This window comes from Prunus mume, linkage group LG5, assembly GCF_029339155.1.
Source record: "Prunus mume cultivar Tortuosa linkage group LG5, ASM2933915v1, whole genome shotgun sequence".
Taxonomy (NCBI): Eukaryota; Viridiplantae; Streptophyta; class Magnoliopsida; order Rosales; family Rosaceae; genus Prunus; species Prunus mume.
Window position 1 is genome coordinate 11,004,463 of NC_142702.1, and position 60,948 is coordinate 11,065,410.

General features: G+C 40.9%; 7 protein-coding genes across 10 annotated transcripts; 3 read left to right on the forward strand and 4 right to left on the reverse strand.

Annotated features, from left to right (window-relative positions):
• Window positions 1-20,119: 20,119 nt before the first annotated feature.
• On the reverse strand, window positions 20,120-24,311 carry LOC103331125 (U-box domain-containing protein 52-like). The gene is made up of 10 exons (XM_089052318.1): window positions 24,131-24,311; window positions 23,664-23,773; window positions 23,457-23,578; window positions 22,995-23,203; window positions 22,833-22,890; window positions 22,463-22,739; window positions 22,035-22,131; window positions 21,461-21,888; window positions 20,419-21,183; window positions 20,120-20,194 (listed from the first exon to the last, which is right to left on the reverse strand). Exons 1-10 carry the CDS (start codon window positions 24,294-24,296, stop codon window positions 20,120-20,122), a joined length of 2,307 nt encoding a protein of 768 aa, XP_088908444.1. The 5' UTR covers window positions 24,297-24,311.
• Window positions 24,312-25,049: 738 nt separating this feature from the next.
• Window positions 25,050-26,822, reverse strand: LOC103331104 (uncharacterized). The gene has a single exon (XM_008233714.2). It carries the CDS (start codon window positions 26,560-26,562, stop codon window positions 25,432-25,434), a length of 1,131 nt encoding a protein of 376 aa, XP_008231936.2. The 5' UTR covers window positions 26,563-26,822; the 3' UTR covers window positions 25,050-25,431.
• Window positions 26,823-31,318: 4,496 nt separating this feature from the next.
• LOC103331105 (5'-nucleotidase / magnesium ion binding protein) lies at window positions 31,319-37,432 on the forward strand. Of its 3 annotated transcripts, none has more exons than XM_089053319.1 (10): window positions 31,319-31,503; window positions 31,590-31,728; window positions 32,024-32,084; window positions 32,186-32,318; window positions 32,592-32,715; window positions 32,989-33,045; window positions 33,146-33,242; window positions 33,859-34,069; window positions 36,231-36,291; window positions 37,106-37,432. In XM_089053319.1, exons 1-10 carry the CDS (start codon window positions 31,424-31,426, stop codon window positions 37,208-37,210), a joined length of 1,068 nt encoding a protein of 355 aa, XP_088909445.1. In that variant the 5' UTR covers window positions 31,319-31,423; the 3' UTR covers window positions 37,211-37,432. The 3 variants fall into 3 exon arrangements, with proteins under 3 accessions (XP_088909445.1, XP_088909446.1, XP_008231937.1); XM_089053320.1 differs by having other exon boundaries at window positions 31,321-31,503; window positions 37,192-37,432; XM_008233715.2 differs by having other exon boundaries at window positions 31,322-31,503; window positions 36,635-37,432.
• Window positions 37,433-39,200: 1,768 nt separating this feature from the next.
• Window positions 39,201-43,769, forward strand: LOC103331126 (melianol synthase CYP71BQ17-like). Its single transcript, XM_089052874.1, has 2 exons — window positions 39,201-40,685; window positions 43,087-43,769. The coding sequence occupies exons 1-2, from the start codon at window positions 39,717-39,719 to the stop codon at window positions 43,702-43,704; spliced, it is 1,587 nt and encodes a 528-aa protein (XP_088909000.1). The 5' UTR covers window positions 39,201-39,716; the 3' UTR covers window positions 43,705-43,769.
• A 1,862-nt stretch (window positions 43,770-45,631) lies between these two features.
• Window positions 45,632-49,940, forward strand: LOC103331127 (melianol synthase CYP71BQ17-like). The gene is made up of 2 exons (XM_089051579.1): window positions 45,632-46,838; window positions 49,261-49,940. The coding sequence occupies exons 1-2, from the start codon at window positions 45,870-45,872 to the stop codon at window positions 49,876-49,878; spliced, it is 1,587 nt and encodes a 528-aa protein (XP_088907705.1). The 5' UTR covers window positions 45,632-45,869; the 3' UTR covers window positions 49,879-49,940.
• Window positions 49,941-51,238: 1,298 nt separating this feature from the next.
• On the reverse strand, window positions 51,239-55,755 carry LOC103331128 (uncharacterized). 2 transcript variants are annotated; one of them, XM_089053317.1, is made up of 4 exons: window positions 54,511-55,755; window positions 54,120-54,275; window positions 53,333-53,998; window positions 51,239-53,093 (listed from the first exon to the last, which is right to left on the reverse strand). In XM_089053317.1, exons 1-4 carry the CDS (start codon window positions 54,838-54,840, stop codon window positions 52,197-52,199), a joined length of 2,049 nt encoding a protein of 682 aa, XP_088909443.1. In that variant the 5' UTR covers window positions 54,841-55,755; the 3' UTR covers window positions 51,239-52,196. The 2 variants fall into 2 exon arrangements, with proteins under 2 accessions (XP_088909443.1, XP_008231958.2); XM_008233736.2 differs by having other exon boundaries at window positions 51,239-53,231.
• A 363-nt stretch (window positions 55,756-56,118) lies between these two features.
• On the reverse strand, window positions 56,119-58,604 carry LOC103331106 (Mitochondrial glycoprotein family protein). The gene is made up of 2 exons (XM_008233716.2): window positions 57,987-58,604; window positions 56,119-56,572 (listed from the first exon to the last, which is right to left on the reverse strand). Exons 1-2 carry the CDS (start codon window positions 58,508-58,510, stop codon window positions 56,389-56,391), a joined length of 708 nt encoding a protein of 235 aa, XP_008231938.1. The 5' UTR covers window positions 58,511-58,604; the 3' UTR covers window positions 56,119-56,388.
• Between the last annotated feature and the right edge of the window lie 2,344 nt (window positions 58,605-60,948).

Below are 60,948 nucleotides of genomic sequence, written 5' to 3' on the forward strand. Positions count from 1 at the left end.
TGAACATACCTTCATTGCAGGCTTTTGGGGATATGTAACTCACCCTAGCCAGGGCGGAGAGAGAGGTGAACTTGGCTAGATGCCATTCTGAGACAGCCAAGGTTGCTACCGCCGAGGCTCAGCCGCCATCCGGGAGAGGAATGTGCTGCAGGTGAAGGTGGGGAGGCTGGAGCGGGAGCTAAAGGAGACAACCCGGCGGCTAGAGGCGGTGGAGGAGGCTAGGCTCGAGTCCGAGAGGAGGAGGACCGAGGAGCTGAGCATGGCTCGTGCCGAGGTGAAGGAGTATCGAGGGCTCGGACGGGTTCAAGAGTCTTGTCTTTGGATCGATGGTCAAGGAGCGGTATGGGTGGGAGAAAGCGGTTGCGAGGTTTAATCGAGTTGGATATAAACTTGACACGGTGGTGTTCCTCCTCCCATTCCTTACAGTCGAGTCCTTTGCTTTGCAGCCACTCCGTCTGCCGAGGTGCGAGTCCTTCTGGAGGCCGAGGCGCAAGGAGGTGCGATGCTAGCGGAGGGAGTCGGCCGTGGATCCCGACACCGAGGAGGAGGCGGATGATCACGCTGATGCCTGAGGGCTTGTGTATATTTTTGTTATGATGTAACTAGTTGGTATAGACGTAGTCTTTTGACAAGTATGGATATTGCCCTGCCCTAAGGCAGGGTTACTTTGATTTTTATGATAGCCTGGTACCCTTTTGCCTTATGCATTCTGCTAAGTGCTGGAGTGTGAATAAGTAGAAATGGGGCCTAGTTGGGTGCTTCTATTAGATAGGTGCCGAAGGGCAAAAAGTACAATGGTGGGCTTGAGTCAAGGCTCCAGACCGAGGTATAAGAAAACATAATGTCCTAGGGTCTAGGTATGTTTACTTGTAGTAGTATTTGAGATGGTCAGCGTTCCAAGGGTGAGACAACGTTTTGCCCTTGGGATCCCGAAGCTGATAAGTCCAGGGGCGGCAAACCTTGGTGATCTCATATGGACCTTCCCACGTAGGGCCCAGGGTACCCTCATTAGGATTCTTAGTGGCCAAGGAAACCTTGTGCATGACCCAATCCCCAGTTGTGAAAGCTCGGGGTTTAACTCTGGAGTTGTAGTACTTGGCAATACGCTGTTTGTATGCGCGACGTTGCACATGTTGGACTGGTCACGAAGCTCGTCGATGAAGTCGAGGTTGAGGGCCAACTGCTCGCTATTGGCCTCGGCCTCGTAAGTGGAGGTTCGGTATGTGGGCTGGCCAATCTCCACTGGTGCCACTGCTTCGGTACCAAAGGAAAGGGAAAATGGTGTTTCTCCCGTTGAGGTACGAAAGGTGGTGCGGTAAGCCCAAAGAACCTCTGGGAGTAGCTCTGGCTAACAACCCTTGGCTTTGTCAAGCTTGGTCTTCAGGGTCTTCTTGATAATTTTGTTCACGGCTTCGACCTGGCCGTTGGACTGAGGATGGGCTGGAGAAGCGAAGCAAAGTTTTATCTTGAGGTTGGAACAAAACTACCTAAATTTTGCGTTGTCAAATTACCGACCGTTGTCTGTGACGATGGCGTTAGGGATGCAGCGGCACACGATATTTTGCCAAGCGAACGCCTCAATGCGGCGCGGTGATGGTGGCTAGGGCCTCGACCTCGGCCACTTAGTGAAGTAGTCGGCAGGCCACGATTGCGTGCTTGACTGGCCTTTACCCTCGGGCATAGGTCCAATGAGGTCAAGTCCCCATCTGGCGAATGGCCAAGGACTAACCATGGCTGCTAAAGGTTCATGGGAGTTGTGGGATATTGGCAAACGGCGACACTTGTCGCGCCGGGTGAAGGCTTGGGCATCGGTGTGAAGTGAGGGCGAAGTATCCTTGCCGAATGGCCTTATGCATAAGCAAGGGAGCGGGGCACTGAATGACTACCACGGATGCCTTCGTGAATTTCTGGAGGACATAGTGGCCTTCCTGCGGGTCGCATCGAAGGTAGGGTAAGTGAATCCGCGCTTATACAGGCGCCATTAATGATCGGTATCGGGCGGGCGATAGCGAACACGCCGCGCCTCAGCGGTCGTGGTAGCATCTGGTTCTGCAAAAATTGGAGGATGGGGTCCATCCATGTTGGGCTGTGATCGATGGCGCAGATGAGTGGTGTTCGGGTGCTTGGCTGATCCAAGATTTCCATGTGGATATTGCGGCCAATACCTTGCTCTATGGCTGAGGCTAGTTTAGCCAGGGCATCGGCATGGCTATTCTCCGAGCGTGGTACCTGGCTTATGAAATAAGCGTTGAAGGTTGTAAGCAAATGGCGGGTATGTTGGAGGTAGGCTGCCATGGACATGTCCTTGGCAGTGAAGTCCTGGTTGACTTGGTGGACAACGAGCTGTGAGTCGCTGAAAATCTGAATTTGCCTAGCGCCCATCTCTTTGGCTAACCGGAGGCCAGCTAAGAGTGCTTCATATTCGGCCTCATTGTTGGAGGCGTGGAATTGGAAGCGAAGGCGTACTCAGGGCAGTCTTGTCGGAGAGATGAGAACAAGGCCACTCCGCATCCAGGCGTTGGAAGAGCCATCCACATACAAAGTCCATAAGGGCATGTGTCAAGTCTAAGTGCCGTTGCTCGCGACGTGGGCCTGGCTCGGGGTAGGAGTGGGCTCCATCGTAATCCGTGGGTAGCCACGGCATGGGGTTGGTGGTCGGATATAAAGTCGATACGGCTGGCCCTTCGTGGTGGCGGGGTTTGTAGTGGATATCGAGGTCGCCAAGCAATGGCCCTTGACTAGTCTCCCGAAGTCTCGCCGCAACACTTGCCGTGGTTGATTGGTTAAGACATGAATGGTATGAGCTGAAAGTACGGCTGAGGCGGCTGAAACCACGAGGCGAATGCCAATTTCTTGTCCGGTCACCAACCTCGGCGTCTGTAACGCTTTCGGCGTAATGCTGGGTGCTCGATCGTTTTGTCCGGATGAGCACGAACCGGCCGTGGCGAGGCGGAGAGATAGATCATGAAGGTGTCTCGGGCTCGGTGTTGACAATAAAGGGCTCGGCCCATATCGCCTTCACTCGTTGAAAGCTTTGTCGCACTCGGCGATCCGGGTAATACTCCGCTTGCTACCCTTAAGTGCCTTGAAGAAGGGGCGCGCGATCGGTGGCCTTTGAGATGAATCTGCAGTCGGCTGCGACTCGCGGTAAGGCTCGGATGTCCTTGATCATCCTGGGTATTGCCATGTCTAGTATGGCCTTGATATTCTCTAGATTGGCCTCAATACCCCTCTGGCTGATCATGAAGCCAAGAAATTTGCCTGAAGCCACCCCAAATGCGCACTTGGTGGGGTTGAGCCTCATCTTATACTACTTCAGAATGGTGAACTTGGATGAGAGGTTGGGGATGTGCTGGTCAGTAGTGCGACTCTTGACGAGCATGTCATCAACATAAACCTCCATGGTGTGGCCAATTAGGGGAGCGAAGATGGCGTTTACCAGATGCTGATATGTGGCCCCGGCATTCTTGAGGCCGAAGGGCATGACTTTGTAGCAGTTAAGGCCACGATCCGTGATGAAGGAGGTGTGTGCCTGGTCCTCAGGATGCATGAAAATCTGGTTGTACCCCGAGTAAGCATCCATGAAGCTGAGAAGGGCGTGGCCAGCTATGGCATCAACCAATTGGTTGATGCGGGGTAGGAAGCTATCCTTGGGCAGGCCCGATTGAGGTTGGTGTAGTCTACACACATGCGCCAGCCCTTTGTGCCCTTTCGAACCATCACCACATTGGCCAGCCAGGTGGGATAGTCCACCTCCTTGATAAATCCAATGCTGGTTAGCTTGTCCACCTCTGCCCGCATGGCTTCATATCGCTCTGGGTCATAAGCACGGCCTTACGCGAACGGGTCGAGCGGCGGGATTAATGCTTAGCCGGTGGGATATGATCTCGGTGATATGCAGCATGTCATTGTATGACCAGGCAAAGACCTCGCATTAAGGCGAAGGAAGCGACAAGATCGAACGAAGCTCACCGGGAGAGAGAGGTGCGATCCGGACCTACGGTCCGGGATGTTTTCATCAAGAGTAACCAGCTCAAGGTCTTCCATAGGTTCGGCTGTGGGGTGACAATTCCTCCTAGGGTCCTCTGGGCCTTCGGTGCCGGCAGCTTTGAGTGCAGGTTACGCGAGGGCCTCGCCCGATGTTGGCGGTTGATGGACTTTACGGCAAGCGTAGCATTGCAGCGCCAAGCTGTCTCTGCGCCGTGCACTGTGCCATGGCGTAGAAACTTGAGCAGCAGACATATGGGTGGAGATGAAGACCTTCATTTGGGCCATGGCGGGGCGTAGAGATGACATTGTAGGTGTAGGCAGTCAATAATAAGGAAGGGAGTGGTGATTGTCCTTCGTTGGGGTGCCGATCCAATAGAGATTGGGAGATGAATGCTTCCAATGGGCTGGACCACCTCACGAGAAGCTCACTAGGTGTGATGCTTGGTCGGCAGGTGAGATGAGACACGGAGCTCGTTGAAGGCCTCGGCAAACATCAACTGCGGTGTCCACGGATCGCCCACATCAAAGTTAGAAATGTCGTAGCGAATAATGATTGGGTCATCGTGGGGAGGATAACACCGCGCTCTTCCTCCTCACAGAAGGTAATGGGAGCCCACCTGATTTATGGGTCTTGGCAAGCGTCCTGCTCGGCGCTAAAGACCTGTGCGCATAGGTGGAGCGGACATAATGTTTGATGGAGTTGTTGGAGGTTCCAGCCAGGGTGGGACCACCACTGATACTTGAGATCATGTTGATCTGCCGTTGGTGAGGGTTAGGTGGGGGTGGGAGATTGTGCATATATTTATCCAGTTTCCCATCGCGAATAAGTCCTTCGATGATGTTGCGCAAAGCAACACAAGATTCGGTGTCGTGTCCACCGAACTGATGGAAGCGACAGAAGACACCCGTGTTGGGCATAGGCTTTCTGTCCGGTCTCCGGGGGAGAGGCTTGGGTATGATAGGTGCCTCGTGCACCAGGACATTTTCGTAGGTGGTGTTCAGGGTGGTGAAGACCTCGAATCTAGGCTTGGGTGAGAATAGGAGTGGAGCCCGATCGCCTGTCTTGGGTCGACCCATTGGGTAGTGGTTGTTGTTATGTCTGCCCGTTTGGTATTGTTGAAGCTATCTTGGTAGTTATCCTTCCGCTTGGGGTCTTTGGGTACCACAGGGTACTTAGGCGAGTAGAATGTTGAGGTGGGGCTGAGGTGGGTCTTGAAGCGGTGGGGATCGTGAAAGGATGATGTCAGGGTGGCGGGCCACGCTTGAGGTTGAAATACTCAGCCTTGGCATGCCGCTGCTGCTTCATTAATTCAGCATACGTGTTCCAAGGGTTGCTGTGGACAAGGTACCAAAGTTAGACTCTCGGAGGCCACTCTTGAAAGCACCAAAGGCGGCACGATCATCGGTCTCTGGGCAGCGGGAGTACTCGTGGCTGAACCGGCTGCATACTCCGAAGAACTCATCCTCACCTGCCTAAGCATGTACAGGTCATCCGCAGAGTAGAAGGCGATCGACGGATCATGAAATGGTCTAGGAAAGCTGCTTGGTATCAAGCGTATTGATGGTGTGGGGGCTCGGCTGTAGAACCAATTCGAGGCCGCACCGAGGGTAGATGGGAAGAGGAGGCACATGCCCTCGTCTGTTAAGCCCTTGCATCCCATGGCAGAGGAAAGAATGTATGTGGGTGAGGGATCCTTCGTGCAGTGTAAGCGATCACGGAGGGCTGGATTTCCTTTTCTGAGTGGAAATTGAGGATCGCTTCAGTAAAGGGCCCAGTCGTGGCCGCCCAAAGGTTAGTGGTTGCTTGCTCATTCTCAGACGCGGACCTTCTCAAGAGAAGTCTCATTGCTGGTCGGCATGAGGGAGAGTCTCGGTTGCAGGAGGTTTGATGCGTGTGGGGCCAGGAGCTAGATAAGGGTCAGGTCCATCGAACTCCTCGGTGTGATAAGGCTCGTGCTCCTCTGAGTAATCATGCTCCCAATCATCCGAGTCCCCCATACCCTCTCCTGTAGGCACATGGGTTGGTTTTGGTGGGGGGCCTAGGTGTGTCACCTTTGGGTCTTGGAGATTAACGGGGATAAGAAGGGTCCGTCGAAGGTCGAGGATCGGTCCTCGCAATCCTGTGACCTTCGTTGGTTCATGAGGCGGTTCCTCGGCGGGGAGATACGGAGAAGGCGCGACTTGGTCGTCTCCGGATGGAGGGGGTCCTTACCCTTGCTGGGCCTAGGTTGGATTGAAGGGCTATGGTAGGAATGCTCCGGCTGGTTTGGTGTGTGCGCTCGAGGTTCTGGTAAGGCTGCGTTGGGAACCACAGGCTTGGTTCCGTTCAGTTTAGCCGCCAGGATGCAGATAGTCGTGCTCGGCTCAACATTCCTGGAGTGAAGATGGTCACACCTCTCGGACATCTTGACGACATGGCGCGGAGGAGCTCCACCTCGGCACTGGAGGTTGACCTCTGCCGACGGTCCCTCTGGGAGGTACCCTCTGAGGGTATTCGCTGGCATCGCGGCTATCCTCGATGAGGCATGGCTGAGTGTGGAGTGAAGAAGAGGCGACGGGGCGGATAGATGAAGGAGCAGGTGGTAGGGAAAAATGGGTTTCAAGTATTGGATTCCCACAGACGGCGCCAAGCTGTTGATGCTCTTTTTGGAGAGGGTCAACTTAGAGATAGGGGATTGTCCTTAGCAAGAGAAGGGCCTGGGCCTTTAGTAGAGGTTAGCTGCATAAGACAAAGAGAGGAGAAGCGATCGTTAAGCCGGACACCGGTGTGGTGCCGAAAGCTCTCCGATGCCCGAGTCACTAGGGTAGTGACTATTGCAAAGTAACAGTAATAGTGAGAGAGAGAAGTTACCCTTTTTCTTGGTTACTGTTCCTATTTATAGGGAAGTAGGAGGTTTGCACAAAGTTCCGATGTGGGACTTTGTGCAAGTTGCTGTGATGATGACACGTGTCTCCTGTGTTTAAGGTTTGGCAGTTCGGAGCTTCGGCAGGTGGTTGTCCCTTTGGAAGAGCATCTCCCTTTGGCAGGGAGGAAGGTATGTCTACCTTGGTATTTTAGTCACGCTTGGTTAATTATGGTGTAAACAAGAGGCAATCAAGAAAGGATGGTGGAGGCGGAGATAGTTGAGAGAGTGAGCGTGAAAAAAAAAACATGAAATTGAAATCTGGAATTGATTTTTGGGAGTTTTCAAAATTCAATAAATTAATAAGCTTTTTTAACACATGGGGTCCTACACAACAGCCAAATCCCACGTTTCCTTTCCTCCATGCCCAGACATGTATCAAACTTTTTTACTGCTTGTGAGTTTTTCTCTGAAAAGTTTGTTACTCTTACTCTTGTTTTCTTATTGTGTGACGACCGATTTTAATGCTCCGTAGCTTCATGTTTAGGATAATAACCTTGAACTCATATCTTATGCATTGTTGGTTGCTCATTTGCTTGTTTAGGCTACACATTTGTGATGTTGTACCTGACTTCACTCTCGCGCTTGTTACTCTATTTGTTTTGAGTCGCTTCGTGGGCCTTCTTTGTTATCAACTTCCCATTCTAAGTTGTCTGCCTCGGGATGGTTATTAGGTTCATTCTATTGGCCGAAAGGAGTTTTGGTATCAATAATGGTATTCTTATATTCAGAAATGAAAGCCTTGCATATTAGGTTAAAATATTTTATCTGAATTACATTATGTACACACTTGCACTCAGGTGTAGGGGTCATCATTAGGCCAGCGAGCCTATGGGCCAGCCCATCGAGAAAAAGCTCGGCCGGCCCGTTGTTGAGTGGGCTGGGCTTGGGATTGGGTGTTCAAAGCTCGGCACGGCCCATAGACCTGGTCCGTTTGAGCCCAAGAAAGCCCGGTCCAAACCGCCCATAAAAGCCCGGCCCACGGGCTCACATACATATAAATAAATATATAAAAAAAACCCAAGTAAGATGAAGTATGGAGAAAATCATTATCTATTATCATTGTAAGAACTAAAAAAATGAAGTATGAGATAAAATATAATTTTATTAATATGGGGTTGTATAACTATATCTTTATTTTTATGGGGAAAAAAAAAGAAAAAAAAAAAAGAGAACTATGAAGTTATGAACAAAGCAAAAAATGGAGACATAAACATATAGACAAATGTAAATTGAGAACTATGAAAAAAAGAGGAAACATAGAAACACACCAAAACATAGGGAAAAAAAATAAAGAATTGACCAAAAAAAAGACAAAATAAAGTAGGTCCATTTAGGCCCGCTCGTTGGGCTTAACTCGGCCTGGCCCGATGGGCTTTTTAAAGCCAGGCCCATAGGCTAGGCTTGGGCTTTGAATTTTCAAAAAAACCCGACCCGACCCAGCCCTTTATTTTCTCTCTCCTCTTTAAAGCTTGGCCCGACCTGACCAAGCCCATTAAATTTGGGTCGGGCTAGCTCGGTCCGGCCCATTTACAAGCCTACTCAAGTGACCAAGAGTGACTTTGAGATTTTAAGGGCTTTGTGCCAAAACAACAATAGGGCCTCCTAAAATAAAGTCATCTATGAAAAATTATAAAAAGAATCCTACCATATAATCAAAACCTTGTGATCATCAAATTACTAATTATCACTAACCAAGAAGAAAGAGAAAAAAATGTATTTCAAGGCAAGGGAAGGGAAAAGCAAATCGTAGAAGGGCCCAAACTTTGTTTTCAAGGTTTGACCGAAAAAAAAAAACTATGTTTTCAAGGCCACTTAAAAGATGTCTAAGAGCATCTCTTAGGGTGAGGTGTTAAATATCAAACATTAAATTTGAATTTGATTGCTTATATGGCAATTTGACATATAATAGAGTTTTACATTCCACTCGTCATGTCAAATTAACACATTATTTCATTTTTATTGGTTTACTACTTTCTAGGCACGTTAATTGAAAGAAATAATTAAATAATTAAATAACATCACAAAGTCAAACAACCAAAAATAACAGTATGAGAGAGAAATTTTATTCCACGTATTATTTAACATTTCAGTTGGAGTGAGTCTCAACTTTTTTTTCTACATGCTAAAAGTGCCACGTTGAAGTTAACATCTCCAAAGGAGATGCTCTAAGTTACCTACAACAAGTGCAATTTAGTGACAAGAATGTTGACGCGGAAAAATTGTTTGGCCTTTTTCCTGCTCAACTTAGTGATGTTGGCCTTCAGTATGCTTCTAGGCCTTGGTGGAGTACGTGATCTGCAAGATAACGCACGCTCGATAAGACCTTATGGCACCGGTGTGGTACCGGCCGAAGGCTCTCCAATGCTTAAGTGAGTTTGGATATAGTAAACTTAAACTGACAGATCAATAGGTTGTATGCCGTAAGTTCTTATTACCTCCATTTTGGGATAGTGGTTCTCTTTTATAGGCCTTGGGAGGTGTGCATTTTGTTTGAAATTTTGATGTGGGACTGTAGACGTCAATTGTAGGCCTGCCATGTGTCCTAGAGAGGGGTTTGCCCTAATTGTTGAATCGGTAGGCAAGGTGCTGAAGGCTACCATAGTCAAGCTCAATCTTGTCCACGTGTCTGGTCCTCATAGGCTGTTCATTTTGGTACAAACAGGAGTCCCCCAAGTTCTCATCTGAGAGTTCTCGGGTGGGGACTTGATATCCTCTTTCGATGACCAAATGTTGTCCTATCGTTCGGTAATTTGGCGGAGGGAGGCGCTTGTTCTTTGTCCTTCCGTGCGTCTTTGCTGGGAAACAGAAATCGAGGACTCAAGGGTCGCTTCTTGAGGAACGATGGGATAGAAAGACGCCGTCTTCATTCCCCACATGCTGTCTGGATACCCATACGATGAACGACACGTAGTGTGTTCGCTCATGCGGAGAGGCTCATTAATGCACCGTTTGGTTTTTCGAGGTGTACCGTTGTAAACCCTCGCCCTATAAATAGGAGAGACTCTGGAAGAGAAACTCACTTTGTATTTGTGAGTGAAGCGAGAGCTCTGTTCAGGCAATTTCTGGCGAGAGCTAACGGCAACCAAGGAGATTTTTGAGCAACCAATCGGCAATTAAGGTGATTTCCGACGAGGACGATTGGCAATTTAGTCTGCTTTCCCTTATCCAAAGCTCGATATAAGGTACCGTTCGACACTCTTTGAGTACTCTTACTCTGTGCACGTCCTTCCTTGGCATGAGCTAGACTGAACTTTGAATAAGTAGGTTCCGTTCAGTAGTCTAGTTGCCATACACAGTGATGTAGGAATCGGTAGGCTAGTCTTTTGAATGGCCCTTAGTTTCCTTTTTCTATTTTTTGTAGATGTCTGATAGCAAGTCTCTGTTTGAGAGAGAGCCCAATGCGTTCGATGGGGAGTCATTGGACGATCAATGGGATACAAGTAGTGAGGCCGTGAGCCTCGGTGCCGAGGGCGGAGAAGATACCTATGTCGAAATACTCGGTGAAGGGCCAAGCTCTGTTCCTACTCACTGCATCGGAAGGGACTCATGACCAGGCAGCCAGTCTTTGTTGGTGTGGTGTATCACCACGGCAATCATGTCGGCGTGAACCAGCACTACGAGTTCTAGATGGGGGATACTCGGGTGCCGGGTGAGCACACCTACGACTAATCGGGAACCTCCACTTCTGGCTGTGGAGAGGAAGCTACCGAACCCACACCTCAGCCGAGGGTAACCATAGTTCACCGAGGAAACCCTAGGGTGCCCATAGGAGTACCGAAGGAAAACCTTTTCGACGCAAAATATCTGGAGCCCAATATGATGACCGAGCGGGAGTTGGCCAAAATTTGTGATGAGTACCTTATCTCATATTCTGTAAGGATGAGGATCCCAGGCCCTACCGAATCGCTCGCACATCGGAGGACGATGAATCGTCTTCTTGTGACGTTCTTCTGCAGGGGTTCAATTGCCGCTACAACCTGCCGTGCAGAAGATACTGGCCCAAATTGGGTATGCTCCAGGCCAATACAATCCCAACTTTTGGGTGGCCTTGATAGGAGTGATCGTGGCTTTCGGTATCGTCAGGGAAGGAGAGCCTTCCTATGAGCAATTCTCCTATCTGTATAGCGTCACGAAGTCCAAGAGTGCCGATCATGGAAGTCGGGTTCAGGCCAACCGCTTGAAGGCTTCCGAACGGGGGTACTTTGTCAGCGCCGTGCCGACTTCTCGAAGTCGTGGAGGAGTCGGCGGTGCTTCTATCCGTGATTGGGAATCGCCATCGGGAACGCCCATCCGTTTTCACGTTCCCACTACTTTCCGAATGCGGAAGGTTACCGATGTCGATCGACATGCAATTAGTGCATCTTTTCTTAGGGATTTTTAATCGCTTTTTGTTTTTGCAAGCAAACTGAAGCAATCGATTCCAACTCAATTAGAGATTCGGCAGATTGACAGAGTGAGGTTGAAGATTCTTGTCGTTGATAGGGTGTACCCCATATTCCTTTTTACCACGAACCTGATCAAAGCCCAACTCGTCAGCCCTGCAGAGAGTATGTACAGTTCGTTTGCTTTGTATGTTTGTTTATATCGTCTCGGCTCCTTGCCGAATGCCCATTTTGTATAGTGACAGACACCAGGAGGACTACCGAAGCCAAGAGGATGAATGAATCCTCCAAGAGGTGTCTCATGATGGGCCTATAGGGGAAGAAGAAAAATTGACAAAGCGACACTGATGCCATCGGCGGGGTTGATTTGGAGGATCAAACTCTTGCTTATCATCTCTGGCAGCTCAATGTCGAGTTAATGCCTAGGGAGCGGCCGAGGCTGGCTCAACGCCGGGGAGTAGGCGGACTCGAGGCCGCGCCTCTAAGGCCACTGTAAAAGGCCGATAACGGTAGATTTCGACATGGAGTGGTGCCAAAGTGCGGGCGGCGAGCGAAGGTGCCGAGGGCTATCCTTGTTGATGAGGGCGATGACACCTCTGCCGATCCGGTCACCATCGTCATCCATCGAAGACGATCCAATTCCCGCGAACCACATGATCCTCGGTTCGCAAATTGAGCTGTTTGAGATTGACGAGCTCCCGAAGAGGCTCCTTCAGAGGAAGCGGACGTGCCTTCCGTCTGCGAGCCTCCGTGCCTCGTAAGTTCCTTGATTTTGTAAACGGCTACCGTTAGATTTCATACTTCTTTTGAATTTTCTGCTTTGTCTTTCAGGTGTCGATGGACATGTGGCTGTGCATGAAGCGGGCCATCACTACCGCCGAGCGCGCTAAGAAGGTTTATGAGGATGGCCGGGCGAAGGTGGCCGAGGCAAGCAAGGCCCTTCAGGACCACGCTCATCTCCTCAAGGACAAACAAGCTGCTGAACGGCAAGTCAAAGCTTCGAAGCCAAACTTGCAAAGATGAGGGCGCTTTGGAGGCTGCTGGTGGTGGCAAAGGAATCCGAGGCGGCTAAGGGACCAGGTCGGTGGCTTTGGAAGAGTCCGAGCGGGCTAAAGCACAGAGATCGATGCTGCCATTTGGGAGGCGATCAAAGGCTACCGTTAAATGCGCTCAAGAGTTCACTATCCTGTTGGATAGTGAGGTGTCGAGATGGCGATCTCCTTTATCGCTTCAAACGATACAACCCCGGGCAGAAGTTGATCCCGAATTTCATTGCCGATTCTCCTCCTCTACCGGAAGGCATTCGAGGAGATGATCGAAGAATATGATGGGGAAGACGCTCCGGAAAAAGCCTCTGCCGAGGGTCCTGTTCTGCTGAAGGAGCCTCGTCGATGCCACCGCCAACGAGGAGGCTGCCGTGTGATCTTTTGTAATTTCATCTTTATTTTCTTTTTGTATCTGCCATAAGGCAGCTCTTCCAAACACATTGATGTCGAGGGCATCCTTTAATTTATTTTGATGTTTTGGTTATTTATACTTCTTTTTGCTTGCAAATGCACCCATTTTTTCTGTTGTTGCCGAAGGCTAACAAGTTTTGGTTAGTAAAGTTTTGTTTTAGGTTTAGTAAAGTGTAGATAGGATCGGTAGGATTTTAATCATTTTACCGATGAGGGCTATTAAAAAGACCATTCAGTAGAGAAAGTGCAAGTGAACCCATTGGTAGGATTGTAACCCAAAACCCTTTTGCTGCCAAAGGCTAATAAACATTCGTTTTGACAAGTGAACCTCTGCTCAGTAAGAGACTTGGATTCAAGCCGTTTTGTTGCCCAAGGCTAATAAAGGCTGATTTACAAACATAGAACCGTTTAAGCATTGGTCCATTTGAATAATGTGTGACCGATGGTCTCTATCGCATCTTTTTAACTACCGAAAAATAAATAAACACGCCGAAGGTTGTAAATATATTTAAGTCGAAGGTTTTTTCATTAACTACTGCCGAAGGCATGGGTACATGTTCATTGTATTACACTTTCATCCTGCCGAAGGCTAGGTAACTACTTGAAATAATATTTTAGATGTTCTACATTCCAAGGATGACCGAGGGTCTTTCCGTTGGAGTCTCTTAACCGATAAGTTCTCGATCGGAGGATACCGATGATCTCTTAAGGTCCCTCCTAGGAAGGTCTGAGGGTTCCTTTCGTAGGATCCTTGGTTGCTAAAGAGACCTTACAGATGACCCAGTCCCCAATTCGGAAGGAGCGGGATCTGACCCTTGAGTCGTAATACCAGAGACGTGCTACTTATAGGCTTCGTTTTGAATGTTGGCTTGCGCCCTTCGTTCTTCGATCAGGTCAAGATTTAATGCAAAGGCCTCCTCATTCGCCTTTAGTTTGAAACTTTCCATTCGGTAGGAAGGCTCACCGATCTCAACAGGGATGACGACTTCCCCTGTGGACGTTCGGAAGGATGTCCGGATGGCCCATAGCGCTCAGAAGCTTCTCGGCCAAGCGCCTTTGGCGTTGTTGAGTATCGTTTCAACAGTTTCTTAATGATTTTGTTTATCGCTTTGACTTGACCATTTGACTGAGGTGAGCTGGTGAAGCAAAGAACAGCTTGATTTTGAGGCGGACGCAGAATTGTTTGAAGAGTTCCAAATCAAATTGCTTACCTTTATTAGTTATGATTGCGTAGGGGATACCGAATGGGCAGCAAATGTGGGTCCAGACAAAGTCTTCTATTCTGGCGACAGTTATGGTTGCCAAAGCTTCGGCCTCTACCCATTTGGTGAAGTAATCCACGGCAACCATGGCGTACTTGACCTACCCCTTTCCTGTGGCATTGGGCCGATTAGGTCAAGTCCCTATTGGGCAAAAGGCCACGGACTTACGATCGGTGTCAAAGGCTCGGCAGGGATGTAAGGTACATTGCCGAATCATTGGCATTTGTCACACTTTCTCACTAGTGTATCCGCATCCAGATGCATAGTCAGCCAGTAATATCCCTGCCAAAAGGCCTTATGTGCTAGCGACCGGGACCCCGAATGGTCACCACATACATCGCCGTGGATCTCTTGAAGGACATAGTCCTCTTGTTCGGTGGTGATGCATTTCAGATATGAAGTTGTGTAGCCGCGCTTATAGAGGATATCATTGATGACTGTACATCTTGTCGATCGATATCGCAGCTTCTGTGCTTGAGACTTTTCGTAGGGCAAGGTACCGTTCGTTAAGTAAGTGTAGATGGGAGACATCCACGTGTTCTCATACCGTATGGTACATACTTCGGAAGTTTCTGTGCTTGGTTGAGCTAAGATTTCCACCGGCAACCTTCTCCCGACCTTGTCAACCATTGTCGAAGCTAATCGCGCCAGCATCAAGTATTTTTCTATTCGGGATCCGAATCTCATAAGCTGTAATTTCTGAAAGAGTTGGTGTGTGGTTGATAGGTAGGCTGTCATGGAGGCGTCTTTGGCTGCAAAGTCTGCCGTTATTTGATTCATTATGAGCTGAGTGTCACTGTGGATGCTGACCTGCTTCGCGTTCATGCTTTTAGCTAGTCTAAGGCCAGCCAAAAGAGCCTCATACTTTGCCTCGTTGTTGGAGGTTCTGAAGTTGAATCGGAGGGCATATTCGACCTTGGCTCCGTCCAGAGTAGTTAACACTGCACCAGCTCCACAACCCCGTTGATTTGCTGAACCGTCGAAATGCAGAATCTATACGGGTATGGAAGGGTCAAAGTGCTCGGTGTTTTGCTTGCCTTATTCCTCAGCATTAGTGCCTGAACTTGCTGGCTTTGGTGCGGCTGAAGGTGTAAGCTCAGAGATGAAATCTGCGACGGCTTGACCTTTCTCCGCAGGTCTTGGCTTGAATTGTACATCAAACTCTCCTAGCTCAATTGCCCATTTGACCAATCATCCTGATGTTTCGATTTCGGAGTACCAAGCGGTTGATTGGTCAGGACCGTGATTTCGTGCGCTTGGAAGTATGGGTGGAGCCTTCGTGTTGAGACAACGAGAGCTAAAGCTAGCTGTTCCAAGGGGGTACCAGATCTCTGCGTTACGCAACGCCTTACTAACGGCAGTGCTAGATACCGAAAGATAAAGAAATAGAACCTTTCCTAGGAGTGGCTTCGACAACAATGGTGCTCTACTCATGTAGTTATTTAAGTCTTGAAATGCCTTGTCGCATTCGGCAGTCCATGTGATATGCTGTTTGCCTCCTTTCAAGGCTTTAAAGAACGATACACACTTATCGGTAGCCTTGGAAATGAAGCGTGTTAAGGTGGAGACACGTCCGGTAAGGCTCTGAATGTCCTTTTGTGTCTTCGGCATCTCCATGTCGATTATGGCCTTGATTTTTTCGGCATTCGCCTCGATCCTCTCTCGGTGATCATGAACCCAAGAAACTTTCCTGAAGATACACCGAAGGCGCATTTCGTTGGGTTTAGTCTTATTCGGTGATCCTTCAGTATACCGAACATAAGGGCCAAATTGTGTAGGTGTTCCTCTGCCGTCCGGCTTTTTACCAACATATCATCGACGTACACTTCCATGATGCTGCCGATATGTTTGGCAAAGATTCGGTTGTGAGTCTCGATATGTTGCCCCTGCATTTTTCAGGCCGAATGGCATGACATTGTAGCAGTACAAATCCCCGTCCGTGATGAATGTCGTATGCTCGCTATCGGCAGGCTGCATGAATATCTGATTATACCCCCGAATAAGTATCCATGAAGTGAGCAACTCGTGACTGCGATGGCATCCACAAGCTGGTCAATCCGGACAACGGGAAGCTATCCTTGGACAGCTTTGTTGGACGGTATAGTCCTCGCTTTTAGCTTGTCAACTTCGCACGCATGGCTTCGTGCACGCTCGGCATCATACGAATAGCGGTTACTGTCTTACAGTGTTTATAGGCGGGAGTTGCTGGCATGTCATCATAAGACCAGGCGAACACTTTCGAATGATGCCGTAAGAACTCGATGCGAATTGCGCTCGGAGAGGTGGGGTGAGTGTGGTGCCGATTTTGACGCACCGATCAGGTTTCTCTTCGCTTAGCACCACCGTTTCCAGCTCTTTGATAGGCTGTGTTTGTGGCGTCAGGTTTTCTTCCCTTAGGTCGTCCAACTTGTCCGTTACCGTTCGATGCCCCTTGGACAGACATGGTCTCCCTGAGAGGTTTAGAAGCTACCAATTTCAGCGTTGTTACATAGCATGTCCGTGCACTGAGTTAGTCTCCTCGGATAGTGCCTGTGCCATTGCAAGTCGGGAACTTCATCAGCAACATATGGGGGGACAGGTGCGCTTTGATTCCGGTGAGTGTCGTTCGTCCAACTATGACATTATATGTCATTGGGCAATCGACGATGAGAAATTGGTCATAGGTCATTGTTTTTCAAAGGGCTACGACGAAGGCGATGGGCGATTGACACCGCTGATCGGGGACCAGTCCCCTGAGAAACTAAGCAGGTGTTATCTGCCGATTGACTGGCTATCGACTATTCCCATTCCTCTGAAAGCGTCGGTAAAAATTACATTTACCAAGCTTCCAGTATCGATCAACACCCGCACTACATCGTAGTCGGTGATTTCAGCTCGAATGATCATCGGGTCATCATGGGGGTAGAGGATCCCTTCTTCCTCCTCTTTACAAAACTTGATGGGCTCTCATCCAACCTTCGGCACTTTGTGATGCCAGTTGACCTCTACACAAGACTTGGGGTAGTGTGCAGCCCGTACATACCGCTTCACCGAACGGTTAGACATACCCGCCATGTAGGGACCCCGTGATGGTGCTAATCTTATGCGATCCTCAGATATGATTGTCTTTGGTGATATCGCAGAATTTGCGGTATCCCGATTATCCCGCCGATTGGGCTTTCGGTGGTTCGGTTTCGGTATTATTTCATGCTTGTTCATCAAAACGTCATTGTAAGTGGTATTCAGAGAGTGAAGACTTCCTAAGCGCGGTTAGGATTCGCAGGCGCCCGGTGATCATTGAGACAGTATTTTCCGCTTCCTTTCTTTGAGTTTCCCTGCCGATTGTCATGGTCATCTTTCCGTTTGTGCCCGGCCGAGGATTCGTCAATTCTTCTAGGGGTGTACGGAGATTCTTGCCTGTGATAACTCTTCAATACGGTTCCTCCTGTCGAGCCAAAGGCCCAGACTTTGAGTTGAAATATTCGGCCTTGGTGTGAATTGCCGCTTGCTTCATCACCTCGTCATAAGTGCGCCAGCTTGCTACCGTACGAGGTACAGAAAGTGCGAGGACCGAAGGCCACTCTTGAAGGCGTCCGTAGGCTACCCATGCATTTCGGACACTTTGAGTACTCGTGACTGAAGCGTGCAACATATTCTCTCAAGGGCTCATCCTCTCTTTGCCGAATTGTGTATAGATCATCGGAAGAATACAAACGGTCCGTCTGGATCATAAAGTGATTGAGAAAAATTTGTTTTAGTTCGTCGAAGGAATCCACCGTTTCGGCTCTAATCGGTAGAACCAGTTTAAGGCTACTTCTGTAAGGGAGGATGGGAACAAAAGGCACCGCCTCATCGCTGAGACCTTGCATCCCACGGCTGATGAAAAGAGTGGAGGTGCATCAAGGTGTCTTCCACCTCGGTGTAGAATGGTATACGTAAAGGTTGTATGTCTCTATCCTGTCCGTGAGTGCTTTATGCGTTCAATGAATGGTCCCGGCCAAGCTTTCCCCAATCCGGTTCCTGAGGGCGAACTCGATCTTTTTCCATCTTCTGGACTTTCTGAAAAAGAAGTCAGATGACGGGATCTCGGCTAGGGATTTTCTAGGAGCCGTAATCCTCTAAACATTTCTGCGGGCTTACCGGTATAGCCTCTGAGTATCTCGTTGGTTGCCAAACAGTAGGTAGATTCTTTGGTCTTGGAATGGACATAATCATAGTCTGATTCGGTGGTAGATTCTAAGCCCTGAACTTTCCGAATGGGTGATTTGTTCCCGAGAACCCTTATCCGTGAGTCCCTTAGATGAGCATTGATCATGATCGGAGATCTCTGTCTTTCTGCTTCCCGATCGTTAATCTGATGGCGACAATCGGAGTAAACCTTTTTTGGTAGGTGTGGTTGATCCTTGGGTGCCGGAACTACCAACTGCTTGGAGGGCGCATGCATTGCCTTTGCTACCTTCTTACCCTTCTTCTGCCGACTTGGGGTCTGTAGGCTCTGGGAAGATTGGGTGGTTTGAATGTTTTGCATGTGTTGTTGATTAAGCAGGTGCTGGGTTTCGTCCACTTTGGACGACAGGAGGTTGTTATGTTCTTGAAGTTTAGCCATATCCTGCCGAAGAGAAGTGATTTGGGCGAGCTCGGCCGGCGGTGGTTTGTATCACGGGTGAATTGCCGAAAGAAGTGCAAGGGGGTAGCGCAGGGCTAGCTCCTCTTTGCCTTCCAAACGGTAATCCATCTTCTGACAGGAACGTTGGTATTGAAGTGGTCCCCATGTGTTCTAGGGATAGTGGGTTGATTTAGATCGTTTCCCACAGACGGCGCCAAACTGTTAACGCAGAAAAATGGTTTGGCCCTTTTCCCGCTCAACTTAGTGATGTTGGGCCTTCGATATGCTTCGGGCTTTGGTGGAGTACGTGATCTGCAAGATAACGCACGCTCGTAAGACCTTATAGCACTGGTGTGGTACTGGCTGAAGGCTCTCCGATGCTTAAGTGAGTTTGGATATAGTAAACTTAAACTAACATATCAATAGGTTGTATGCCGTAAGTTCTGATTACCTCCATTTTGGGACAATGGTCCTCTTTTATAGGCCTTGGGAGGTGTGCATTTTGTTTGGAATTTCGATGTGGGACTGTAGACGTCGATTGTAGGCCTGCCACGTGTCCTAGAGAGGGGGTTGCCCTAATTGCTGAATCGGTAGGCAGGGTGCCAAAGGCTACCATGGTCAGGCTCAATCTTGTCCACGTGTCTGGTCCTCATAGGCTATTCATTTTGGTATAAACAAAGAAAATAAAATGCAAAAACTTGTTTTCAAGGTAAGGGAAAAGCAAACCATAGAGGGGCCCAAACGCATGTAATTGGATTCATGCTTCGATGACTGACTTCCAAGAGGCAATCTGTGAACCAGGCGGGAAGGTTAACATGGGCGGGCGGCACTACTAGTGATTTTTAACAGAGTGCTTCTTGGTCAATAATTTTGACAGTAATTTCAAGAGAAGTCTTCCTTTCTTCTTTCCCACTTTCTTAAAGAAAAATCTTATTCTTCTAGATTGGAGGCCTGACCCTTGTAAGGCTTTAGGAGTGGATCATGCATAGTGGATGAAGAATGGTGTGGATGAACCTAGAATCACTTCCAAACAGGTCCACTTGGGGAGTGCTTCTCTTCATAAGTGATTCTGAGAGGCCCGGCCAAAATCAGTTTTGTTGTCATTATTACATAACAAATTTATGACCTTGGGGCTTCAAAGACATTTTCATTCCAATTTTGAGCAAAATTTTTCTATCAAGTTTAGGATAGATGAATGAAAGAATCTCCAAATGGAGCCTCTGTAAAATGCCCTTATTATTCAAGGAAGTCCATTTGTACAATCAATAAATTTATCTTTCATACAAGTTTATCTCCTTTCCCACCTCTTGTGACCATTTATACTAACAACTTTATGAACACATAACCGTTGTTACTAACTCCACTAATAGTTCTGAATCATGAACTCTGCTTATTCAGCTGACTTTTCATGTTGGTTAGGATCAAGGTTCTCTCTCACTAGTCCTCTTCTTGTAAGATGTGCATCAAGAAAATTGGAAAGCTTATTTTGACTTTTACTGACGAGAAGTTTCTGAATCCGAGGATAGTCTCCTTCCTGCTAAGATAATGTGCTTGAATGGCTCCTTGAACAATCATATCCAGATCTTGGTAGATGCATGTCACTCAGCACATCCTAAAGAGAAGACAAAAGATAAAATTAAAGTTCGACGAAGACATCCAAAGAAACCAACTATATTGTGAAGCCTTCAGAGGTTATATGAGCTGCAGGGTTGCATGAAATAATTTAATGGAAGTCTAGCATGAAGGGTTTGCCTGCTTTGATCTTTGATCTTCCTAGAAAGAACTATTTGTGCAGTTCCTTTAAGTACAATGCTAGATTTATGTTACAAAACTCACTTGTTTTCTGGAAATTGAGCCTTGTCTTGGTAAGTATACTCCACCACCACAACCACCAAGCATGTTGCAATGCATGCTATCTTCAGCGAGTGCTCTCAATCTGTTAAGCTCAGGTAGCACAACCTTGGCAAGATCTGGTCTGTCTTTTCGCCTCATTTCAGTACACTGTAAAGATAACTTGGCAAAGCTCAAGGCTTCCTCAATTGGCCAGTCAGGAACAGCAGGGTCAAGCATCTCAGCAAAGGTCCCTAGCTCAATAGCCAGCTCAACATGATGAGCCAAACCCATCGGCGGTTTGGCAGTTATTATTTGTAGAAGCATGACCCCAAGCGAGTAGATATCAGATTTTGTTCCAAGCATGCCGGTTTGCTGATACTCTGGGTCGATATAACAGAATGTACCAGCTGTTGACGTCATTCGATACTGAGTGACAGAGTTGGCTACTGATGGAGGAACAAGCCTGGCCAGACCTACATCACCAATCTTGCTAACATAGTTATGGTCTAGCAAAATGTTGCCGGGTTTTAGGTCACGGTGTACAAGTGGCTCTGGCTTGGACTGGTGAAGGAACAAAAGCCCAGTGGCAATTTCTGCAGAAATTCGGAACCTTAGCTGCCAAGGAATAACTGGGGTGTTACATCGCTGGAAGAGACGGTCTTCTAAGCTCCCATTAGCCATGTACTCATAGACCAGACAGCCATACTCTGGGCAGGCTCCAAGAAGGAGAACCATGTTTGGATGTCGTATGCAGCTCAATACTTCAACCTGCATAATTAGGAAATATCAAGAAAAATACACGAAAAAAAAAAAAAGGGGGTTAGAAGATAGAAGTGCCTAGCTTGTGAAATTAAGAAATATCAGTAATCCTAGCATTTTCTATTTGAACTATTAGGCTTCCTATTGGGTCGTTGAATACAAGGTGGGAATTGCTTAATATCAGTACTTCCCCTTGTTTATGTTGCTTATGTGCTAAGAATCTGAAGAATGTGCTGTATATTTGAAGATACCAGTTAAAAGTTGGATCATGTAAACGATCACAAACCTCTTGCTGGAACTGCGAATGTCCTTGCGCTGCACCTGGACGTAAAATTTTGACTGCCACTTGTGTGTGATCCAGTTCACCCCTGTATACTTGCCCATAGCCTCCTTCTCCAATCTTGTCAGTTTGTGAAAATTTATTTGTTCCTGCTTCAATCTCCTCAATTGTGTATTTCCTGTACCTTAGATTATATGCCCTTGCTTCTGTTGCCTGGTTCCTCTCTTCTGCTTCTTTAAGGGCTTTCATTTCCGCGTTCCTCCTTTTATGTGCTTCCAATTCAGCAATCCTTTGAGCTGCTTCTGCCGCCTCCATGGCTGCCTTACATTTCTCTCTCTCCTTCTTTATTAGTGCCAATGCAGCTTCCTCTGTTATGTGTGCCTCATTTAATCTATGTTCCTCCTCCGATTTCCATCGGTCAAGTTCCTGTGCTTGTCATGGTTGTCATTAGAGTTCATATTGGAATGTGTCATTTTTCGGGCTAGCTATCTGATGTTTCGCAAAATTCATATTCTGGAGATGATGATAATAAAACATGAACAAATTTTATTCTCACATAAGGTTTCACATCATACCTCATGATTTAATGTGACCGCCTCCTTGCAGGCCATTTTATACATGTCCATTGTTTGCTTGAGCTCTAGCTTGAGCCTCCACATCTCAGCTTCCACTTCATCCTATTATTTTCAAGGCAAACTACAGATTAATACTCTGAACTAATTTTGCATGCATATGTATGTTACTGTAATAAATGCACGTCTTTTTTTTGTCATGGCCTGAAATCAATTAGAACTAGTTAATAAAGTTGAGCGTTGCTATTTGTACTATCTCAACTAGTACAACTGAGATATATTTATCGGTTGATTCGAGATATAATCGGTACTTATTAAACAAAAATGGAAACATCTAAATCTGCTCCTGACTTAAAAATATTAAGTTTCTGGCATGCTCCAAGGCGATTAGATTCGTGGTGCTTCCAAGTCTACTTATGGTGGGAAATTGTCTTACCATGTTGTGTGATGATGACCATGATTTTCCACTTTCCATTGAGGATGATGAGAAGTCTTGTGGGGAAGAGCTCATGTCAATAAACTGATGTCTTGAGTAAGATGACGCAGAGCTTCGGTTGTCAAATTCTGGACTGATCGACTTACGAGGGGTCGTTAATGAAGGGAACATGCGATCAATACTTGGCCTTCCACTGCTCACAAACGATATATCAGTTCTCTCTGGCGAAAGGTCATATGAGTTGTTCATTGAAGCTCGTCCTCTTGTGAAGGGTGACCTGCATCATTTTTTCGTGAGGTCAGTCTTCTCATCAAATATTGTATTCTATTCACATAATATCTTCATTTGAAGAGCATTTATCAGAGCTTACTTGATTTCAGTGTCATCTACCATCAGGCTATCGGGTGAATGTGTCCTCTTTCCTGATGCTGCATTAATCAGAGAAACTTGAGTGAGTAAAGAGCGAAAATCGCAGGATCATTCGAGTTGGGGAAGAACATGATCAGTGCTTGAATTACAGAAAGAAATTAACCTCTTGGTTGCTGTTTACGCATGGATTGCGTACCATTTGATTCGGAAACTTTGCTGGATTGTTTATGAATTTGGTTACAAGCTTTTTTGGGTGGTGGAATGGTAGCTGTTTGCACATAGGAGATCTTGCCTTTGCCAATGACATACAGAGTGCAAAAATTCGGTACCCCTTTTATCACACAACTTGGAACATCTGTAACTTTGAAGGATCTGATGTATTTGAAACAAAATTAATGTAATGTCAATGCATGTGTAATTATTTCGTTGGAAATTCTTTGAGCAATGTAGTTTAGTGATTCGAACTGTCCGGTTCTTAGGCACACATTCACAAAAGAAATCTTTGTAAAAAGTTAGTCGAATTGAAAATACTTAGCCACGATAATCAAATAACTAAACGATTTTGAAATGGACAGTCTGAATCATTAACCAAATCCCAAATGGAATGCAAGTAAATAAAAATTACCTGAAAAAACTATGTCTTGATGGTGCACCAAGTACCAAAATCTCAATTGAATTAGAGATAACATAGTTGATGAGGGCTTTCGGTATATCGACAGCCTCAACTACGACTTCATGGCACTTTATCTGCAGCAAAGATCAAATTAAACTACCTAGGGACCGGAAACTGCATCAAATATAAAATCAAGCTGCCTAGGGACCAGAAACTCACCAACTTTTTCTTGCAAAAGGAACGGAAGGGAAGAAACAGCTCTTTGGTTTCAGCATCAACCGGTTTTTTGTATACATTTTCCTCTTCCTCCCCCTCTTCGGAGACTGAAACTATGCATAGGATGAGAAAAACGGAGGATCAGAAATTTGGGAGATTGAGAAACGCAAACTATCAAGAGCAAAATTCGAAATAAATAATATGCAAATTTCTTTTTGTTTGTAAGAATATGCAATTATTTTATGTGTTTCATGTAATGGAACAATAAGTAACGTTACATGTATCATATTTGATCACTACATCTTTCTTCGGAAAGTTGAGAGCCAAATACGTGGATGAGTTGTGCATGAATTTCATCCATGTCAGAAATATGGTCAAGGCCTATGACTATGTACACTAATGCATGAGAGAGAGAGAGAGAGAGAGAGAGAGAGAGATATATATATATATATATATATATATATATATACCATGATTGGGAAGGGTATGTTTGATATGGAGGAGAGTGAGATGTTGGCCCTTGGTGAGAAGATGATCAACAGCCCATTTGATAGCATGCTGGCTTCCTTTGTCCTTGTCTATTGCCAATGCCACCATCTCATCTGCTGCTTTAGTTTCTGCTGTCCCTCTTCCCATTTCCTTAACTCTAATAATAATAATCTATGCTTAATGAATCAAAATTAACTCACTCTGAAATTAATTAAGAAACTAATTAAGCAGATGACCCTGGAAGAACCTCTCAATCAATATATATGCATGGAGAAAGCTTCTTCTATCACCTTTGCAGACAACTGGCAATGCCTTTCTATCAGCTTTGTTACTAAACCACATTATAGAAACTGATTTGACCAACAGATAATTTTTGTTCCCCTTTCTTTTGACGTGAGAAGATAGTTTGGTGGTTGTGAGTGTGTGTGTGTGTGTTTTTTTTTTTCTGTTCTGTTTAATTAATCATGCACTTGTTTCACATATCAATTACCCTCTAATGCGATTTGTATGGTCGTAAGATACATCGTGGATCTTTGTTGTAATTGTCTTTGTATTTCGGAAAGAAAAATAATAATAATTTACCCTCTAATCCGACAATTTTAGCCTGTTCGAGAAAAAAAAAGAGTTATAATGTTAGCCTTTCCCGTCTATTTTTAGTTCATTTTAAAAACAGAAACAACTTTTGTAGAAACCGTGGAATATCTTGTTGTCACTGAAGGCAGTAGAAAGTTGAAACAAAATAATAAAAGAGAGAAAGGATAACTAGAAAATATATAACAGAATTTTGTTCCTTGATCCAATTTTTGTTGGATAAAAGACAGACTGATTCATGTTAAAACAAAAAAAAAACAAAAAAAAAAGACTGAATGATTCAGATCCCCACTTTTCACTACTTCATAATGCAACAGAAAACTACCCCATATGCTCAATTTATTATATATCCATGAAAGTTTACATAGTAAATGTGGACAAAGCTGATTTCAATCTACAAACCAGTTTACATATGCTGCCACATTGTGGATGTGAGAATCGAATAGTGGAACTCGGGTGCACGGGTGGGTGAATGCTGTCAACCACTTGAGCTACAAATCCACAAATCCCTTGCCAGACACTTCCATTTATTCTCCGAACCAGCACAAAAAAGAATCAAACGAATATGATTGTTCTAAAAAGAATCAAAAGAATATGATATATAATGTTCTAAAAAGAATCAAAATATTAAGATACACAGTACAAGGAGCTACAACAAGAATCACAGAGACAAGCTTCTTTCTTCAGCAAGTTAGCAACACAAGGGACATATAATCAACCCATTTTCATTGCACACTGAGCACTTGTCTGACTGGCCCTCTTGGCCAATCACTTTGCAGCTGCCACTGCATTTGAAACAAACAACAAATCGAACTCCATCACAAGCTTCACAGGGGCCAATAGACCGATCGATCGGGACTCCATGGAAGAGTGGCTTAAGCTTTCCTTGCTCATGAAGCGTCAAAACCTCCTCTGCTCCCCCAATATATCTCCCCTTTATGAAAAGCTTAGGAGGCACTGCTTTACAGTCCAAAACTTGCCACAGCTCTTCTCTGAATTCCATGTGCATAGACACATCCCGCTCGTAAAACACCACCCGAAAGCTCTCCAAAAGAAACCGAACGCTGTTGCAGTCATCGAAGGTCTTTCGAATACCTCGAAGGGTTGTTGTGTACAGAATTACTGATGAATCCGAACTCCCAGGCACACACTTCTCCTCAAAGCATAATAGAGGTTCTTCATTTGAAGGTGGCTCCGGCTCTGGTTCAACTACATTGGATTCAAGATTCTGTTTTTCGCTTCTTCTTGATATTCTCTCTGCTTCACTCAACTTCATATATTCCATCACGGCTTGCTGAAAGGCTGCGAGTAGGTTCGGGTCAAAGAGGCTACCAGAGTTTAAGTCCGGTCTGCGAAAAGACGAGATATCAATCTCCGACAAAGGGATTTGTCTACCACGATCCGGCCCGGGCAACGATTCTTCTGAAGCTTCAAGAGCTCTGTTTTCCCCCAAATTGTGCTCTGTTCTCATCAAATTTTCCTTGAATGCCATTGAGTTTTTTGCCTTCATTTTTGGCTGGATGTTTTCCTTTTCGTCCAAATTATCCTCAGGCCCTGATTCTTCATCTTCAAGGTCTTTCATAAGCTCAGCGACGTCAATAACATCAGGCTCTTGCTCGGTCAAAACGTTCTCTTTCATTTTCTTCTGCTCTGTTTCCATGGAAACCAACTGGGCCTGAACGTTGAGATCTGAGCTCTTGAGATAAGAATCTACATACCCATCTGACGCACTTACCTGAAGAATTCGATCTTGTGGCTTCAAATACCCAACAGGCCGGATTGTCTTCAACTTCTTCAGGAACTTTCCTTTCACTCCCTTCATTGTTGCCCAGCAAAGCTTCCAAAATCTGAACCAGGAAAAGGATGCTTCAAGCTAGAAATGGATTATTTGTGAAGTTTGAAGAGAGGTTAGAGAGATTGAGAGATGACAGTGAAGAAGCTGTGTGAGCTAAGCTGCTTCTTCTCCACCTTGACCTTTGGTGCTTACAGACACAGCGCTTTCCAACTTCAACGGCTACAAAGTTTTTTTTGCCATTTTAAAATTCGAAAACGTTGGAAGAGATCCTGTGCGGCGCCGAACAGGATAAGAGAAGACGATAGGTTATAGTTGTACGCCACGCGGTTATTATGCGCGCACCAAGCCAAGATGTTACGTTAGAAAGTAATTGAAGGACACGTGTCTGGCATGGAGGCTATGAGGTGTTCACGTTGTGATGCACTGGGGAGGTAGCGGAAGCGTGCGCCTAACGGTCATAATAATTGACAATTGGGGCTACTCGAGTCGAGTGTGCACAATTTCTCATTAGCTTTAATCACTTTTTCTTCCACTTCCTTGATAAGGAGAAACTTTGTCGTAAATCGTGTGGATAATCATTATTTGAGATGTTGGATTTGAGCTAGATTGATGATAATGATCTGAATGTAAACCATTGGGATAATATCTTGTTTTTCTTAAGAAGAAATTTTATTACTTAGAACACGAATCGCAATAGGGCAATTACACAAAACTAAGCTCAATATACTCAAATTGGAGAGATTTAGACATAGTTCTTTTTAGGTAAGGTTAAAAAAACCGATTTATATTGTAAATAATGGACGGCTCGCATGTTGAAAATAAGGAGCAACATTGAGTGAAATACCATGTTTTACGGAAAGATTAAGACATATGTCACTATTCACAAATAGTAAGAAGCAATTATGAAGGTTTCTTATCACAAGAACAAAGCATATTGAGGTCTCTTATCACTTCATCTACGAATTAGTTTCCGAAGGTTTCTTGTCAGGTCATGTTGTTAATTCTTTCAATCAGTTTGCATATATATTTATCATAGGGCTCTTAACTCCAATTTTCTCTTCCTTTTGGTCCAAGCCCATGTGTACTTCATCCCCATCAGCGTGAATATCCCAAGATTCTTTCCCTTACTTGCTAGCTGTATATATTGTTTACTTTGACTTTAGTATGTAGTTATATTGCCTTGATTCCATCATCTTCATAATTTTCAACACTTGATACGTGTCAATGAACATAACCATCGTTCCACAAAATATTTTTCATTTTTGTAAGGGTACAAAAAGGTAAAAGATATCCATTAATAGTACCTTGCTGTGGAAAATTTACACCAATTAAGGCATCAAACTCGTATAATTTGGCGTGTGATGTGCTTTACTTAATTGAAAGTAGCTCTTCTCCAAAATTATGTGCTTTACTTACTTGTAAGATATTTATGCATGTCAACTCATGATCCTATGGGAGAGAAACAGAAGTGAGACATTATGTTAAAGGATGGGAACACAATTAATATCCCTTTCTTTGTAGTTGATCCATTGACTTGAGTCCAATTTTCCAAAAAAGAGGTGTCAAATGAACTGGGCCGCCCCGAGTACGGCACGAGCATGACTTACTTAAGTAAGGCTCAACACGGCATGACCCGTATCTTTGGGCTGTGCCAGGATGAAGTAACTAGGTCCAAATGAACTGGCCCGTTTAAAGCTCATTTATTAAATTGTACTTGTTCTAGAGAAAAAATAATACATAATATTATTACACATATATCTTAAATTCAAGTCTATTTCTTTTCACTAATAATATATACTAAAAATTATTATTTTTCTTTATATTTATAAAATAATGATTTTGTTTTTCAATTTTCAATTTTTAAAACCCAAACAATAATCTAGCAATTTTCTATTTAAATGTACTTTAAAGAAAGTTATTGACCTCTTTTTTTAAAAAATAAATAAATCTTATTAGTATATATATAATTATAAAAAAGATTTAAATGAAGTTGTAAAAAAAAAAAATTAAAAAAAATACAATACATAAGTCAAATTTGGTGTGGGCCCATATCGATCCTTTCAGTGGCCCGACACAAGCATGGCCCGAACCCATATGGACTTGGTCCGTGGATTTAGGTCGAGATTGATGATTTTCCTAAATGGACGGGCCCGACATAACTCGCTCTACCCTGACTAGTTAGGTGTATCTTTAAGTTCCAACACAAATTCGAAGCTTGAAGTCTCTCCCCTATCCACTTGGATAGATTCTCATAAAACCACAAAAGAATGTGACTTGTAAGTCTCGACACCAAGCTTGTTCTTGAGATGAATATGAGTACTCTAGAGATGGTAGTGCTAGCAATTCTCTCCCTAGAGTAGCCGATTTTAGCTTCACAGAATACGAGATCTGGATCTCAATCTCTCAATCTCAAAGATGCCCCAACTCTAATGTGAGGAGATGTATAAAGTTGCTTTTACAGTGATCTAACATGTGCAAGACCTACATCCTCCCCCTGTGGTCGTCCATGCCTTGTTATTGTGCTTATTGGACTTTATTGGATTTAAGTTGTTATACAATTTCAATTACAAGTACAATGGTTCTAAGCCCCCAATGAACCTAAAACCCCGAAGTTGAGGGGTATGCTCAGTGGCAGATCCAGGATTCAAAAATCAAGTAGGCGAAACTTACCTTAAAAACTCAGTGGTACGAATGAATTTCATTCATAAAAATAAAAAAATACACCTAGTCAGAGGGGACGTAATGAGCCTTACCCTCAAATATGCACATCTATACATTAATAAATGCTTAACAACAAAAAAACTAAAACAAAAAACAAAAAAATGCAATGCAACACAAAACTAAACTATTTAAATCTAAAACTTTACCCTACAAGACTTAGAAATCTTAAATTCCTCAATTATCTATGTATTATCGATACTATTAGCAAACTCTCTTTCAATGTGGAGGACTATGTAGTCAGCAAGGAATTCATCAGCTATGGTGCTCCGAAGTCTATTCTTAATAATTCTCATACATGAAAAAGCTCATTTCATTGTTGCTGTAGAAACAGGAAGAGTCAACACCAATTGAATCAACCTGTAAAGCAAATGGTAGTTTTCTACTAAAGTTGTTTTCACCAATTGTTGACATAACTGAGAAAGAATACTTGTTTCCTCATATATGAGAAGAGAAGGGGTTGTCGACAATTGCACAGCCTGACTATTGCACAGCCAAGACTGTTGAGAAGAACTGCCGATTGTTTGAATTGCACAGCCAAAAGCTATTTGGCTGCTTATAAGTTATATTCCTCTTTTTTTTTTAGTTTGACTGGGCCATTCCATAACACAAGAGTGTGGGCTGGTTATAATTTTTTCCTTTTTTTAAAAATTTTTTTGAGTGGGCCATATAACACATGTGGGTTGCTTTTAAGTTTTACATGGGCTGGGTAGGCATGGATTTACACAATCACATGTGCTGGGTAGGAATAACTTTGCTTATACATAGGTTTTTTTTAAGTGAAAAAATTTGGGGTAGGCAGCTTCCTACCTGCGTTGGCTAGGACCGCCACTGGGTATGCTGGTTCAGAAAAATGGCTAATGAGTCGTAATAGCATAACTTGAGATCAATGTGACCAAAAAGGTTTTTCCAGTCCTTGTGGTTGGTACTGATTTTTGGCTAGCTTGGTAAACCTTGGGTTGTTGGGGGAGTATCAAATAAGTTTACCTTTCGTACACCATTGGAAGTATTATGGTCCTTATAACTGGTGCCCGTCAAGGCCTTTTTGTGCGTTTAATGGCTGTTGTAACTAGGCTTGTAAAAATGACCCAAGCCCAATTAGCTAGCTTGAATTCGGTCCTATTTTTTAGGTTATGGGCCAACCTAGCCTTGTATTATGGGCCGATAGGCGAGCTTGGCCTGGGTCGTTTGTGTAAAGGGTAGGACTTGGGCTACAATTCCTAAGCCCATGAATGATACTGCCCCCGGCCCAATATTTAAATTAATAAATAACATTTTTATAAATTAAACTAATATTAATCATGCTTTGTATTTAATTAGAAGATTTAAAAGAATATAATGACCCATTATATTTTACAAGCCAAAAAGAATATAACATTAATTATCATTTTACAGGCCAAAAAAGCCCGTAATTGGGTAGGCAGTGAGCTAACCCTAAGCCCGACCCATTTTACAGACAAGCCTTCAAGGTGATTTTTATTAATGAAACATCTCCCTATGGTTTGGGAATTTTTTTTATAAATAAATTGGGTTATTTAGTGTATTTACTGAATGTGATAAATTGAGCCCAAGGGGTTTAATTAGAATTTCCTCGTTCTTTCACGATTTAGTAAACTGTGCTGTGTATTAGATAGAGTGCTGCTATTTTCACTGACTTGTCCCATTTCCCCACCACCTTATCTTCCCACCAATTATGTAAATTTGAAAAAACACAATCCTATCTTTGTTAAAAATTGGCTCACATTAAGATGCAAGTGTTGTAGGAGGCGACTGATCGTTAGGTAGGCGCAACCGGTCGTTTTGAAGCAGAGTCAAAATTCTAGAAAAAACATAGAAAGAGACCGGTTGCCAGGGAATTGCGACCAGTCGTTTTCAGACAAATTGTACGCCAGTGAGTTTTCCTAAATGCAACTGGTCGTCGCCGTTCTAGGTTTATTTTTCCACGCTTTTTTCAGGTTCTACAATTGTTTTGGTTTATAATCATTTTCTTCAAGTTGTTAGAAGTCTTTTTATAAATGGGTAAATTTATCTTAAAATTTTGAAAATATAGTGTGTAGAAAAATGTGAAAACAGTTGCACTCATTAGAAAATATCATTTACTGCTCATCCAGAAACAGAAACAGAAACAGTGGTGTGTGATCAAGAATCTGATATATAAACACACTCTCAAATGAGTCATCGTCTCCACAGCATCCTCCTCGGCACCACCATCCGCATCCATCGCTCCATTCCACCCCACCTAATTTCCAGGTTCCTCGCATGCCAAATCTCTTGGCCTCTACGTGTTTGTTTATATGCTTATTTATACAGTTTTCGGTTCTGCGTTTTGTTTGCAGGGCTTGGTTTTGTAGCGGTAGATTCAGAAACCAGACCCACATGGAAAGCCATGCTTCTTGTGAGGCGGTTGTGGGTGACTCTGAGCTCTTGGTTAAAAAAATGGCTGCTATTTGTAATGCCGGTCCCGCCAAACTCCAGGTTGCCCACCTCATTCCCTTTGTTTTTTTTTCTTTTTCAATTCTTATGAAGCATATGTTTGATACTCAATTCTTTAGTTTTCTTCGACCAGAAAAAAGATTCATTATTTTTCTTATTTAAAGTTTTTTGGGTTTTTTAGGTTGGAAATTTATGCTCAAATTTTGTGTTTTGTGTTTTAAATAGCAACAAAGTAAGATAATTGAGAGCAGTTTTCTTCCATTCATTTTTTTTTTTGAATGTGCAGATTCCATTATTGTTTCTAGAGGGAATTTTGTTTATGTAATTTTCATGTCAGGTAATAGCAGATTTTGATGGCACACTAACAAAGTACCGGGTCAATGGTTGTCGGGGACAAAGTAAGTGTTTTTTGTGGTCTTTGAACTTTATTCTTTGTTATCACTATCTGTTTGAAAGATTTATTTATTTTATTTTTTATATTCATTGATAACAAGAGTAGGCAGTCATGGCCTTTTGCAACAGGAGAATCCGGAATATGATAAGAAAAGGCAGGAATTATATGAACATTATCATCCGTTAGAATTCTCCCCGACAATTCCAATTGAAGAGAAAACTAAGCTTATGGAAGAATGGTATTTCGCCTACTTAATTGAATCTTAAGGACACTGCCCGGGATTGAATCAAAATGAATTCTTTTGTTGTTATATGCTTCTGAGTGGCCTCTATGTCTTTTTATTTTTATTTTATTTTATTATGATCACCTAACTGGCATGAATTGGTTCACCTGAAAGTTCATGTTCATATGGAGCTATAACAATGTTACCTCAGTCCATGGAGCTATAATATGTTACCTTAGTCAAATAATTGGATTTCAGATAACATTAATTTTGATTGCATGGATACAGGTGGACAAAAACTCATGGTCTCTTAGTTGAGGGAGGTCTTACCTATGATGGAATAAGGCAATCTGTTGCTAACTCCACAATTGCTTTTAGGGAGGGTGTTGTTGAACTATTTGAGTTTTTGGAGGTAAGTTTAATTTTGCTGCAATAATTATGTGAGTAACTGGCTACATATATGTCCTGGGATAGAAAGAATCCATTGAAGATTTTGATCTGTTTAATGTTTGAGTTAATTCATAATGAATTAATTTATGTTGGCTTGGTCATTTGTTCTCTGATGCAACGTCCTAAAACTAACTCAGTCTAATTTTTTTTCCTTTAATTTTTTTAGTGGAAAACAGAGAAAAACTTATTCTCATTAAGCTATACCATTACTGTTTCCCTCTACCCACTTTTGCAGGAAAGAGACATTCCCATTCTTATATTTTCTGCTGGACTTGCTGATATCATAGAGGAGGTTAGTTAAGTTTTGTGGCTATATTTCTTGCCATTTTAAATTTCTAGGTCTATTTCGCAACTTTCTTGTGCATTAATGCCTTTTCTTCTCATTGTTCCAGGTCCTTAGGCAGAAGATTCACAGACTTTTCAAAAATGTGAAGATAGTCTCAAATCGGATGGTATTCGATAATAACGGTCACCTTGTATCTTTTCAAGGTATCCACTAATGCTGAATTGTTTTCACACTATAAAGAGAAATTATAAAGATAATGTCCTACTATGGCATATCAAAAACAAGTTGTTCTGAAGAAAATTTGTTTGTGTTTATTTAAAACTTGTTTGTATTTTTGTCCAGTGTCAAGGCTGACAATATGGGTAGGCATCCCCTCTCCTGAACCCACCAAACCTTTGCTGGTCCAAAACCTAGGACTTGAAACACATCCTTGCATTTAGAAGAGGGCTGGCTTATGCTACATTGCTACTAGGCTCTAAGGCCAATGGAAAATGGCGCTAACGTACAAGTTTCACTTTTCTTTTATCTTTCATTTGTTTAAATAACTTTATCATTTTTTCCTCGACACAAAAAAGTAATGTAAGCAAATAGAAGTAATTATTTGGTGAAGTTTTGTTTTTATTCCAGTGAGTTATTTTGGTGTTAAATGAAAGCTGGGTACTTCATAAGTTAATGGTGCTGTGCAGTCTTATATGATAATTTTGTCTTAATATTTTTTTTGGTTTGGTTCAAGCCCCTTACTACTATGAGGTCCATTCTTGACAATGCAGTAGTATATGTTCGTACCCTGAATGTTTTTTTTAAAACTTGATTTTACAGGGAAGACGATTCATAGTCTGAATAAAAATGAGCATGCTCTGGATATGGCTGCTCCCCTTCATGATCGATTAGGTGATAATATAGATGCTCCTACTTATGAGAATGCCTCAGTCAAGACTAGAAGAAATGTGCTGCTTCTGGGTGATCACATTGGTGACCTGGGAATGTCTGATGGCTTGAACTATGAGAATAGAATTTCCGTGGGATTTCTGTAAGTAATAATTTATTGTACTGCATACTTAATATATATGATAGAGTTGACGAGTTATGAATCTAAGAGTAACTTTTTTCATAATTCAGTATACTCGTGTTAACTTATATTTCAAGCAACTTCTTCAATAGCAAGTAGAATGCAAAATGGATATCTCTTGACAATATATTCTTCATTTCAGAATATATTTTCATAATTCAGTATACTCGTGTTAACTTATATTTCAAGCAACTTCTTCAATGGCAAGTAGAATGCAAAATGGATATCTCTTGACAATATATTCTTCATTTCAGAATATATTGTTCTAAATCTGCAAAGAATTTGGAGTAAAACTGTATTTAATTAGTTACTTGTGAAATATCATTGTCAACTCTTATGAGTTCAGGCTGCTTCCAAAGTGGTGTATAGCTAAACACTAATGTCATAATATTCTGTAATCCCAATATTAAGAACTGTTTTACTCTAGTCCTTTGATGTTCTATATCCTGCTTCTGTGCTGCATCATGTTTTAAATTCCCTGGCATGGATGCTTCATTTCCAAACGTTTTGTTGTTCTAAAATTTAATATGCTTGCTATTGAGAAGCAGTTCCGTTTCCTATGTTTAAAAAGGGGGAAAAGGGCAAATTCATTACTTATTCATGGTCACATTTTGTTAAATATAAACAGGGCAAATGTTATGTGTGTTCACCTTTTGTCACATGTCACATTATAAACAGGGCATTTGAGATGTACACTCACACAATAATCCTATATTCCACATTCGTTTTTCTTTGTTCGTTTTCTTTTGTTTCTTATCTTTACATAATGGTATTTTTAATTAAAGTCGCAATTAAAAGCCTGAAGTAGATTTTTTTTGTGGTCAGTCAGGTACAGTTTAAACATTTAAATATATATATGAGATTACTGAATGTAAAACTTTTCATACTTTTAGCAGAACAGGAAACATAATAAACAGGGTTAGTTGTAAGGATGAATATGCTATCAACACTAAATATGAGTGGCCTGCTTGAAGAGAAAGTCAAACTGGTATGGTGGATCAAAACCTGGTTAACCCGGGGGATTATCCATTTTTCGGTTTTCAAGAGATGGGTTTTTCAACAATCCTTTACAGCATATAATTTCAGTCATTTGACCTTTTAGCCCATTCCAACTGGCTCACTTTTACAGTGGTCTAGTACACGAAAGCTGTATTTTTCAAGTTTTAATCATGTTAATTAATTCTTTCAAGTCCAAAAAGTTTCAATTTAGCTGGTCTTGGGTCGGCTTATTTTTATTTTATTTTTTGTTAACAAAATATTAGCCCTTGAAAAATTTCGGGTTCCACCCTTGTTGTTACATAATCCTCATTTTCTAGTTCCCACGGTTATTACATGAATAATATAGTTCAAAAAGTAGGGGGAACTGATTTTTCAATAACTGTGAAGAAAAATATATATTAAAAAATCAAAAGAGCATCGATATAATATTGGACTTCATAAAATGTTCAAAAAGTAGCATTGAAAGTGATGACTTGGATGACCAAGTGACTGAAATGGTAAGACAAGGAAAGAGGGAATTACGATAAATTAACCCATTAAAGAAAGATAGAGCCAAGTATGTGGAGATATTAGTTCATTTGGTCTGATGATGCAAGAACATCTAGATGGCTTTCCAAGATTAAGTGGGGCCAGTTGCCAACGTGGCTTGCGGTTCTTGTTAGCTTGGGAATTTACTTTGTTTTTTTATTTGCTTTGTTCGACTATTCTGTTTTATTTTGTCTGCTTGATGGTAGTTAGCTTTGTCTCTTTTATTTTACTTCATGATGAGTCATTATTATCTTAGTTATGTTCTGCATTGCCTGCAAAATGCAGTTTTTAGTTCTGTGAAAAAGTAAGCCGGATTATAGCCATTTTGGCCAAACTAAGTGCCACCTCTATTTTACTTTTTGAACTTATAATATTGTTACATTGCAACCAACAATTAGAGGCAGCTGAATTTGTTCATCAAGTGCCCAAGAAGTTAAAGTTAATTGTTTTATTTTAATGGAAAGATAATGAACAAAGAAGTTATATTTGCACGTCCCCTTAGTTTATTTTTCAAATCTGATAAACTAGCCAGACAAAGAGTTATGATGATCCATAAATTGATTTGGTTGCTGAATCATGTTAACTGCTGTTCCAGGAATGACAATGTTGAGAATTCTCTTGATAGCTACCGCAAAGCCTTTGATGTTGTTTACCTGGTGAGTTGAATGCCTTGAAAGGTTGTGTGGTTGCTTTGACTGTTTTTGGTTTCCAAAGGATTAATGAGGTTACTATGCTTGTATGTTTATCTATTTGGCGTTGTTAGATTATCTTTGTCCTTGGATAGTTGACCTGTTCAGCATTCAAACCCTGAACGATTCATTGTCTTTGGCCAAAGCTGACAGGATTTCCTACTTACTAAATATTGTGATAATGAATTATCTAAAGAAGGGAAATATAGCAAGAGCGTTTGAAAATTTTTGAAGATGTGGGAATAAAATGTGAGTATTACTAGGATAGAACTAGATGACGATACTTAACTTGTTGCATGGCTTCTTGCAGAATGATGCACCCATGTGGGGAGTTGTAAAGCTTGTTTCACAACTCTGTCCAAGTGATGGTCATTGAGTTGTAAATCTCTTACTATTCAATACTTGGAAGCTCATTCGCCAAAAATAAATCCTTCGAATCTCCTGTCTGCTTTCTTTTATTAACATCCATAGATAGATTTGGTAAAGTGTTCCTTTCATCGGCAAAAGGTTTTCCAACATGTGGCCGCTTTTCCTCTTTTCCTAGCAATAGAAGAAATATATTTAATTGGTCAGTTTTAGACAACAAGAAGCAAATTTCTATAATCTTCAATCTCTTAATGTTCTAAGCTCTGCATTGGGAGCTAACATCTGTATATCTGCACTACTTTTGAGCTGAAACATTTGTCCACAAAATGCGTGCCTCTGGAGCTGAAAGAAATTGATATACCAAAGAATTTGGATGTTAAATTTTCATCACTCATGTTGAATTGATTGTTTGTAGTGTTACAGTTTGAAATATGAAGGACTAAGAATAGCAAGGGAAACAGGACTCATGCTTTGGCGTAGTGCTACCTTTTTTCTTACTAGGTACTTGAAATTCTTCTAGTGCGTAAGCTTTTTGGCTGAGGTGTTGCTCTGGAAGCGTACAACTTATTTTGGCCCCCCTTGATTTGAGTTCTTTTGTCTTTTAGTGAAATAATTTCAGAATGATATATTTATTTATTTGTAATAGCTGTTGGTGAAATTGACATTTGAAAGAGAATATGCTCACTAGTGACTTCTGAAATGGGATCATTATACTTATAAAATTTACAAAGTCAACTGGGTATCTTGTTATTTTTTCACCATAGATTCCTTCACTATATTTCCAGTTTCGAAGTGCTAAATATTTGGTTGTTGCTCAGAACGAAGCAATCATGAGCTAACTCCCTCCAAATAATAATATAATTGAATTAATGTTTGTATTTTTGGAAGAAAAAAAAAATGTTTGTAGTTAATTTAGGCTTAAAGTCACTTTTTGTCACTGTAGTTTGGCAATTCAACCACTTTTGACTCTGTAATGTCATATTTACATGTTAAAATTTCTATCAATTTTTTTAATGGAGCAACCACGTGCCCTTCACATGGAGGGGCAATTTTGTCGGCCCAAAGCCCCACATAAAAGTTAGTCTCTACCTCTTCCTTAGGGTGCATGAAATTGCCCATTTTGAAGCATATTAGGATTATGGCTCTTAAAAATTTAGTGAAATTCGTCTAAGTTTTCGATTGAGCACAACGAGAGGGTGCGAAAAAATTAGCAGAACTTCAATAGGTTGTTTCCATAAAGAAGCAATGACGATGGTGAAGAAGAGAGGTGAAGTCAATGGAGGCTTCAATAATTCAGGTTTATAGGTTCAGTTTTTTGTGTGAAATTGTTTTATAACTTTTATTCGACTTTTCAATGCATATAAGTGGGTTCCAACTCTTTTTTTTTTTTTTTTTAATTCCATTCTTTTGTGGCCTTGTTTTTTTGTTCTGTAACTTTGGGTTTGGAAAGTTATTGCTTTGTTGCTTTGGCAGTTACTGCTTGAGATGGTGATTGAAAATTTTGTAAAATATTGTGTGTGTATTGAGAGTGGTCCCATACATGTTTAGCCTTTAGGAAACACAATGATCCTCCAGTTGCATAAAGTAAAGCAATATGCATGCCATTTGTTATTTAATAACTTTGAATGCTTTGATTCACATAAAGTAAAGCAATATTTTCAATCTCATAGCGTTGATTTTTCAGATGCTGGCCCTCCGGAATTTCCTTAAGTCAAAGCATCTAATGAGGTTCCAGATGAATATTTTGATGATATTTTTAATCAATCTTCACAAAATTCCGACAAGAAGTGGGTAATGACAACGTGGGAAACAATATTTTGAGGATAGTGAAGAAGACTTTGACGCCGATGATAGGAGAGTAAGAGATCTTCAAGACAGTGGTGATGAATCAAATAAAGAAACATATGAAAGTGATAATGACGCTGCCACTTCAAGACTTCAAGACCAACTCCTCTTATACCCACTCCAAGGCCTATTCCTAATATGCAAATTGGAAATTCAAGTTCTGTGAATCAAAGACAAATTGAGGTGCAAGATCAATGAATCCAAGACCAACTCTTAATATGCAAATGGGAGGTGCAAGTTCATATGGGAGTTACCATTAGGCCTCCACTACCGAGGCAAATGGGAGGTTCAAGAGCCCGATGGAACCCACCAGAAAAAGCAACAAACAAGAAAATTTCCAAGTCAACTGAAATTTCTTGGCAGCCAATATTTTGTGAACTGAAGTTGGCCTTTACTGTAATTTAATAGTTTTTGGTTGTTGGCCAATATTTTGTGAACTTACTTCTTTTGCTATATTGTAACAGGCCTTGAATTCTTCTTTTGTTATCGACCATGTTTTTTTTTTTTTTTTTCTGCAAGTATAAGACCCTTGTTTTGGGTATAATGCAATCAGATTTGACCCAAAAAAAAAAAAAACCACACACACACACACTCAAATGTTCATTGTGAAATAGCAATCAGATTTAACAATCATAATAGAAAAATACTAAATTCTTGGTTTTTTAATTTTTTATTTTATAGAAAGATATTTCATTAGAAAAGCCCCAGAAAGGCCGAAGGAGGAAACAAGACAGGAATAAACGATCGTGCATAAATACAAAACAGAACCACCAGGTGATAACAACTAAAGCCAAAGTCAAAGAAAACCATAACTAAAAATACATGACACCAGCAAAAACCTCCAACCATCGAAACAAGAATTGTTTGGTTTTACACTTTTGTACTTCATTTTCAAAGGAGCCACTATCTCCTTCAATTGCTATAGTTGCTATAGTTGCAAAGTGGTGTGGGTGTGACGTGGCGAATGGTGGAGGGAGTTGACATTGGCTATTTGGAAGATTAAATCTGTAGGGAGAGAGAAAGGGATGGAGGAGATAGAGATTGGTTAGGTGCTGGGAAGTTGGGATAGTGAAGGAGAGAGGATTTGAGATTTTGGTTAAGTGACTTTTGGCCTTTAATTTATATCCCAAACGGTTATTTATATAGAACCATGAGCACACATCTAAGCATCCACAAAAGAAATGCAGTTCTTTACCAAACAAAACTTGAGCACTTATTTGTCAATGGATTCTTCCATATCTGAGATGCTCCAATTGCCATCCTTTTCTGTCTTCTTAGCTTCGCTTTTCTTCTTATTGATGATTTTCAAATACTGGAAGAAATCTCAAGCCAAAGGCCTGACCAAGTTGCCTCCTGGGCCAAAGCAGCTGCCTATTATAGGGAACTTGCACCAGTTGATTGGTGCCCTACCACATCATGCTGTAACCGACTTGTGCAACAAACATGGTCCCGTCATAAACCTGCAACTGGGAGAACTTTTTGCTGTTATCATTTCATCGCCGGAAGCAGCCAAAGAGGTCTTGAAGACGAGCGAGATCAGCTTTGCGCAAAGGCCGGAAGTGTATGCAGTTGAAATAATGGCATACGATCATTCAAGCATCGTGTTTGCTCCTTACAACGAGTACTGGAGACAACTGCGAAAGATATCTGTGATGGAGCTCTTAAGCGCTAACCGTGTCCAATCGTTCAGATCGATAAGGGAAGAGGAGGTGTGGAATCTTGTAGAGTTCATCGCCTCCTCCCAGGGACATACCATAAATTTGAGTGACAAGATATACACCATGACAAATGATGTGGTTTCAAGGGCAGCATTTGGTAACAAGTGCAAATACCAACATGAGTTTACATTATTGCTTGGGGAAATTATACTTCTTGCTGGAGGCTTTAACATCGCTGACTTGTACCCTTCTCTTACATTTCTTCGTTCCATGAGTGGGATGAAGCCTGCATTGATGAAAATTCAGAAAAAAATTGACAAGATTCTTCAAGATATTGTGAGGGAGCATAAGATGAAAAGAGAAGCTAGTAGAAAAGGCTTTGATAGGCTTGGTGAAGATGAGAAAGATCTGCTTGACACGCTTCTGAATTATGAGGAGGCCAATAAGCATGAGTTTCATCTCACAACCGATCAAATCAAAGCCGTCACTATGGTACCATCTCTGCACTCTAGCAATAATTGTTTTTATTGGGTAGTGGGCTTGTACTTCAAGTCGTTAAGAGCAATTATTTGTGCATTTGAGTTCTTGTGTTTGAATCCTTCCCCCAATATCTCTTGTATTTTTAAACTCCTAAGTTGCCTAAAACATACTAAATCATCTAATACACTCACACAAGCTCTAGTGAGCCTAAAAATTATTAAACAAGAACAGGGTGTCTAGAAACGGTGTGCTTAGTGGTTGTTTTTTTTTCCTTCTTGGCATATTGTGTTCTCTGTCAGATGTTCTCACTGTCTTGTGACTGTAGAAAGGATTATGATTTCATAGCAAGACTCTTTTGACAATTGGATTGTGTTGTAGTGTTCTCGTCGGAGGTCTTGCGTCGAAGGTTTATGTGTCAGTTTGCTGTTTTATTTTATCTTGCTCTAGCATTGCTGTTTGAAATCTTTTGTTAGTCTATGACATGTGCATACACTTTCTCAATGATGGATCCATGATCTGAACCCTGTAAAATTTCAAACCAAACTTATGCCAATTAACCAAAAAAACAAAAAAAACCACAACCACCTAATCAACAACATACATCATCCTTGTTTTGATATTAGGATTTAGAACTTACTTGAAATGAGAAATATCACAATAATAGTGGTACCACAACATGTAGTGGATGGCGGCATAACTCCGACGACAGTGGCAATACATCAGTGACACATAAAATAATCCAAATAATAACTTACATTAATTATTAAGTTGGATGGCCTTTTTTTGTCTTTTTACACAATAATAAAACTTACAGTTTAATGATTTAAGTATTGGGGTGAACAAAGAGAAGTGTGATGTTTAAATAGAAAAAACACACCAATTAACCACAAAAAAATCTAAAACTCAAACAAATATAGTCAATTAATCAAAACAATATTATTAAGCCATAAATTTAATTTCAATTCAATTAATTACACTATATATATAGCATACATAACATTAATTTAGGCTTAGGATTTTAGAACTTACTTTGTGAAATTTCACAACAATAATGGGGCACACATAGCAGGTGGTAGACACAGCAGTGACAGGCGGGCAATAAAGGAGAGGAGATGGGGTTAAGGGTTTTGGTGGGGGAAAGGATATTGGGGTTTAGGGTTTGGGATTGGTTGGGTATCGGGTTAAGGTTTCTGTTTAGGGGTGGGGTGGAGATAACTGATTGGTTTGTTTATTTATTTATTTATTAATATTTTGTTATTTTTAAAACACCTGGTCCAAAATGGCTTCGTTTTGGCCAGGTTATTTTTAAAAAAATTCCTGGGCCAAAATGACATGGTTTTGCCCAGGAGTTTTTTTTAATTTTATTTTAAAAAGAAGCCAACGTTTCTTCTTCTTCTTCCTCACGCTGCGCAGCACTCCTCCTCTCAGGCAAATGGTCGAGGAGCTGGAGGGTGTCCCATGGGGTCACACAATCGGCTCATGAGGACCTCCAAGCCTATTTCCATGGCCTCCATGGGGTCGTTTTTGACCCCAATGCTCCACTATGGCTCCGTCTATGCTCTTTCCTACCCTGAGGTTTGTCCCTCAAGAAAGTTTTAACGAGGCCACTGTTTCGTGTCGTTTTATGTACGCTACTTTGATTCTATGAATGGATTCCATTTCTAAAAAAACAAGAACATAGTGTCTGTTCTTTATTAGTGGAGGACCCATTTTATCCATTTTCACATTATGTGGTATGCATTCGTCAACTTCCACCTTACCTTACTTTTGGTTGAAAGAAAAATGTATGTATGCTAATTTCCCTAGCTTTAAATCGCATTTCTTCATTTTCATAGTGGCAAAATCTATAATTTGTTAATTAGCAATTTCATATTTTAAAACAGTGTACTTTAGCAATTATTAATTCCCAAAAAGGTTTTCTTGCTGTGAAAGGAAACATATATACAAGCATATGGATGATGTTGTTAACAAGGTTTGAAAGGAAAGCTCTATTGTTATGCTTTTGTACTCTTTTAGAAATTCTAGAATTGCATTCATAATTCAGTTAAAAAAGCCACTAAACCACAAAGAGCTATTACAGTATCAGAGCGATCTAACATCCAAATTAAGACAATCTGGGGCTCATCCACTAACGATCAAGTAAGATCGAAGAAACTCTTGCATAGGCATCCCAACTAAGAGTGCAAACTCAGAACCAAAAAAAAAAAAAAAAAAAAGATAAAAGATCAAGCTTGAAAAAACCAAACCATAACAGTACAAATAAAACTCTAAAAATGCAAAAGCCCTAATGCTTTTTGTACTTAATTAAGTTACATTTTGTGATGAATTATTAAGTTACTTTTTAATATGTACTAACAAAACCTAATATTATTGTACAGTTATATAATTCATAGCAACTTCACAATGATTTCAGGATATTTTTTCAGCAGGAAGTGAGACTTCAGCAACCACAATGGAATGGGCAATGTCAGAGCTTCTGAAAAACCCTAGAGTAATGGAGAAGGCGCAATTGGAGGTGCGACAAGTATTCGAAGGAAAAAACAAAATCGAAGAGGAAGATGTTCAAAAGCTACATTACTTGAACTTAGTCATGAAGGAAACTTTTCGGTTGCACCCTCCGGGTCCTTTAATCCCGAGAGAGGCAAGGGAAAGATGTGAAATTGGTGGATATACAATACCAGCCAAGGCCAAAATCCTCATCAATGCCTACGCAATAGGGAGAGATCCAAAACTTTGGGCGGATCCAGAATGCTTTCAACCAGAGCGCTTTCAAGGTTCTTCCATTGACTTTAAAGGCAACAATTTTGAATTGCTTCCATTTGGTGCAGGTAGGAGGATTTGTCCAGGCATCTCATTTGCTACTTCAAACATTGAACTTGGACTTGCTCAACTATTGTACCACTTTAACTGGAACCTTCCAAATGGGACTAAACTAGAAGCCCTCGACATGGCTGAGAATTTTGGAATAACGGCTAGAAGAAAGAACAATTTGCATTTGATTGCCACTACTTATATTCCTTTCAACAAATGAGACACTATCTAAAAGAATGATGTAATAATTAGAAGAATGATGTAATCTTATTTTGATTTTAACTTGCAACTCTCTTAGGCAGCACTTTGTTGGTTTAGTACAAGAAAAACTAGTTGCAATGGGGATAGCACTGTTTTGCTATCTCCAGCTAATAATGTTATACCACGTGGAAGTGTTGTCATGCGTGTCATAGCGTTATTGGTCGGAAATAGCAAAATAGTGCTATCCCGATGCATGGAAGTCTTTCTCATTTAGTACAGACCTCCACTTATCCCTCTAAAATTAATCATTTTCTTTATCCACTTCAACATGTTTAGTGCGATCGTGTTGAACTGGTTGTGTACAATGGATATTGTAGCCTTGTTGTCACACTGCAAGTGCATTTCTGACGTAGGCGCATATCAAATCTATGTAAGCAATTTCTTTAACCAAAGGAGTTCGCAAATTCCTTTGGTTATACTTCTGAGTTCGGCTTCTGCACTAGATAAGGCAACTACATTCTGTTTCTTGCTTCTCCAAGTAACTATGTTACCTCCCACAAATGTAAAGTAACCTGATGTGGATTGTATATCAGTGATATTCCTTGCCCAATCTGCATCTGTACAACCATTGATATTTAGATGATTATTTCTAGAAAACATAAGTCCTTTTTCAGGTGCCGACTTTAAATATTTAAGAATTCAAATAACCGCATTCATATGGTCTTCACTTGGATAATGCATAAACTGACTAATAATACTCATAACATACGCAATGTCTGGTCGGGTATGTGACAAGTAGATCAATCGCCCCACTAATCTTTGACATATTTCTTTGTTAGTGGGTACTTAATCAGGATACTCCCCAATATGGTGGTTCTGGACAATTGGAGTGTTCACGGGTTTGCAATCAAGCATTCCTGTTTCTGCTAATAACTCTAGAACATACTTTCTTTGAGAGAGAAATATGCCTTGTTTCTATCTAGCAACTTCAATACCCAAGAATTATTTGAGTCCACCAAGGTTCTTCATCTTAAACTCTTTTGCCAAATAGTCTTGTAGCAGGGAGATTTCCTGCTTATCATTCCCAGTAATAATCATATCATCAATATAAAGTGTGAATTTACCATATTATCCTAATTTAATTAATAATTTCAATTCTTAATGTTTGCATTAACCAAGGGTATTTTCTAGTATTTTGAATATTTTTCCATTCTCTACCTTTTGCTTTATATATATAGATCACTTATAGCAGGAATTTATACAAGAAGCAGGCTTGCTAACCAAGCTCTATTAATTACAAGTAGGTAGATTGCAGCTGGTCTTGAGCTCCTAATCCTTGAGCCCCAATCCTGGAGACTGCAGTAGCCTCCCAAAGTCAAGCCAACCACATTAATGTAGCCAACCTCATTAATGCAGCCAACCTACAACTGGTCTTGCTAACACTTTCTTCTTTTGATATACTGTAGCAGGCCTTCATTTCTTCTTTTGTTATCAGACATGCTTTTTTTGTTGCAAGTGTTAGACCCCTGTTTTGGGTATAATGCAATCAAATTTGACTGGAAAAAAAAAGCACTCAAATGTTCATTGTGAAATAGCAATCAGATTTAACAATCATAATAGAAAGATACTAAATTCTTGGTTTTTTTAATAATTAATTTATTAATTTTATAGAGAAAACTTCATTAGAAAACAAGACAGGAATTAACGATCCTGCATAAATACAAAACAGAACCACCAGGCGATAGCAACTAAAGCCAAAGCCAAAGAAAACCATAAGTAAAAGTACATCACACCAGCAAAGCCCTCCAACCATCGAAACAAGAACTGGTTGGTTTTACAGTTTTGTACTTCATTTTCAAAGCAGCCACTATCTCCTTCAATTGCTATAGTTGCTATAGTTGCTAAGTGGTGGTGGGTGTGAGGTGGAGAATGGTGGAGGGAGTTGAGAAAGGAGGAAGAGAAATTGGTTATAGCAAAAGAAGAAAGTGTTAGCTAGACCAGTTGTAGGTTGGCCACATTAATGTGATTGGCTTGACTTTGGGAGGCTACTGCAGTCTCTAGGATTAGGGGCTCAAGGATCAGGAGCTCAAGACCAGCTGCAATCTGCCTACTTGTAATTAATTTATATCCCAAACGGCTTTGTATATAGAACCATGAGCACATATCTAAGCATCCACACAAGAAATGCAGTTCTTTACCAAACAAAACTTGAACACAAATTTGTCAATGGATTCTTCCGTATCCGAGATGCTTCAATTGCCATCCTTTTTTGTCTTCTTAGCTTCTCTTTTCTTCTTATTGATGATTTTCAAATACTGGAAGAAATCTCAAGCCAAAGGCCTGAGCAAGTTGCCTCCTGGGCCAAAGCAGCTGCCTATTATAGGGAACTTGCACCAGTTGATTGGTGCCCTACCACATCATGCTGTCACCGACTTGTGCAACAAACATGGTCCTGTCATGAAACTGCAACTGGGGGAAGTTTTTGCCGTGATCATTTCATCCCCGGAAGCAGCCAAAGAGGTCTTGAAGACAAGTGAGATCAGCTTTGCGCAAAGGCCGGAAGTGTATGCAGTTGAAATAATGGCATATGATAATTCAGGCATCGTGTTTGCTCCTTACAACGAGTACTGGAGACAACTGCGAAAGATATCCATGATGGAACTCTTAAGCACTAACCGTGTCCGATCGTTCAAATCGATAAGGGAAGAGGAGGTGTGGAATCTTGTCGAGTTTGTCGCGGCCTCCGAGGGACATACCATAAATTTGAGTGACAAGATTTACACAATGACAAATGATGTGGTTTCTAGGGCAGCATTTGGTAACAAGTGCAAATACCAACACGAGTTTACATTATTGGTTGGGGAAATTATACCTCTGGCTGGAGGCTTTAACATCGCTGACTTGTACCCTTCTCTTACATTTCTTCGTTCCATGAGTGGGATGAAGCCTGCATTGATGAAAATTCAAAAAAAAATTGACGAGATTCTTCAAGATATCGTGAGGGAGCATAAGATGAAAAGAGAAGCTAGTAGAAAAGGCTTTGGTAGGCTTGGTGAAGATGAGGAAGATCTGCTTGACACGCTTCTGAGTTATGAGGAGGCCAATAATCATGAGTTTCGTCTCACAACCGATCAAATCAAAGCCGTCACTATGGTACCACCTTTGCACTCTAGCAATAATTGTTTTTATTGGGTAGTGGGCTTGTACTCGTCAATAGCAATTATTTGTGCATTTGAGTTCTTGTGTTCGAATCCCTTCCCCCAATATCTCTTGTATTTTTAAACTCCTAAGTTGCCTAAAACATACTAAATCATCTAATACACTCACACTAGCTCTAATGAGCCTAAAAATTATTAAACAAGAACAAGGTGTCTAGAGATGGTGTGCTTAGTGGTTTTTTTTTTCTTCTTGGCGTATTGTGTTCTCAGTCGGATGTTCTCCCTGTCTTGTGGCTGTACAAAGGATTATGATTTCATAGTAGGACTCTTTTGACAGTTGGATTGTGTTGTAGTGTTCTCATCGGAGGTCTTTGCATTGAAGGTTTGTGTTAGCTTGTTGTCTTATTTTATTTTATCTTGCTCTAGCATTGGTCCTACTTGACTGTTTGAACCCTCTTGTTAGTCTATGACATTGTGGTACTCTTTCCTAGTGACGGATTCAGGATCTGAATCTCGTAGAGTCATATTGTAAATGTTCCGAACCCCGTAATAGTGGCACCACAACATGTAGTGGGCAGTGGCATAACTCCGACAACAGTGGCAATACATCAGCAGCACATAAAATAATCCAAATATAATAACTCACATTAATTAAATAACACACCAATTAACCACAAAAAATCTAAAACTCAAACAAATATAATCAATTAATCAACAAATCAAAACAATATAATCAGGCCATAAGTTTAATTTCAATTCAATTAATTACGTTATATACACACACACACACACACACACAGAGATATATATATATATATATATATAGAGAGAGAGAGAGAGAGAGAGAGAGAGAGAGAGCTTCCATTGAGGGATCCCTCAAATAACTTTATTTGAGGGACACCCCTTGTAGGGCCCACTCCGGATTGTATTTCACTAATCCAAACCGTCTATTTTGTAGATACACATTCAAAGATCATCTCTACAAAAAATCACTTGAATTCGATATCATTTGACCATTGAATTGAGTTATTGAAATTTTAGTACTTTCTTGAAGTACCGCGTTCATTGATTTTGTATGACACAATTGGATGTCGAAACGGTTTCCGATTTGTCTAATTTTTTGTAAGGATGATTTATGAATGAAGACCTAAAAGATAGATGGTTTGGATCATTGGAAAAAAAAACTATAGGGTACCCTAAAAGGTGTCCCTCAAATAAAATATATATATATATAGCACACATAACATTAATTTAGGCTTGGGATTTTAGAACTTACTTTGTGAAATTTCATAACAATAATGGGGCACACACAACAAGTGGTGGACACAGCAGCGACAGGCGGGCAATAGAGGAGAGGAGATGGGGTTAAGGGTTTGGGGCGTTAGGGTTTGGTATTGGCTGGGTATCGGGTTAAGGGTTCTGTTTAGTGGGTGGGGTGGGGATAACTGATTGGTTTTAAAAATTAAAAAAATTTTTTAAACACTTAGACCAAAATGGCGTCGTCTTGGCCTGGTTATTTTAAAAAGAATTCCTGGGCCAAAATGACGTTGTTTTGCCCAGGAGTTTTTTTTTTTTTTGTCCCTTCTTCTTCCTCAAGGGTTTAGGATTCTATGTGCGCTACTTTGATTCTACGAATGGATTCCATTTCTCAAAAAAAAAAAAAAAAAAAAAAAAAGAACAAAGTGTCTGACCTTTATATTTATTAGTGGAGGATCCATTTTAACATAATTTGAAATGACCAATTCCTAACTTGATTATGTAGTTCACTAGCTCAGTGTTATATGCATCATTATGTGGTATGCATGCGTCAACTGCCACCTTATCTTAACTTTGGTTGAAAGAAAAATGTAGATATGCTAATTTCCCTAGCGTTAAATCGAATTTCTTCATTTTCATAGTGGTAAAATATATGATTTGTTAGCAATTTCATATTTTAAAACAGTGTATTTTAGCAATTATTAATTTCCAAAAAGGTTTTCTTGTTGGGAAAGGAAACATATACAAGCACGGATGATGTAGTTAACAAGGTTTGAAAGGAAAGCTCTATTGTTATGCTTTTGTACTCTTTTAGAAATTTTGGAATTGCATTCATAATTCAGCAAAAAAAGCCATTAGCCACAAAGGGTTATTACAATAACGGAGCGATCTAACATCCAAATTAAGACAATCTGAGGCTCCTCCACTAACGATCATGCATGATCGAAGAAACTCTTGTATAGGCATCTCAACTAAGAGTGCAAACTCATAACAAAACAAAAAAAAACAAAAAACAAAAAATAGATAATAAAGCTTGAAAAACCTAATTGTACTTAATTAAGTTACTTTTTGTGATGAATTATTAAGTTATTTTTTAATATATACTAACAAAACCTAATTGTACAAGCATATAATTCATTGCAACTTCACAATGATTTCAGGATATATTTTCAGCAGGAAGTGAGACTTCAGCAACAACAATGGAATGGGCAATGTCAGAGCTTCTGAAAAACCCTAGAGTAATGGAGAAGGTGCAATCGGAAGTGCGACAAGTATTCGAAGGGAAAAAGAAAATCGAAGAGGAAGATGTTCAAAAGCTACATTACTTGAAATTAGTCATGAAGGAAACTTTTCGGTTGCACCCTCCGGTTCCTTTAATCCCGAGAGAGGCAAGGGAAAGATGTGAAATTGGTGGATATACAACACCAGCCAAGGCCAAAATCCTCATCAATGCCTATGCAATAGGGAGAGATCCAAAACTTTGGGCAGATCCTGAATGCTTTCAACCAGAGCGCTTTCAAGGTTCTTCCATTGACTTTAAAGGCAACAATTTTGAATTGCTTCCATTTGGTGCAGGTAAGAGGATTTGTCCAGGCATCTCATTTGCTACTTCAAACATTGAGCTTGGACTTGCTCAACTATTGTACCACTTTAACTGGAACCTTCCAAATGGGACTAAACTAGAAGCCCTCGACATGGCTGAGAATTTTGGAGTAACGGCTAGAAGAAAGAACAATTTGCATTTGATTGCCACCACTTATATTCCTTTCAACAAATGAGACACTATCTAAAAGAATGACGTAATAAATAGAAGAATGATGTAATCTTATTTTGATTTTAACTTGCAACTCTCTTAGGCAGCACTTTGTTGGTTTAGTACAATAAAAACTTGGTTGCAACAGGGATAACATTGTTTTGCTATCTCCAGCTAATAATGTTATACCACGTGGAAGTGTTATCATGCGTCATAGCGTTATTGGTCGGGAATAGCAAAATAGTGTTATCCCCGTGACATGAAAGTCTTTCTCGTTTAGTACAGACCTCCACTTATCCCTCTAAAATTAATCATTTTGTTCCTTCATCTTGTCCAAAGTATTAACTTATGTGATCCCCGAAGAAAGTACAAACCTATTTGGTTAGAATTAAGAAATCAATTTGATGATCGGTTGCAGAAGCCAAATGTGGAGTGAGCGAGTTAATTTTTTAAAGCTAATAATTGAAAAGCCGTTTGTATTTTACTAATTCTATATCTGTATATAGAACAATAACCACATCTAGCTAGCATCCACAACAGAGTTGGAGTTCTTTCCAATAAAAACTTGAAGACAAATTTGTCAATGGATTCTTCAATATCCCAGCTGCTCCAATATCCATGCTTTACTCTCTTCTTAGCTTCTCTTCTCTTCTTAATATTCGTTTTGACATTGGAAGAAATCCAAAGTCCAAGGCAAGTTGGCTGCCGGGCCAAAACAGCTGCACATTATAGGGAACTTGCACCAGTTGATTGGTGCTCTACCACGTCATGCTGTGAGCAACTTGTGCAAGAAACATGGTCCTATCATGAAACTACAACTGGGTGAACTGCTGTCGTTATTTCATCGCCGGAAGCAGCAAAAGAGATGTTAAAGATAAATGAGATCAGTTTCTCGCAAAGACCTGAAGTTTATGCTGTTGAAATAATCACCCATGATCATTCAAGCATGGTGTTCTCTCCCTACAATAAATATTGGAGACAACTACGAAAGATAACTGTGATGCTCTTAAGTGTGAACCATGTTTGGTCATTCAGATCGATAAGGGAAGAGGAGGTATGGGATTTGATTGAATTCATTGCCTCACCTGGAGGACGTAGCATAAATCTCAGCAACAAGATTTGCACATGACAAGTGATTTCCAGGGTAGCATTTGGTAACAAGTGCAAATATCAGCATGAGTTTACGACATTGGTTGGGGAAATCATACTTCTTGTTGGAGGCTTTAACATCTCTGATTTGTACCCTTCCCTTACATTCCTTCGTTTCATGAGTGGGATAAAGCCCGCATTGCTGAAAATTCATCAGAAAAAAATTGACTAGATTCTTGAAGATATTGTCACTGAACATAAGATTAAGAAAAAAGCTAGTAACAACACCAATGGTGATAAGCAAGATCTGGTGGACACGCTGCTTAATTATGAGCAAGCTAATAAGCCTGAGTTTCATCTCACAACCAATCAAATCAAATTGGTCACCATGGTAAGACCTGTATACAATCAAACAATAAAACCTTTTTATCGTACAACAGTATAATCCATTGTAACTTCACCATGGTTTTCAGGACATCTACTCTGCAGGCAGTGAATCTTCAGCAACAACAATCGAAAGGGCAATGTCAGAGCTACTAAGAAACCCGAGAGTAATGGAGAAGGCACAATCCTAGGTGCGACAAGCATTCAAGGGAAAGAACAAAATTGAAGAGGAAGACATTCAAAAGCTAGATTACTTGAAACTAGTCATCAAAGAAACATTTCGACTACACCCTCCACATCCTTTCATCCCAAGAGAAGCTAAGGAAAGATGCAAAATTAGTGGATATATCATATATAATACCAGCTAAGGCCAAAATCCTCCACAATGCATATGCAATAGGGAGAGATCCAAAAATTTGGGCTTATCTGAAATTCCATCAACCAGCGTTTTGAAGGTTCTTCCATAGGCTTCAAAGGGAACAGTTTCGAGTTGCTCCCATTTGGTGCTGGTAGGAGGATTTGTCCAGGCATCTCATTTGCTACTTCAAACATTGAGCTTGGACTTGCTCAACTTGTACTTCCAAATGATACTAAATCAGAAGCCCTTGACATGGCTGAGAATTTCGGAATCACAACGAGAAGAAGGAACAATCTGTGGGACACTTAAGGATGTCAACGGAAGAATGCTGTAAAGCCTTGTACCTGCCTTAATCTTTTTTTTTTTTTTTTGTGTGTGGAGTTATTGCTAATAATAATAAACAAAGAAATAATGTGTTATCAGTTCTCTATTTACATTGAGCTTCTCTCATTCTTGATCCATTAAAAAAAAACCTAAGGGTATTAACAATTGCTGGAAACTATGTAAAGTGATTATGCAACTGCCATTGCTGGTGCAGTAGCTGCTGTTTCTTTTACAGAATATTCATCCATTGACTGCAAGAGCTTGGTACAATGGAATTCAATTTGTAGACGATGATGAAGAGGTGTTGATGCCATCAAACCCTTCTTAAGATCTGCCAGCATTTCCCTTATCGGGATAGCAGCCAAAAAGCTCTTAATATACTCTTTGCAAGCTTCTTTGCCTTTGCATACAACCTCCTCTTCCACATCACTATTTTCTAAATCTTTCTGGCTCAATACAAGAGCCCCTTCAGCCTTAGTTTCCTTACAGTTGTTCGGTCGCACCTGATTTCCAGATTTCTCATCTGATGCTTTAGTCTCACTTGGTAATCTTTGGATTGTTGTGTCTTTGTCAAATTTCAGGATATAGGCCTGGTTGCAACCTTCATACAACCTCTCCCCTAATGTGTCAATTATGTAAAAATCATCCTGCTCTACCTTTAGTATGAAGAAATGGTCGTTCCAACTCACAATGTAGACCAGAGGTTCACTATTGCATGCACATTCTGATGCAGAACGACTGATCTCATCCCATATGCTATCGAAGGACATAGCACCCAGAAGGAAGTCAAAATTCCTGTTTTCTAGTTCTTCAGGATGGAAGAATCCTATGAAAGACTTCTCTGGAACTACAGACAGAGGACGAATATTAGCTTGAAGGATGGTCTCAAGATCAAAGTGCTTATCAGGGAAATGCTCTATGTAGGCCTCGTTATCACAGAGAGTTCTCCACTCTGATGATCCATCTCTAATGAGACTATCAAATTCACACTTGATAGGCATCTCATTTCTGTTGGATTTCAACCAATCTGTAATGACTGCAACCAGGGCCGTGCATGCACTCTCTCCAGCAGCACGTTCACTTCGCTGATCAATTGAAGCAAAAAATACTTGAGTTTGAAGCTTCATATGTCCATCACGGCTTATCACTTCCTTATGCTCCCAAATGCCAACAGAAAAATTCTCATCTCCGAATTCAGAAATGGAACTTTCTGTGTGATGTGACTTTCAAAGTTTAAAAAAAAAATGTTTTAAAAAATCAATACAGTAATGAAGACAAGCAAAAACATGTACAGAAAACAACAGTGAGACATTGCATTACGTACCCCAAAACTGGATTCATCAGAGGAACTAAGCTGCCTGCGATCAAAATCAATATCATCTCCACCCTCTTCTCCATAATGTTTCTTCAGAAGAGACTCCCCTTTGGCTTTAGGAGATCTGAAGCTCAATTTCCTCTTGTTCCATTGTAGGATTCTTCCCTTGGAACTCCGCCACGGGTTTGGCCGGTAGACTGGTGCACTAGAATTGTCAACATGCAAGCCACCTATATCTAATTTACGGTTGCTATAGTGGACCCAAAAGTCATCTTGGCCATTACCATTAGTATTGGAGTAAAACAAGCCACCAGCAAAGTTTGCATAGGCTAGCGTTTCATAACTAATTGACTGCCTGACACTGGAGTCCTCCTTACTCCACTCTGATTCCTCCCGCCCATCATCATCAAGTGAATCTCTGTCAAATGGATAGTTGGATGCAGCATCCTCACTTCTAGCGGAACTCCTACTATCACTGCTATCTTCCTCAACGCATGCCTTCTTTGATTTACCAAATGAAACATAATCTCTAAGGATTTTCACCTTTCTCAGTCCTGCTTTAAGAGGAGACAACTCATCCTTTTCTGTGGAAATAGCTTCGTCAGAAAGTATTGATCCCGGCACTGTCTCAGAAAATTCTTGAGTGGCTCTCATTTCCAATATGCTCAGAGATATCTGCGGTTATCAAGGAACTTAACATAAGACATATTATTCAAATTTAGAAAAGGCAAAAAGAACCTAACCTGGCAAAAGGTGATGAACATAGAAGTTTAATTTAAACATGGGCAGTACGTACAGAAAGTGATGGCTTAGACTCTGAGGCCACAACAAGAACATTAAGAGGAATGTTGAGCCCAAGTTCCTTTTCCGCAGACACAGAAGCATACTGCGCTAGGTTCAATGATGCAGTTCCATAAACACCAACTCTGTTTCTCAAGCCTTTGTTTTCAGCCTAATTCATTAAAACAAAATCATTGACATCATCAAGAAATCACATGATGGATGAGGCAAAAGTTAATTGACAAACCTTAAACAAAAGAATCGTATAAACAAACAATTACAACATCATAATATGATCAATCTCAAAAAGAGACAACCGAGCTACAAAAGATTTTCCTGCTGCTACCAAAAAAACAGAACAAAAGAAGAAAAAAACAAGAAGATGAATTGAAAGCAGAGAGACTCACATTGTAGACTGTAAATGAAAGCTCCCAAGGGTAAAACATACCCTCCTTATAACCAGAAAAACTGCACAAACTCCTAAACTCCTCTTGCAATTCCACCACCCCATCATCTCTAATTCCACCTTCTTTGGTGAAATTCCTCTTCACAGATCGTCTCAAAGACCCCAAAGCCTTACCCTTCTGGCCCTTCCATTTAACCTCAACCAAAGCTCTTCTCTCACCCTCAAATTGAGTTTTATCCAATCCCTCAAGCCTGCCTACAACAATCACTATCTCAAATTTCTTGGTGGAAATTGGTGGCCATGGTGGCCACCTCATCATCTTCACCACCATTGCCTACTTGGATGCCAATATATACCAAGGATTAGGCTAAAACATGACAAATGGATATAAACAAAAAGAGTCTACATTGGGTGGTAGAATTTGAAATTTAAAGAAATGGGTAATGAAGATTAAACAGAGAGATTGAAATTTGAAATATAAAATGGAGTTTCGAGATGATAATTGGAAATGGGTTTTGAATTTTTTTAGGATTGGGATGAAGGAAATTGGCAGAAACTGAAAGAGACAGATAAAAGAAGTGCAATGGAGTTAGAATTTAAATGCACTTCTATAGTTGGAATTTGCCGTCTGTGGAATGGACAAAATAACACTAGGGAGAGTGAGAGAGAGAGAGAGATGCCGGCCGGCAGTCCTAAGAACCAACGTCTCTTTTTCTACTTAGAATTCAAGTGGAATTGCAAAAGGTGTCCTTCAACTAGTGCATATTTCTACTGTTACCTCTGGTATCTGTTCCCGCTAATTCAGGTAAAATTCTTTCGCTTTTATTGATATTCCTAGAATCTCTGGATTCTCCAAATCTTGATCATATATGGATCACCAAAATCGTTAAAATTACTTCCTAAAATTGACAGACTGCATTTTCATACTTTCCACGTATTTCTTTTCTTTTATGATAATATGTTTACTTATTAGGAAAAGGGAGGATGAATCGAAACTTAGGAATATGAGAATTAAAGAATCGGATTTGGATAAATGGTTTGGGGAAGTCTGTCTCCATTTTCCATGTCCCTCCATGGGTCGTGGCTTCGGTGGCTGTTGGGGATGGGTTGTGAACTCAGTGGCTGCCAACATGTAATGGCAAAAACAACATTCCATCCAATACTATCAGGGCCTTTAACCTTAAAGACCACGGTAGGGAAATAATAGCTGGGTTGCTGCTGAGAATTAGGTGTTATGGATGAACAAGTTATGAGCAAATATCAAGAAGAGGCTATGGTGTTATCTACTTTCTGTCATGGATTTCTCTCTCTGCTTATACTGGTTTTCTGCGCAGAGCTCTGTTTTCAAAAGCCATGCATGTCTGGATTATGTATTCCATGTAATCATCTTAACCAAAAATGGATGGAATCTATCAGAGGAGGCACATTTGCTACCAGTCGCAAAGTCTCTGTGACATTGCTAAAACTTTTTCCTTGGTGGTATTTGCGCACAATCCCTATCCTCCGCCTGGTATTTGTGAAAAAATCCATTTCAAAAAAACCTAAAGAGGAACCACCAGAAATGAAAATCAATACCAAAATACTAATCAACATACACCGCGGTAACATATAGATTAATTCTTTTAACGAGGGAAATCGAATATGAGATGGATTTAGAATTACATAATAAGTATAACATCTCTAATTCAAACACAGCAACATATATATTAGCATGTTGGTTACAAAACAGTAATACCAAAGAACTTAAACTGTCCTATCAAAAAAAAAAAAGTACTTAACCTGTACTAACCAACCATATCAGGAAAAATTAGTGTTGAGATCAAACTGGCACTGAAACTGCTAAATACTTTTTTTTTTCTTTCTAAACCACCTTATGAAACTAAGAATCCTTAACTGCTTTCTTGTTTTCATTAATGAATGTTCCCACTGATTTGAACCACCGCATAAGATTACGATGATCCTTAACGTATAGCCATGCTCGAAGAAATGGAAAGAGACTATCACCCACGCCCCGCTCTTCTATGTAGTTGTGAAATGCATCCCTTATCTTTTCATCAAGATCTCTGCCAATTGGAGGACAATTCAAGCCATATATACATCAGTTTCGTATGCATAAATCAGAGCACATTACAGATTTGATTTCTAAAGGGCCAAAAAGATTTACAAAATAGAAGGCGAGATATTTCAGTGACTCAAGCACATTACGGAGCAGCACTGAGGGATGAATCATTCCAAGAAAATGCATGTGACAGTATGATGACTCAAGAACGGAAGTACAAAAAATAAATTAGACATTGTTAGGAGTAACGTGGTGGTATAATGTAAGCTTAGAATTGTTAGATAACATTTTACCATGAAAGAAGCTGCCAAACATATAACTCTTTGAGGATGATCTGAACTTTAGCTGTATACCTTTCCACAAGAATTACAGCCTCAGAAAACACACTCCCCAGTCACAAAAATATAGTCACCGTTGAGCTAGAGATGTTTTCAAGACCAGCAATCTCAATGTATTAATACAAAAATCCACATACTTTATTCAGTGAAGAACACTGAGATCAATGATGTATGCCATCCTCTTCTCTTCCTTTCTTTTTAATTATATTTCCTTCTTCCTGTGTATCTACATAATTTGTAGTCTATACGATAACCAAAAGTACATAGGTTTTTATCAAATAGATACTACATTGAGGCCAAAAGATTGGCTTTTCAGTTAAAAAGGAATGAAGGAGATTAGATTCAAAGGCCAGGAACAACAATGAAGCATGCCCACAAGCAGAAAGAAGCATTACTTCTGAGACCCACAAGCAGATGCCATTTAACAAAACATAAAAAAGAAACAACTTTAAGTAAACTCATTGGAAAGTAGCACCATATTGTTCACCCTTGCTGGGAACTGAAACCTTTTCTGCAAATATTTGCTTGCATAAATTTCCACATGTTTAAGTATCGGTACAATTTGCCGTCGTATTAGACAGTTACCACATTATTTTTTACTTTTGTTCGAGGAGAAGAGTTACCACATAATTGAATCCTTTTTCATAACATAATACACGATTTTATGCTTTTAAAATTTAAGGCACATCGACCCTATTAAAAAGAAGAAAAAGAAAAATCCTAGGCTACAAATGAAGTTTGTTATACTCTTACAATCTGGCTCCTAGTTCCATATTATGCCAAATGCAAAGATGCAAAATCAAGATTAATTAATCCACCGCCATGAAAACTAAACATGCAAACAAATGTATATGCTTCCAATCTCACTGAAATATCACAAATATGATTCACTCTATAACAATCTCTTTTCCAAATTTTCTAGCAAAAGAACATTATGTTGAAGATTACCCATAACAAAATAGTAGCTCTTCTCACTTTTCAAAGGCTAATTACCAGGTTTGGTCTTCTGTAAATGCAACCACAAACACTAAATATAAAACCAAATTGCCAAAATTGAACAAGAGGAGGAAGATGGCTTACTCAAAAACAGGACCAGCATAGGAGGAACCGTCTTCAACAGAGCTCGCAGCATCAGCTTTGTGGCGCATGGAAACAGAGTGGATCCCCAAAGCGTCCGGATACAACCCACAAAGAAAATGCAGAGACTCCTTCTGCCCGGGCTTCGAAACGTCGACGTGCAGGAACAACTGGTTGATGTCATCGCCATCGTCAGCGCCGTCGTCTTCTCCGCCATCGCCGGGCACAATATTAGCCAATCGCATCACCGATATGGTGATCTCTTCGTCGCCGAAAGTCCGCTTGAGTGCCGGGCCGTTGCCGTCAAGCGAGCCCTGAACGACGGTGAACGGCGACGGAGGGTTGATTTTGGGAGGAGGGTTCATTTTCGTGACGTCGAGATAGTGCTCTTTGAGGGAGCGGAGAAGGATGGAGTTGACGGCGTCGGAGGGGGAGACGGCGGTTGAGTGGCCGTGTGCTATCGTGCGCCATGGGTAGTGAAGTGCGCCGACCCCTCTTGCTGTTGTTGCTATGGCTTTCCTCCACATTTGGGTCAGGGCGGCGCTGCCAGCTTCGCTCTGCTGAATAACCAGCTTTGCTTCTAAACCCTGTCCCTTTCTTTTCACTGCCAAATGCAAATAAGCACTTTTTTTTTTTTAGTTTTTTTATTTAAACCCTGCAATTTTCTTTGTTCACTCTATATATTTTAAGTTTACTCCAACTTTTAATTCAAATTTTCATAATTTTTAAAAAAACTTCATTATCTTCCCAAACTACCCCTAAGTACATATCGAGCAAAAAAAATATATATTACAAAACTCATCAACCTCACACCCTACTATCAAATGAATCGACAAGCTCTTTCCAATTGTCAATGCGATCTCAATATGGACTATACCAATCAAATGCTTGGAGGTTGGAATGATTATGTTTAATCAAATGTTTACAGATTTGGACACCTACACAGACCAACATTTGTCATTCTTGGTGCACAGAACATGGTAAAGACTTTGAATCTTTGCCAACAACATATTTATTGTGGATTTTCATATCAGTTCAAGGAAACGAACAAGTAATTTTTACATGACCATTTGACTGTAGGTAGGATAGCCAGGCACAACACATGGCATGAGATGGACTGTGCTCAGAAAGAAGAACCGCAATGATTATTTTTTTTGGAAATAACAGACCGGTGGGCTCTGTTTTTTGTAACAAAGAGCTGTTGGCTATCCTTATATGGCTTTTTATTTATACAAATTTATAAATAAACCCAATCCTAGACATATATTTATAAAAAAAAACCCAAGCACTATTTAAACATAGAAACACACCCAAAATCAACCTCAAAGTCAACTTTTTGGGTGTGTTTATAAATGGGTTTTGAGTGTGTATAATGATGGGTTTTGGGTGTGTTTATAAAGTGTTTTGGGTGTTGAGTTTTTTTATAATTTCAACCTCCATTTTGGGTGTTTTAGTGAAACTCCCTTTTATTTAATCGCAACAAAAATTACTTGCTTAATTTGAAGAAGAAGAGTGGTGGAGTGTGTGGAGTGTGTTGGATGACCTTTTTTATCTTTTTACACAATAATAAAACTTAAGAACTTAATGATTTAAGTATTAGGATGAACAAAGAAAAGTGTGGGGTTTAAATAGAAAAACTCTTTTTTTTTGGGTTTTTTTTAATCACAAATGTTACCTCATGTTCACGAAATTATCAACTTTAGTTCTTTTTTTTTTTTTTTTTTTTGTGACATGATTGGTCCTTGACGTTAACTACGTCTACATCAAATTGGTAACTCTATCAAAAACTTCGTTAAATTGATGACGTTGCACATATGTGGAGCCCACACATCTAATGAAGAATCAAGCGGTTGGTCCTCTCTTACTCTCCCTCTTCCTCTCGAGAAAAACTCTCATGTAACGGGAATAGCACTTTTTACTATACTGGCCAATAAAACAATGACACATTGAATAATTTTTCCATGTGTCATTGTGTTATTGGTCGGAATATCAAAATAGTGTTATCAGCGTTACAAGAATTTTTTTTTTTCCTTCCTTTCTCTCCCTTTCTCTTTCTCTTTTTGTCTCTCTCTCCCTCTCTCTCTAGTTTCTTAAATTTTTTTTTTTTAATAATGATTTTTTTTTTTGTAAATCCATGTTTAACAGGGATAAGCGGATGTCCCGATCATACCTAATACCTAATAAGTGACTCACCCCACCATCTATGACCAATGATGTATATGACCACTTATGGTAGTAAACTATGTATTTTTCATGCACCAAAGATGAATGAAAGACACACAAGACTAGATGAGTAGGAACTCATAGTTGAGCTCTTGTGAATTGTTATTCTATAATTATTTTCTCTTCTTCCCAATTTATCTCCAAATATCATCTTAATTATATAACACTTTATCAGCACAACTTGCTCACCAACTGAGGTTCTTGGAGAGTTTCAATCTTGGTATATCTCTTCCTTATAATTCTTATTGAAGAATCTCTGAGTAAAAAATTTCATACCAAAAGATGTAAGCAATACTTTTGTTATTTCATGTCTGTACTCTTAGTAATATTCTGATATTTTGTATTTCATCTCCGGTTACGACAAAATGGGGAGATAAGACCATTCTAGAAGAACGCCATGCAAAGGACCATTCCAGAAGAGTGACTTGCATTATAGATCATTTCAGAAGAACGACTTGTATTATGACCGTTCTAGAAGAATGGCTTGTATCATCCTGATATGTATTCATGACTTATTAATGTAAATGTTACAATTTGCAATTTAAATACATTAATAATACACTGCATAGATTAAATACTCAGATGAGCAAAACACGAGCATAGCAGTGATCAATGAGATGCACACCTACTGTGTAGCAAATGATATGGATTTAGGTCCCGAAAGGACAATCCATTAACATGTCAGTATTAATATGGTGCATGTCTAATGCGTAGCAAATTATATAGTTTAAAGTCTCAGAAT

Excerpts from the sequence above, each read along its gene's own strand:
- LOC103331106 (XM_008233716.2), bottom strand. The coding sequence starts at position 58,510 with ATGTGGAGGAAAGCCATAGCAACAACAGCAAGAGGGGTCGGCGCACTT. Across the intron at positions 56,573-57,986 it reads TATGCTGGTCCTGTTTTTGA|AGATCTTGATGAAAAGATAA; the intron begins GTAAGCCATCTT and ends TCCAATTGGCAG.
- LOC103331104 (XM_008233714.2), bottom strand. The coding sequence starts at position 26,562 with ATGAAGGGAGTGAAAGGAAAGTTCCTGAAGAAGTTGAAGACAATCCGG.
- LOC103331105 (XM_089053319.1), top strand. The coding sequence starts at position 31,424 with ATGAGTCATCGTCTCCACAGCATCCTCCTCGGCACCACCATCCGCATC. Across the intron at positions 32,319-32,591 it reads ACTAAGCTTATGGAAGAATG|GTGGACAAAAACTCATGGTC; the intron begins GTATTTCGCCTA and ends GCATGGATACAG. Across the intron at positions 36,292-37,105 it reads CCTTTGATGTTGTTTACCTG|TGTTACAGTTTGAAATATGA; the intron begins GTGAGTTGAATG and ends GATTGTTTGTAG.
- LOC103331127 (XM_089051579.1), top strand. The coding sequence starts at position 45,870 with ATGCAGTTCTTTACCAAACAAAACTTGAACACAAATTTGTCAATGGAT. Across the intron at positions 46,839-49,260 it reads AAATCAAAGCCGTCACTATG|GATATATTTTCAGCAGGAAG; the intron begins GTACCACCTTTG and ends CAATGATTTCAG.
- LOC103331125 (XM_089052318.1), bottom strand. The coding sequence starts at position 24,296 with ATGGGAAGAGGGACAGCAGAAACTAAAGCAGCAGATGAGATGGTGGCA. Across the intron at positions 23,774-24,130 it reads ACATACCCTTCCCAATCATG|TTTCAGTCTCCGAAGAGGGG; the intron begins GTATATATATAT and ends TCCTATGCATAG. Across the intron at positions 23,579-23,663 it reads CCTTTTGCAAGAAAAAGTTG|ATAAAGTGCCATGAAGTCGT; the intron begins GTGAGTTTCTGG and ends TCTTTGCTGCAG.
- LOC103331126 (XM_089052874.1), top strand. The coding sequence starts at position 39,717 with ATGCAGTTCTTTACCAAACAAAACTTGAGCACTTATTTGTCAATGGAT. Across the intron at positions 40,686-43,086 it reads AAATCAAAGCCGTCACTATG|GATATTTTTTCAGCAGGAAG; the intron begins GTACCATCTCTG and ends CAATGATTTCAG.
- LOC103331128 (XM_008233736.2), bottom strand. The coding sequence starts at position 54,840 with ATGGTGGTGAAGATGATGAGGTGGCCACCATGGCCACCAATTTCCACC. Across the intron at positions 54,276-54,510 it reads TTTCATTTACAGTCTACAAT|GCTGAAAACAAAGGCTTGAG; the intron begins GTGAGTCTCTCT and ends TTAATGAATTAG. Across the intron at positions 53,232-53,332 it reads CTGATGAATCCAGTTTTGGG|TCACATCACACAGAAAGTTC; the intron begins GTACGTAATGCA and ends AAACTTTGAAAG.